Raw genomic sequence first — 72089 nt, 5'->3', positions numbered from 1 at the left:
TTTTTCTCTTGTATACTTGATGCCAAAATTCTTTGTTCCCTTGATATATCGAAGAATTCTCTTTGCGGCGGCATAGTGTAACTTGCTTGGCTCGCTCATAAACCGAGAAACAATGCTGGTTGCATTGACGATGTCTGGCCTTGTATTTGTTAAGTAGATCAGTGAGCCGACTAGACTTCTGAATAAGGTTGGATCAACTTTTGTCGCTCCATCATTTTTTACCAATTTCTCATTGGTACCCATTGGAGTTGCAATTGGTTTGCAATCCATCATGTTGAACCTTTTCAGTAAGTCTTCCGCATATTTTTCTTGAGAATGAATATTTCTTCTGGAGATTGTTTTACTTGAATCCCAAGAAAATATCGCATAAGTCCTAAGTCTGTCATCTCATATTCTTTCATCATCTCTCTATCTCTTTCTTAAATTTTTCTGCCATCTCTTGTTTTGTACTGGCATAAATTAAATCATCAACGTAGAGACAGACAATTAGGAAGTCCGTACCTTGTTTTCTGATGTAGAGTGATGGCTCACTTGGACTTTTCTCAAATCCATTATCTCGGAAATACTTGTCGATTTTGCTGTTCCATGCACGCGGTGCTTGCTTAAGACCGTATAGTGCTTTGCGGAGACGATATACCATTTTTTCTTTTCCTTTTCGGATATATCCTTGAGGTTGTTCAACGTACACCTCTTCTTCAAGTTCTCCGTTTAGGAACGCCGACTTTACGTCCAATTGGTAGACTTTCATTTTGAGTTGAGCTGCCAAAGCTAACACCATCCGGATTGTTTCCATGCGAGCGACTGGGGCGAATGTCTCGTTGTAGTCAATTCCTGGTTGCTGGGAATATCCTTTTGCAACTAGCCTTGCTTGTGCTTTTGAATTGACCCATCTTCATTTATTTTGTCTTGTAGACCCATTTCAGACCAATTATTTCTTTGTCAATGGCTGATTGACGAGCTCCCATGTCTTATTTTTCTCGATTACTCGCATTTCTTCGTCCATGGCGTTTCTCCATTTTTCTTCTTTTGCCGCTTCCTCATATTTTTGAGGTTCTAGTGCTATAAAGCACAATTAGATACATAAATATCTCTTAGGGAACGCACCTTTCTAGGTGGGGCACTTGCTTCAGATGAATTGGACTTTGTTGTGTTGGACTAGGAGATCTCGGGCTTGCTGGTGGAGTGTTTCTTCTTCTTGGGTGGCTGATCTGGCTCTTCTTCGATGAGTAGTGGAGACTCGTGGTTATCTGGTTCATCATTCCAATCCCAAGCTTTGAATTCATCAAAGATAACATCTCTTGATATTACCAGTTCCTTTGTATCTGGCTTTAGAAGTCTATAGGCTTTAGACTCCTCGCTATATCCGATGAATATTAGCTTTTCTCCTTTTTCATCGAACTTTTCTCTATGTTGGATGGAATATGTGAGTATGCAACCACCAAAATTCTGAAAGAAGTTACCTCGGCTTTTTCTTATGCCCTCGTATGGAGTTTTGTTGTGAACCGCTTTTGTTGGCGAGCGATTAAGGATGTAGACTGCTGTGTTGACTGCTTCCGCCCAGTAGGTGTTGGGTAGCTTCCTTGCTTTTAGCATACTGCGAGCCATTTCCACGATCGTACGATTTTTCCTTTCCGCGACGCCGTTTTGTTGTGGAGTGTATCGGACTGAGCTCCTTTTTAATTCCATTTTCTTTGCAGTAGTTGATAAACTCTTTTGAAGTAAATTCTCCACCACGGTCTGTACGGACTTTCAATTGATGGCCACTTTGCTTCTCTGCCAGCGCCTTGAATTCTAGGAATTTAGTGAATGCCTCGGACTTTTGCTCGAAAATGTACACCCACATCATCCTGGTATAATCGTCCACGAATAAGAAAATATCTTCTGTTGTTGAGTGAAGTGGTTGAAGTTTGAGTGTTCTTGTCGGACCGCGATATCAGCGTGCACCAATTCGAGGGGCCTTCTTGCTCTCCACGATGTCTTCGTAAATGGAAGTCTATGAAACTTCCCTAGAATACAACCTTCACATACTTTATCTCCATCGTCGATATTGGGAAGACCAATTACCATGCCTTTTGATTTCAGAACCTTTAAGGATCTGTAGTTGAGATGCCCGTATCTCAAATGCCATAGCTTTCCTTCGTCAATATGGTTGGTACTCATTGCACAATTTTCAATTGATGGCATAGATAAGGGAAAGACAAAATTTCCTGACATTTTTACTTTTGCTACCAATTGCTTATTAATTTTATCATAAATTGTGCATTCTCCGTCTTCGAAATGTAGTGAGTACCCTTTTCTTATAAGTTGTCCAACACTTAATAAATTTTGAGCTAGGCCAGGAACATAAAGAACATCAGATATGTATCGATTTTTACCTGACCTTGTACGTACGGATATGACTCCTCTTCCTTCAACATTCTGGAACTTTCCATCTCCGAGCTTGACCGGTGGAATCTCTTGCTCCTCCAATTTTACGAAATATTCTTTGTTTCCTGTCATATGGCTGCTGCATCCGCTGTCGACATACCATATACCTTGCGATTCTTGTTGCGAGGTGAGGCAGGAATAGAATACTTGATTTTGAGAATTGTTTTTCTCGGAATAGTTTGCTTCATTTAGCCAACAATCTTTCTCCATGTGATTTAATTTATCACACTTGGTGCACTTATACTTGCAATCTTCAGTTACATGTCCAAACTTTTTGCAAACATTGCATCGGAAATTTGAGGAGTTATTTTTTCCGTACCTTTGGTTGTTGTTTCTATAACCTCCTTTTCCTCTTCCACGTCCGCGGTAGAAATTTTTGGGCCCCTGATTTGATGTCGACCCTTTCTCGTGAGGTGATGTTGATGATGATCCCCCTCTGGAGCTTTCTTTTCTGGCTTCCGTATTTTTCTTTTCACTGAAATTTATTTTTGTTTGAAACGCCTGCTCCAACGGTTGCTCCGCGAACCTATTTATCCTTTTCTCGTGCGCCTCGAGTGAACCCATTAATTCGTGTACCGAGAGAGTCGATAAATTTTTTGATTCTTCAATGGCAGCGACGATATGATCAAATTTGAATGGTAAGCTTCTTAATATCTTTTCTACCACTCTTTTATTTTCAATGATATCTCCATAACTACTGATTTGATTTACTATGCCAGTAACTCTTGAGAAGAAGTTCTGGATAGTTTCATTTTCTTTCATAAGTAAATTATCAAAATCTCGCCATAAATTTTGTAGTTTAATGGAGATTACCTTTTCTGATCCTTGGAATGCTACTTTGAGAATATTCCAGGCCTCCTTTGAAGTTTTCGCCACCGAAATTCGAGGAAAAATAGCTTTGCTTACGCCCTGTTGTAGAAACAGTAGTGCTTTAGCATCTTTCTTCTTATTTTCCTTATACTCCTTTTTCTCTGCGTCCGTCCATGACGACAGAGTTTCTGCCGACTCTGGTACTTTATAACCTTCTTCTACAAAATCCCATAAATCTTGTGAAATGAATAATGTTTTCATTTGTAAACTCCAATAATCATAACTCTCACCATCAAAAATTGGAATTAGACTTTGGGCATAATTGAAACCTTGAATACTTTGGTTAATTGCCATGGGTAGAGTTTTAGGATTACTGGGTTAGGTTTGCTCTGATACCAAATTTGTTGGCGCAATGCGGAAGTGTGATGGGATTTATGGAAATGATTTGAGAAATGGGTATAGGAAAAGAGGTTGGTTAATTGAAAATTATTGGTTTAAGAAAAGTGAGGCTTTGATTAATTTGGAAATGAAAATATTACAAAGGAAATTTTTAGTGTAGCACTTTGGCTCACTATGTTTATAAACACTTTGACTCTTACTATTCTAGCTCTAGCTCTCACTCTCACTATCACTCTCAACTCACTTCAGTTTGCCTTTTTTACAAATGAACACATTCACTGACTATTTATAAGCTAGGCTAACCGACTATCTAGAGTACACTAGATGCTTCTCCACGTGACTAAATAGGAAGAATCCAGAGATTGAATTCTCTAGATATAGCGCGACTAATCTAGCCATCTTGGTACTGACTGGCCTAGATTATTATGGGCTTCACTTAGTCCAGAAGCCTCACTTTTGTTGGGCTGATATTGATTACTCTAGAATTTTCTAGAGACACCTAATCACAAATTAATATTTGTTTTTAACACTTACAAGGGTAGGATTATTAGGATCAACAACTTCAGATCTCATGTTGTACTGTTTTTGATAACCAATAATCAAATATGTTCTTTCAAATCTATGTTCCATAGTGGAGAAGTTATTTCCCATCATGTTACTTGTATTGAAAGAATTCTGGTTGCCATTAAAAAAACTACTATTTCCTGGTTCTGATGTCGGGAGTTCACCAATAATGTATATATCTTTGAATTTTGGAACTTCATTAACTTGTGTTTTTACAGATACATTAATTGAAGGATGGTACACTGGCTTAATCATCGCCATGGCTTGTTGGTGGAGATGTTCTGGATGATTTTGAAAGATGAAGTCCTTATAATTGTTCACCTTTGGGCAGTTTTGCATAAGATGACCAATATATCCACAAAAGAGGCAAAATTTTGGAAGCCTTTCATACTTGATAGTAACCTTATAATCTCTGTTGTTTGGCAACGAGAAATTAATTTCTCGAGGAAATGGGCGCTTCAGATTGATATGAGTTTTTGTTCTTGCGAATTTCCCCCATGTAGTTGTTTCATAAACAGGATTTGGTCGAGTTACACCAATATGAGAAATAAACTCATGCACAAACATTGCGCTTAAGTTTTTAACCGGCATACCATGAATTTGCAGTCCAAATTCTATTGTATCGAATTTGTATTCACAAGGAAGTTTACCCAAAATACATCTCTCTAATGCATTGAGATCATCCTTTATGATCCACGGTATCCCCTCCATTATCATGTCAGTATCAGCACGAGACTCGAACTTTATTAAGAAAGTATCATCAGTGAAACCAGATACGTAGAAGGCATGGTTAGTCTTCCAGAGTTTTGAAGAATCTCTCTGACAGTAGTGATTTGGAGAGATTTGTTTGTGATGATTTTGAGAACCAAATACATATTATGGTTAATTTAGGACTAGGAAAGTAAGTATTGATGCTAATTGAGGAGGAAGATTTTCCTTAGCCAAAAGGTTCACAAAGTCATATAGTAGGTCATTTTGCAGGTTTGATTCAAAATTTTCTTGATTGGAAGACATGATTGATAAGATGTAAGTGATCTGATTGAAAAACCGCAGAAGGCTTGTAAAGAGAAAGTTCAAGAAGAACTGATAAAGTTGGTTATAAAGGCGGTTTTGAGCAGTTTTGGAAGAAGTTCGAGAATAATAGATATTGGGTTTTATGGGATTTTTGGGTAATGGAGTTTGTAATTCATTTACTGATTCATCGAATGAATCAACAATGATTAAAGATTTAAACTTTGTTTAACCAATGAGACTGCAAGTGAGGGAGGGGATTTTGGAAGATGATGATAACTATCTTTAGATGAGATAACTGACTTTCCTAGATGAAGTTAACTATTTTCTTGACGAAGATAACTAACTTTTCTAAAATTTCATTTTTGGTACTGCCTCCATATTTGCGCTCATCTCTCCCCACCTTATGTTTGATTTCTTGATTGAACTTGTTCTTGACTAACCTAAATTATGATAGGTATACAGAGAGCAGAGAGATTGAATTGTTGCATACCGATAACAGAGATACAGAAAGAGATGAGGATGAATCTAAAAAGGTCAGACTGTATATGCTTGCTTTTGTTCGTTGTATTCTTCGCGTTAAGATTTTTTTAGCTTCGACCCCTTGTAAAAAAATCTTGGCTCCGTCCGTGATTTTTTGAGTTAAGCAGTAAAACAGGTAACATATCAAAATTCAAATAAAAATCAAAAGAATCAAAATCAAAGTTCCGCGAATATATAAAACGGATCAAAACATGAATCAAAAGATTAAAAAAACGGTAAAAGATTGAAACAAGAGATCAAACATTAAACAAATACCTTTGATCGATCCAAAAGCAAACAAAAAACAAAAATCAATCAATAATAATAATAATAATAAAATGATCAAAGTTTAGATACCGACTTGCAAACATGAATCGAAGTTTAGCTCAATGAAAATCTGTTGATATATTAATCTTTGACATGAATCGTCTCTATTTCTCTCTACAAATCTCATCCGAGACGCTGAACTAGAGTGTCCAAAACCCAACTTACACGTGATCAAAGGTTAATTTATACTTATTAGGCTGATCGAGCGAAGCTGAGGGAGGACTCTATATATAGTGACTTTGTGTCGTTGTGGGACATGACTTTTTTTTTCCAATCTATAATACAAAATAGAATGGGTTTTTGAGCTTGGATGGACGGATAACATTTTGGGAGACAAACGTTGCATCCGACTATCTCAGTCTCATCTCAGCCAAAGACATCCGACGGATGTAAGAGTTGTAACCTCTTTTCATCATGAATGTACTTTGAGTGGGTTCCCTCGTAATTAGGTTCATTAAAAAAATTAAATATATTTTCTTAAAACCATTAGCTTTAATTGTTTCATTGTTTACATCATATTCTCCATCTACAAATAAATAAGTATTTTAACAAATTAATAGATAAAACATCAAAAAAGTCTTCAAAATCAAGAGTCACATTTCACTTTGGCAAACCCCAAACTTTGGTACCATTTCACTTCGGCTGTCTTTTCTTTCTTTCTTGATTTATTTTTATTTTTGTTTGATTTATATTTTTGTTGTTTGATTGATTTTTTTTTGGTTTCCATTCATGGTTTTGTTGTCTGATCTGTGTGTGTTATTTGTTTTATAGGTATCCATTGGCAATGCAAATAAAATAGGAGTATGCAAGGGAGTCGTGCATGAATGAGGTGATTTTTTTTGCTTTATAAAAGGTCCAAGCAAAACCTAAAAATCTTTTTGTTTCTATGCGCTCTTCTCCATCAACTTGATATTTTTTAGGTTTTTATCCTCTGCATACTCACCTTCGTTTTTGTCTAATCCCTGGTGGTGTTTTCTTTGTGGATCATCGCAAAGAATGCACATAGTCGACACTGATTTTCTTTTTCAAGAACATGCAAGTGCTGCTCGGATAAACTTTTCTGTCGATTTTAAATCGTAATTCTTCATTTAAAATTGTTTGTTAGGGTTTACGTTGATTTTCATTAATAACCATTTGTCCGAAAATTGTAAACTAAGCTGTACGAGTCACTCGAAGCTATCTTTTTTTAAACACTACGAGATTATTTTTCTTTTGAAATTGCAGAACAATTTAAGTTCGTTTTCTTTGTACATCAAGGCTCGGGCAAGAACGATAAGATCAGCTCATTTTATTTGTCCCTCGATCCGCTACTATGATCAAGTAAGTTATTCAATATTTTAGATTTACTTTTCGTTCAATGATTTTTTTATTTTCAATTGACAACATGGTTCATATCATTTGCTTATATCGATATTAAAACATCCACGATTTCTACGATAATATTCATAAAAATTATGGATCAATAAATCAGAATATATATTTAAAAAACCTTAAATATTTGAACCGGGTTTTTAGAGTCTTTATAGACTTATTTCGATTCGGTTTCTATCGATACCGAATGAGGTAGCCTTCATAAACAAGTTGACAACCAAGTCAATTTTTTTCTTTTTGGCGACACAGTTTTGTGAAATGACTACTTTCGTTTTCATCTCTCTCACCTAAAGCTCTAATCGATTTGAAGAGTCCAATTGGTGGATTGGCAGCATGAGAGTCCCCAACATCACCCGAATGGCTAGAGGTAATTCAAGTTATCATTGCGTAATGGGTTAAAATATTGATAGGATAATTCCTTCTCCCTCCCTCTCTCTCCTCTCTCTCACTCATTCTTCTTCTCCAACAAAACCATCAAAAACAACTCTTGTCTGCTCAGATCTAGTCCATTTTTGGACTAGATCTGAGCAGATTTCTTTATTTTTACTTGTTTTTTAGGTTAGTTATTAGATTAGTTTAGTTTTTTTATTATGTTTTCTACTTATCTACTCAGTTTTGGTGGTTTTATCTATTCTTTTGAGGTTTATCTTCGCTTTAATGGCGGTTTTGGGTTATTGAGTTGGGTTCTAAGATCAATAGCGATGCTATCCAACGACGAAATCTCCATCTTCGTTGTCTCCGGCAACAAACTCTTCATTGGAATCTTCATCATCAACTTATCCCGCGACGAAATCTCCGTTGGTGGTCTTTTTGACGACGGAAGCTTCATCACTATTTACAAGAGATTTGAGCAAATCACTCCTACTTTGGGAGCATTTCTTTCTAAAGAAGAAATTTAAACCAAATGGTTGGAATTTAATTCCGAGAAAAGCCATCCTTCTTCCGATTTAATCGGATCTTATTCATACTTGTATTTGTCTTACTCTGGTAATCCTTCTCTTTTTCTTGTCGGATTTCTCGGTATTGTACTCTTACAGTATGTTTTTGTTACTTTGTATTCTCTTATTTTCGATCTTAAACTCACTGTAACTTTGAAATCCCATTAATGATAAGATTCCTTGTTTATAAAAAAAAAAAAAAAAAAACTTATCGTTGCGTACAATTCTAAAATATCTTTATGTGATTTTTATTCTACGAGTTCTTTTTCATATCTACTTACAGACTTTTCTTGGATCCTGCAGGTATGGAAATCTCTGAAATGCTCTGTTGTCATTCGATTAAAATAGTGCATGGTCATGCAGATAAGCGTATTACCATTTTCTTTAATGGGTGAATGCGACGCCTTAGTTTACTTTACAGTTTGGTTTTTGGAAAAGGTGTAGTTAATGATGCAACGTTGTGGCGCTCTTCAATTTAGTCGACCGTTGTTCTTAGTCATATTAACTATTTAACTCTACTGCGCAGCATCTCCAAGATAACTTCAAACGTACACCAATGTCATACGTTTCATACTGGACATCTAAAACGTGCATTATCCAAAAATTGAATATTGACAGGCCTGAGATAAATACTTATCTTAAACAATTCATTTGTTTAACATAAACACATCAATTGATTGGAGTATTTGTTACCGTCTATCATGCAGACAATTTGGCGAGAGCGTATTAATCGGAGGTTTCCCTATTTGTTTTGGGATCCTACTTGACTGTACTTTGGTTCTTTAGTGGCCAAGGCTTTTCTTCTGTGCCCACTGGCACATCATACCCATGTGATGAGTGCAGGCATGAAAAGATTTCAACTTTCACCATAACACTTCTAAAAATTTGTAGGTATTTACTAGCATCTCTGGATCCCTTCAGTGATTCATATGAACTCTTTTGGTGGAGGACTAAGGAGATCTCATCTCTACTTATGCTTATGAAACAGAAACGGAATATCGTTCATTGACTGACTGCCGTGAAAAATTTCACAAGACCCCAAAACTCCAACTTGGGAAGACCCTATCTATGTAGATGACAAATCGAAAGCCTTTTTTATTCTGTCAATCATACTTCATTTCACAATGGCGAAAGAGAATTTCAACATAGTGACTTCGTTCGCCTCTTATACATAGTACATATGATTTGTGGGTTTAGGGTTTTCCTTTGTTACCCTGAGAAGGTGCGCTTACATCACCTTGCAGTCGAATAAGTTTCAATTTAATTGGCATATAAGGAATTCATGTAAACATTATATAACGTTGTATATATAATTAATTTTATTCAATTATAAAAGCTAATTAACTTGGAGACTTTGAAAACAATGCACTGGAAGCCCATAATTAGGCCGACCGAGCGAAGCGAGGGAGTACTTTATATATGGTGACTTTGTGTCAATGTGAAGCGTGACATTTTTTTCAATTTAACACAAAAAGATTAGATTTGGTTCAATGGTGAAAGGACAACACTGCCCCTCTAAATCAAGTATTTCTTTTTTTCCTTTAAACATTTTCGTAAATAAAACAAAAAGGAAGGGCAACTAGGTATTAGACATTTTCGTAAATAAACCAAAGAGGAGGGGCAGATATTAGACATTTTTGTAAATAAACCAAAGAGGAAGGGTAAATGGATATAGGAGCCAAATTGTATTATAATTCCTTTTGTATCCTATTTTTAGGGGTATAATTGTTAACAAACTTTAATATAACATATCTAAAAATCCGTGTCTCGGAATTTTACAAATTTTGTCTCGTTGGAATGGTTTAAAATAATCTACGCAATGAGTACAAACAACAGTATCAAATTTAGGGTTTTTTACCAAAAATCCGGAGGTGTTCGTCATTTTAGGCATATTTTCGAAAATTAAATGTATATCCATTATGCAAACCACCACAAAGGATACATAATACTTTATGCATCCATATTTTAAATTACGCATCAACTTATTTTGCGTTGCAGTTAATAAAATGATGTAATCCCTCTGTTTCAAGAAAAATGATACTTTCAGTTTAGGCACAATTTTTAAAAATTGAATGCGGTAGCCATTATGCAAACCACCACGAAGGATGCATAACACATTATGCATCCACGTTTTGGTTTATGCAATTACTAATTTCCTGTTTCAGGAAAAATGATATTTTTGTGCCGATTTTTTTGGCTCGACCGTTATCCGTTAGGTTTCTCCGTCCTGAAAACACCACTCCATGGACCGATTTACTTTGTCTATGGTAACAATGCTCGTGTTCGAATAATCAAAGGTCTAGGCAATGATGCCCTCAAGTCACATGGCATGGCACTCAAACAACGTACAAGCTTCTGTAAGCCTATGTACTGCTATGCACGAGTCGCACGACTGCTAACTAGCCCCATAGGAGAGTTAATTTAGTGGGACCCGCAATAATCAGTCTAGTCAAATGACTCAAATCTAGTCTTCTTGTCTTTCAAGTCTAAACTTTTCGGGTCGAGATCGTCTGTGCCACTGCTTGTGTGTGCCCTATGTGCCATACCAATAGAAACACGCCACATCATTCCTCTCATTAACCATGACTAACTAAATAGATTTTCTATTTATACAACACTAATCGATTAGGAAAGATAATTAATTAGTTAAAGAAAATATTACAAATCCAAGAAAAATTACCGTGTTTCTATTGGTGTGGCACATAGGGCACACCCAAACAGTGACACAGACGATCTGGAACACAAGAAAAATTGAAGAAGGTGGGGCGGAACAGGGAACAATCTGATTAAGACAATGTATCATATTGGGAATGTACCCCACCGAAGAATTAACAACAAAACAAATAACAGTCCACGTGTCATTCTCATATTAGTCCAACTTTTTCTTTACTCTAATTAGAACGAAAACTCATTGTATTCCAAATTTCCGACTGATAGAGTAGAGGGTCAGTTCCGATTTCCATCCAAGAGAGAAGAAGAAAGAGAGAAAGAGGGGTTGTAGATTAGGTCTCCATTTTCATCAGAAAACTAAAAAGAGAAGAAGAAGAAGAAAGAAATAAAGAGAGTTTATTGTTCTAGCATTTCAGTCGATGGATCTAAGCGAAGAAAAGCTTAAAGTGAAGAAGAAAACTGATGAAGGAGATGGATCAAATGAAGCAATGGCTTCTTCCAGACTATCTGAAGCAGAATCTAGTTCTCCACAGAACTATGATGGTGAGTCTCTTTATTTGATGAAGTTAACTAGTCTTTTTAGAGATATTTTCTTGCTTAAAATCTCTGTTACTACTGTTAGGAAGAAGGTACTTGCGAAGACAGGTTTTATTTTTTTCTTAATTTTGTGGTGCGCTTTTGTAAGTCATCTTTGTTGTTTGAGCTTGGCTAGTGTTAATAGATTAAACTTTCTCCTAAAAAATGAATAAAAATTGCCTGTTTTTTCTATTAAATCTACTAAAACGTCTCGTAATGTCGTTTTTTCTTCTTCCGAGATTCTTAATAATCTACGTTTTAGATTTGGGATCAACTGTAGAAATTGAAATCCTTACGTTTGTTTTTTGTTTCTCTTTAATTTAGATGCTCCCGTGGGCAAACAAAGCTCAGATCAAGTCTTGATGGTACGTGATGATGAAAGTCTTGAGAAAACATTATGGGTTGTAGACTCTGCTGCTCCTGAGCATTGTACAAGTGATGATAGTGTTCTTAAACACAAGAAGACGTGTAAAAAAAGATTTCGCTCGGCCGATGGCAGTTATGTATATTCTACAATGAAGGGTGAAGTTGCACTTCGTAATGAAGATACTTCTCGAACATTTAAGCTATCTAATGTGTATTACCATCCTAATTTAAGTAGCCTCATAAGTGGGGTGAAATTTATCGAAGAAAACAACTGTTCGATTGAATTTTTTGAAGAAAACTATGTGATTGAGGATCAGACTTGCCGGAAAGAAGACCTGCTAGATGTTATCTCGATTGGAAGAAATCACAAGGGACATTACCTCTTCGAGTCAGAGCCACTGCTGAAAAGAAAGCAAAGAAAGCAGTCATCCCTAGCTAGTGATTCCGAGGGTAATGAAGTAAGTATGATATTAGATCTCTTTTTATTAAGACACGTAACTGAGACCGATATGGAAAGTGTATCAAAGCACCAATAAGGAATGGTGCAGAAACTGAGACTGATATGGAAGATTCCATAAATAAGACCCATTGGGTCGGTGTCTATTCTTGAGACCCGTAGAGTAGGTCTCAAGACGGTCATAGAAACGTATTAGGAAAGGTATCTTAGAAACGTATTAGGAAAGGTATTGATTCTTGAGTCCCAAGTATTGGTCTTGTATAAATAGTTAACTTATTAATGAGAAAGGGGGACCAAAAGATTGAGCAATTCTTGACATGGCATCAAGAGCCAGTTACGATACCTAAACCCTAAAAAAAAAAAAACGAAACTGTTCAAACCCTAAAGATGGTTGAAGAAGTAGAATTATCAAAAGGAAAGATGATTGAATATGATACGCAGAAGAAGAACCCAGTATATCATCTGGGATCTAGTGATGGACCTGGAATAATCATCACACCGATTGTTCTAAAAGGAACTAACTATGATGAATGGGCTAGAGCCATGATGAGAAGGTCATTGATAGCCAAAAGAAAATTCGGTTTTGTTGATGGAACAATCAAACAACCAGTAGAACCAGATCAGTTGGAAGCATGGATTGCAGTTCACTCAATGTTAGTTTCATGGATCAGTAATACGTTGGAAGCTTCAGTTAGATCAACTCTTGGAGACTATGATGATGCAAGTCTGTTGTGGACACACTTGAAGAGAAGATTCTGTGTTGTGAGTGGAACCAGAATATGTCAGCTAAAGGCATCCTTGAGTGATTGCAAACAAAAGAAAACGGATGGAGTTGCTGTATATTATGGAAGATTGAAAAAAATATGGGATGAGATGGTGACTTATATGAAGATACCTCAGTGCAAGTGTGGACGGTGCACGTGTAATATTGCGACTCAGGTAAGTGTGTTAAGAGAAGAAGATTTCTTGCATTATTTTCTTATTGGCCTGGATTCTGTCTACAGTTCTTTGCGTGAACAACTGCTAGCTAGGGATCCACTGCCATCAATAAATGTTGCATACCAAGCGATTGTCAACTCAGAACGTCTGAGAATCGGAGATGGAGGTGTTACTTCAGACGTACAAGAGAATGTCATGGATTTCAAGGTGCAAGCTGATCAACGTCTTCTCAACACCTATGATCCAACCAAATACTGCAAACATTGCAGCAGACAAGGACACTCTGATGATGGCTGTTTTAAAATAATTGGATACCCTGAATGGTGGGGAGACAGACCAAAGAATGGAAGAGGAGGTAGAACTGGAGGAAGAGGACGTGGACGTACTGGTGCTGGGAATGCAAACGGAAGAGGTGGCACATGACAAGATGGTAACCCCGTTCATGCACATAACTTGCATATATCAGCTGCAAATCAAACAAGTGGTGCGTCAACATCTGATGGATCAGGATTGGTAGGAGTTACAACTGCACAGGTTCAGCAGGTGATGGAGTATTTAAACTCACGAAAGACCAGTTCTCATCTACAAGGTAAAAAGAAAGAAACATCCTGGATTGTTGACATAGGAGCAACAAATCATGTCACGTGTGAACTTCTTGACATGGTTAACGTAAGAGATATTAAGGCATGTTCAGTTGGATTTCCTGATGGAAAATATGCGCACTCTGAGAAAATAGGATCTGTGATTCTTACTGGTGGAATGAGACTTGAGAATGTTCTTTACGTACCTCAGATAACCTGTAACTTAATTTCAGTTACACAACTCATTGATGAGATGAGATGTATTATCCAATGTACTAACAGTTTATGTCTTATACATGACCGATTGACGAGGAGGATGATTGGAGTGGCTGAGAGACAAGGTGGACTATATATTTTCTGTGGTGTGCCTCAAGTGGAAGTTATGGCTGTAAGTGAAGATACATATGAGCTGTGGCATCGACGTATGGGACATCCTTCAGAGAAAGTATTACAAAAGTTACAAGGAGTGAGTAGGTTAATAAAGAAGAATAATGATGCTTGTGATATTTGTCCACGAGCAAAGCATCGTAGAAGTAGTTTTTCTACTAGTTTGAGTAAATCCAATTGTATTTTTGAGTTAGTTCATATTGATTTATGGGGTCCTTATAAGATACATTCATCAAGTGGAGCTCAATATTTTCTGACAATAGTAGATGATTTTTCAAGAGGTGTGTTGATTTATTTACTTCAATACAAAACTGAGGTTGAATCAATATTTCGTGATTTTGTTGCTTTAGTAAAACGGCAGTTTAACAAAGAAGTCAAAATTGTTAGAAGTGATAATGGAACTGAATTTAATGCATTGCGTGGTTATTTTAAGACTAATGGGATAGTCTTTGAGACTTCGTGTGTAGGTACTCCTCAACAGAATGGAAGAGTTGAAAGAAAACACCAGCATATAATGAATGTGGCAAGGGCTTTGAGATTTCAAGCAAGTTTACCAATACGATTTTGGGGAGAATGTGCACTGACCGCGGCATACTTAATTAATCGTACACCTACACCTATTCTAAACAATAAAACTCCTTATGAAAGTTTGTTTGAAAAGCAACCACCATATAATCAGTTGAAGGTGTTTGGATGCTTGTGCTATGTGCATGATCAAAGCAGTAAAGGAGATAAATTTACGAGTAGAGGAAGGAGATGTGTATTTCTTGGCTATCCTTTTGGTAAGAAGGCGTGGCAAGTTTACGATTTAGACATAAGACAATTTCTGGTGTCGAGAGATGTGAAGTTTCATGAAAATCAGTTTCCATATGAGCCGAACTTGAAACATGGGTTGAATAAGGATGCTTCGAATTGCAGGAATCAGTCGAATTTTAGAGATTCCACTGAGACCAATACGTCTGGTGATTTGACTGAGACTGATCAATCCAGTCCTGCGGAAGTTACAGCGGAAGTGTACAACGATGATGAAGACAACACAGTTGCAGAAGAAGGCGTGACTGTGGAAGTACACAGCGACACGCATAAACAACCAGTAGAGCATGTTGTTGTTGAAGTGGATGTTGGTGCTCGCAATAATGTCACGGCTGAAGAAGAGATGGGTAAGGGCAAGCGTCAGAAGATCCCTTCTAGTAGGCTCAAAGGATTTGTGACGCACACCATTCGAGAAAATAGTTCATCTCAGCTCGATTCCACACAATCATCATCCTCAGGTACACCTTATTCTTTGACATATTATGTTAGTTGTGATAGGTTTTATGCAGTACATAAAACGTATCTTGCAGCACTAACTGCAAAATCTGAGCCTAAAAGTTTCAGAGAAGCAATGAAGCATCCAAGATGGAGGAAAGCCATGGCGGAAGAAATAAGAGCCTTGGAAGAACAAGGAACGTGGGATCTAACAGAATTACCACCCGGTAAGAAGGCACTAGGAAGCAAATGGATATATACAGAGAAGTATGATGAAAACGGGAAGTTGGTACGATTAAAAGCGAGACTAGTAATCTTTGGAAACCATCAAGTTGAAGGATTAGATTACAATGAGACGTTTGCACCAGTGGCAAAGATGACAATTGTTCGTATGTTTTTAGCTGTTGCAGCGGCTAAGGAGTGGGAAGTGCATCAGATGGATGTACATGATGCATTTCTTCATGGAGATCTGGAAGAGGAAGTGTATATGAAGATACCGCCAGGATTTGCCAAGGGTAATCCTAATATGGTGTGCAGGATGAAGAAATCATTGTATGGACTAAAACAAGCTCCACCGTGTTGGTTTGCAAAGTTGTCAACGGCTATGAAGAATTATGGATTTCGTCAATCATACTCAGACTATTCTCTTTTTACTATGATCAAGGGAAAGATGCAACTTAATGTGCTGGTGTATGTTGATGATTTGATTATTGCAGGTAATGATCTAGTTGCGCTTACAAAATTTAAGTCATACTTGGGTCAATGTTTTAAGATGAAAGATTTGGGAAAATTAAAATACTTCCTAGGATTGGAAGTGGCTCGTAGTAAAAAGGGTTTCTACATATGCCAGAGAAAATATGCGTTGGATATTATCATGGAAACAGGTTTGTTAGGTGCAAAACCTGCAGAATTTCCAATGGAGACGAATCATCGTCTTGCTTTGGCGAAAGGTGATTTGCTCAAAGATGTGGAGAAATATAGAAGACTGGTTGGACGTCTAATTTATTTGTCAGTCACACGACCAGATCTTGCTTACTCAGTGCATACTTTGTCCCAGTTTATGCAACAACCTATACTGGAGCATTGGGAAGCCGCACTTCGTGTGGTTAGATATTTGAAGAAGAATCCTGGACAAGGAATTCTGTTGCGCTCTGATAGCAATCTTAACTTGAAAGGTTGGTGTGATTCAGATTGGGAAAGATGTCCTTTAACGAGGCGTTCACTAACAGGATGGTTTGTCCTTTAACGAGGCGTTCACTAACAGGATGGTTTGTCCTTCTTGGAGTTTCTTAGTGTCATGGAAGACTAAGAAACAACATACTGTGTCTCGTAGATCAGTTGAAGCAGAATACCGTTCAATGGCGGCAACTACATGTGAGTTAAAGTGGTTAAGACAGTTACTTCGAGATTTAGGAGTTCATCATACACAAGGAATGAGTCTTCTTTGTGATAGCCAATCAGCATTATATATTGTTAAGAATCCAGTTTTTCATGAACGTACCAAGCATATAGAGGTAGATTGTCATCTGATCAGGGATGCAATAATACAGAGAATTATATCGCCATCTTACACTCCTACCACAGTACAATTGGCGGATATTTTCACAAAATCATTAGGAAAAACTCAGTTTCAAGGTCTTCTATCCAAGATGGGCATTTGTGACCTGCATGCTCCGTCTTGAGGGAGGGTATTAAGACACGTAACTGAGACCGATATGGAAAGTGTATCAAAGCACCAATAAGGAATGGTGCAGAAACTGAGACTGATATGGAAGATTCCATAAATAAGACCCATTGGGTCGGTGTCTATTCTTGAGACCCGTAGAGTAGGTCTCAAGACAGTCATAGAAACATATTAGGAAAGGTATCTTAGAAACGTATTAGGAAAGGTATTGATTCTTGAGTCCCAAGTATTGGTCTTGTATAAATAGTTAACTTATTAATGAGAAAGGGGACCAAAAGATTGAGCAATTCTTGACACTTTTTAATCTTTTGTATTAATTTCCAAGTTTTTTATCTTACTGTTAATGTTCAATATTTCATTTTTTTCAGTGGCTAAAGCAGCTAAATGCTACTTTAGCGGTTGCGGACGATGAGATTTTTGATATTCTTGAGTTTGAGAAATCGAGACAAAAGATGGTAAGTACCTCAAACATATATTCTTTTTTTTTTTGGTTGGAATTCAACAAGCTTAGACAATGGTTATAGTGTGTGGTTTTTAGATTATGTGCATATAAGTGTTTGAGATAATGAGAATATGTGAGTTACTTCAATTCTTTGGCTGATGAGATTTTTTGAAAATTGGAGTTTTGAGTTGTTTTAGTACAACATTGAAATTGAGTATCAGCTCCATGTTTTCTTAGAAGTTAGCACTGAACTCCATTGTGATTAAGAAGTTCCACTTAAAGTGGGTTTCTAGCATGATACCACATGTTTGTAGAACAACTAGAATCATACAATTATTCTACACATTCAACAATCAATGACGGTAAAAGCTTGATAAATATATTCTAATCTTGTTTTTATGGCTATATTTTAAACCAGTTCTTGCAGTTGCTATTAACTCCTTGTACCGGCATCTATCTGCCAGTGATCTAATTTGATTTTGTTTGTAAGATTGTTGGCTCAGTTTCATTGTGTTAATGTTGTGTTTCTTTTAGGGACTCGAACTGTTTCCATCGGCCAATTTGACATCTATATCTGTGCTGGAAGTTTTAGGGTCTATAATGACCAATAAATACACAGAGAATTATCCTGGTTTTATCTATGAAGGTGAAGAAACAACACGGATTATTCTGGTGTTAAGTATGAAGGTCATAAAGTGAAGCTCATTGTTACGCGAAGGCAAGTCACTATTCTTTTTGTTGTTGTTGTTTTGTGTATAGATTTGATTATGTACTAACTTAGGTCTCTAATCGCGTCTGCAGATCTATCGACATGGCTGAAAAATTTTGTCAGGCGCGTGCCTTGAAACTGTTTGGTTTAGATCCTGATGATTGGGGAGGTAAATACGGAAGACATTTTTGTGAATATTTTTTCTTTTACCTGACTGTTTTCTAATTTCAATCTTTTGCAGTAAATGTTCAATCCCTATCCATCTCGACTGCCCTTTTGGAAGTTTCTGTTGCACTGGTTGCTCCACAAGGGAAAATAATTGCATCTGACTTTCCCTTTGGTGGTTCTCTTTATAACGTATGCCTTATGTATTGGATATGGATGGCTGCATAGATTATGATCAGGTACATATCTGAAAGTTACTGCATAGTGAGTTTTATGTTTGTAAAGTTAAAAATAGTTACTCATTTTTTACATTAAAATTTGTTTAGTTGGAGCAGAATGCTAGTGTTTGTGAGCCAAATCTAATAGTTGCTGGTGGAACTGCATATCCACGGGCCTTCGACTATGAACGGATGCTCAAGGTAACTTAATCTAGCAAAATACAACCACATTTGATTCTTGTGCTTTCACTTGTGTTACTCTTCAGTTTGTGGTCTTTGAAGTGGTTAACTCTCGTCTAACTATTTAGTTTCAAATAAAGTGGAAAATCGCCTTTGCTAAAGACTATTCACTTTAAAATGTTTTATTTTATGTTATTTATTTCAATATGCTTAAATGGTGTCCAATACCACTATGGAATGTGCTGTTATTTCTATTGTCATGATCTATACAAAAATCCATGTATGTGTAATGCAAATTCTCTTCATGGGCTTGTAGCTCTGTGACAAGGAGAAAGCTATTTTGGTAGCAGACATATCTGAAATTACTGGGTTAGTTGCTGCGCGTGAAATATCTTCTCCTTTCGAGCATGCTCATGTGGTGATCACATCAACACAAGGATCGCTCTGTGGGCCACGTGGAGCCCTGATCTATTATAGAAAGGGGCAAATAGGCATAGCGGTACTTTTACTAACTATTGATATTGTACTCTTATTATGGCATGTTTATTTTACAAATTATCAGTAATACCTCAAACCTAATTATTATCTTTGTCTTGCGGCAAAAGATTGAAGAGAACATCAACAAAGCTGTGTTTCCAGGGTTACAAGGGGGTCCCCACAACCAATCGATTGTGGCGTTAGCGGCAGCGTTAAAGCAAGTATGTGATTCAGCAGCTCCATAACTTTATCAATTTTTCTAGAACGCCTAAGAAGATGAATCATGAAAGCATAATGCTCATGCGTAGGTTAAATACCGTAAACCATTTTCATAGATTCAAAGTAACAAAAACCCTCCTCAAAAAGACCTGCATGGCTAGGGCTGCACAAGACCCACCAACGATACCCAAACCCACCCGTATCCGCTAAATCCGTGGGTTTTTAATCCATACCCGTCCGTTGTGGGTGCGGGGTTGGTTATGAAAAAAAAAACCCGTTGTCTGTGGGTGCGAGGTTGGTTTAAGCTAATACCCGCCCATACCCGCCCAAAAAACCCGCAGATTATATACCATTAGATAAAACTAATCCTAGTCGTCCATTATGAAACCCTAATACTAGTAGATAGGATAACTGATAACCCTCATTCACTTTCTACACTCTTCTCTCTGTTCGGCCTCTCCTCTTCTTCCTCCTCAGTTCTTCTTCTTCACCTACGAACGACAATTACCAGAAATCTTCACCAGAAATCGACAACAACAACTTCGAATCTTCACCAGAAATCGACAACAATCGAAAAATCAACAGATTCAACACTTAATCTTCATCTGTGAACTTCCTAGATATGAATATTTTGGGGGTTTTGGTTTTTTTTTTCTCACTTAATCAAGGAGAATAGAAGTTACTCTAAATACTTGAATATAAAGCGGGTTTAAACCCGTTTAAACCCATACCCGCCCAACCCGTAGCGGGCGGGTAACAAAACCCGCCCGCTGTTTGTGGGTGCGGGGTTGGTTATGAAAAAAAAAAACCCGCAGTCTGTGGGTGCGAGGTTGGTTTTAGCTTATACCCGCCCATACCCGCCCATGTGCAGCCCTATGCATGGCTGCATGCAAATAACAGACCAATAAAAGTAACATCACCAGGCCTCCTTCCAGTCAGGATCATCTGATTATATAGCTTTAGAGAGTCTTTTCCCCTTCCGTAATGCGTCTAACCAACAATCGAAGCTATCCAAGAAAGCACATTTTAAATGCATCGTGCCAAAAACAGATTTGCATCTGCACTGTCTAGAAATCCCCACATTTTGCATGAATAATCACTAACGAATCACCAACTGATAGAGATGAACCAATAACACTTCTAACGAGGTTGCCATGCACTTGTTTTCCAAATTCTAGATAAGCTAATCCTGCACAAGCACTGAAAACACTTGCGATAACAAGATATCTCATTTCACAGTATAGTTTAAGTGCCTCTTCATTAAATTCATGGTGAGTATGACAAGAGATCAGTGATGTCCATGTAACCGCATCTAGGTCGCCCACACTAAGGAAATCCCTATAAGCACAATATATGCCACTGTATTTTGCGTACATATCAAAACTAGGTAGTGAGCAGATCATACAGTTTCTATGTACGGAATTGAAGCTAATGCGTTTGATGGATCGGTAAAAATGTCGATCTTCATTGCGACGTTTGCTTATACATACCACTATCAATGAGTTCCAAGAAACCGCATCTTCAACTTCTATTCTCCATGACCCTTGCCTTGATACATAATTTACTTCCCATATTTTATACATATCACTTTGGATGATGGAACAGCGAACCTGTATACCACATCAATGCAGAATATGCAGCACACTCTGTCAATTTACTTGGGAATGTTTATTCTATGCATCGCTAAATAGATATTTCTGCTTTTGTTTTCTTCATCCTTATCTGTAGTTGATTAATTTTATCCAGGCTAATACCCCGGAGTATAAAAACTGTCAGAAGCAGATTTTAAAAAACGCCAGAAGGTTGGCCAAGGTAAAAATTAACAGTTTTTAGAGTTATATATTAATATTCTAGATAACTTAGTGAATATGATAAGCTATTTTTTGCAGGCTTTGGAAGACTTGGGCTATGGAATTGTCACCGGTGGAACTGACAACCATTTGGTTGTGGTTAACATAGGGACAAAGGGCATTGATGCCCAAACAGTCCTGAAGGTCATGGAGGCTGTTTGTATTAGTGCCGGCAGACACACACGTCCAGATACTATTACAATGGGTAAACAATTTTGTCTTTAAATTTAAATTATATTATAATAATTTGTATTTTCCTTTAACTAGTTTTCTTTGTTGTTTTATAGGATCTCTTGCTCTCACCTCAAGAGGTTTCATTGAGGAACACTTCGCTATGGTTGCGGACTTTATTGATCAGGCAGTGAGCTTAGCTTTAAAGATCAGAAACTCATGCGGCTCAGTGGTTGATGATGCACTCATGACTATCCTTTTGAAGAAAAATAAAGAAGTTGAAAAACAAATTCAAGCGTTAAAGGGTACGATTTTGCAATATGCAAGTAAATTCCCCCAAGTTGGGAATAATGAGCAAAAGGAATAGGCCCCCCCTCCTCTCTTCTCTCTCTGGTCTCTGGAACAGTAATTTTGGAAGAATTTATTTTGTTGTAATATCTTCTTCTATGCTGGCTGTTGGTTGTTCCATTTGATTCCTCTTTTCTTCTTTCTTGGAGGTAGTAATGGAGTAAGTTGTGGTTACTTGTCACTGATGGAGTGAAAAATTACAAAAGGAATTAACAGTCTTTTGATTCAGGGAATCGCTGGTGCTTTTATTTGATGCCTTGTCCTCTGTCGAGATTGTTTATTTTTATTTTGAAATGGTTATTTTTTATGTTGATCGCCAGTGATGTGTAACAGCTTCAAGTTTAGGGCTTGAAGAGTCACCCTGGGATTTTTTCATTAGAAGCAGCCTCCAATTATTTATACACAGTTTTCTATTTTGAAAATCAGACTTCTTATAAAACCAGTTACATGATCAATCCGATTCTCCAGTCCCGTACTAAACATATACTCCTTTTGTCCAAGTTATATAGGCGGAAACTTGAAATACCTTGGACTCAAAAAAAATCTAGATTTTATAAAATTTCATCCCATTAGCGTTGGTCATACCAAAAACGTTGGTGTTGGTCATACCAACGCGGGTGTGAGAAACAAAATCATGAACAGTTGAATATCCAATGCTCATTTTTTCAAAGTTATAATTTTCAAGACTATAAACTCCTTCAACCCAATTTATTTTCGGTCACACTACTACTTTTTCCTCCTTCTAAAACTCTTCTGAACCAAAATTTTTCGATACAATATGAATAACTTAATAAGAAAAGCGGTCAATTCCGTAAAAAGAAAAGAGATCGAATAAATGAACCGGCACCGCTGCCTGCCACAGGTGTAGATTATTCTCAAAATCAGGAAGTAGAGTATGCTTCACCGAGTGTCGTTACTGCTCCATCATTAGTCCAAGGTCATGTGTCGGGTTATTATAGAATGAGAGGTGGATTTTCAGATTTAAAGGTTGTTTATGAAGGTCTACCCCCTCGAGTCTAAGAAAGGATTGATAGATATCTCTGGCGTGCGCTTTATAATATGAAGCCTAGAAGACACAACAATAGAATTACGACAACAGTGATAGAAAGGTGGTGGCCGACGATGCACACTTTCCATTTTATGGATTTTGAAATTGGTAAACTTGTTTAACTTAAGTTAATTTTATTTTTTTAAATAATTATTACATAATCAAAAGAATTAATCATACTTGATATTATTCTTGTAATAGGAATTACGCCCCTTGGTTTGTATTTCATTTGTGGGACCCCAAGTAGAGTGGGAGAACCGATACCATACAACCAAGACGAATGAATATTAAATAGTAAATGGCATATGCTTCTGCCTTCGTTTATGGAAGCAGATGTACATGAAGATGATAAATAATTGAAAGGAGGTGGGGTATTATGTTCAACGTTGAAGACTTTCCTTATCCTAAGCAGAAACCCAGAAGATGTAGATGACTATGCTGAACTGGAAAGGGTGTTTATCTAATGGGTACTGGGTCAGACGTTTTTCCCAAACTCAACTTCTATTGCTCTTGTTGGTTGGTTTCAAGCATTAGAAGATCTTGACAAAGCATCAGATTATGACTGGGGCTCTGGCAGATATGTATTGTGGGCTGAATCAAGCGTCTATAGGTATAAACTACTTCACTGGTTTCTGGGACATCATAGAGGTAAATATCAAAATTATTATTTTTAAATTGAAATAATTTTTATGAACAAATAGATTATGTCAAAATACTAAAATTATAGAGTAATTTGCAGTATTGGTGGTATACCTACTTCCGTGTACGTCTCGACCAACTGGGCGAAGGACACTGGCAGCAACGTTTCAGGTTCCAGTTTTGTTCAGAGGTGTCAACAGATGACTCTGAGCCACAAGAATGTTGTTGTTCACCCTTACATTGATTTTCCTCAGTATGGTGGTAATGATGGAGAACGTATTCTTGATTATTCTCTCTGTAGAGTTGTTTTTTACACTCTGTTGAGGGGTGAATATGATTTTGGTCCTATCCGTCCTAGTCACACCTAATGACCACACTTACTATGAATGGTAAGAGAGAGAGTTGACTTTCCATTGTACTTTGTCCTCCCTTATATAGGCTTTCCAAAAGCCCATCCTTTTATGATACCATGCCACATGTCCTAAGCCTCTTTAATTACTATTAATGCCATCCTTTCCTTAATATAACATCTTTTTTCCATAGGTAAAATTAGGCTAAGGCCTAACCCATGGATAATCCATAATATGAGGCCCTTAATTAAAAGAAGTCTAAATCTAGGCCCCAAATTATTAAAAGCCGTTGATACCTTATGCATATTGTCAAGTCCATAATTAAATAAATTTAAATTTGGGCCCAAAATTATTAAAATATAGTGTGATGATATTCCAACCACCTCTGACCACCACCGTCACCCCACCTCCACAAACCACCTCCGACCACCACCGCCATCCACCTCTGACCAGCCACCGTCAACCACCTCCGACCACCACCGTCAAAGCACCTCCGAACACCACCGTCAGCCACCTCCCGACCACCGCTTCCACCAACCACCGCCGCCACCAACCACCACCGTCAAACCACCACCATCAACCACCACCCGCCACCTCCGACCACCACCGTCGCCGCCAGCCACCGCCACCAGCCACCTCACGCCACCACTGCCGACCACCACCAACATATAACATGTGTATCCAGAAGTTACACATGCATATGGCATGTGTAATTCAAAGTTACACTTATATATAGATGTGTAACCAGTAGTTACATATGCATATATATAGATTTATACTCATCTGTTATACATCAAAACTACACATACAAAAAATAAAAACTACACATACAGAAAATACATGTATTACTTTAAATATTCATTTACAATAATTTTTCCGTTAATCAATTATAGTAATTTGTCCGTTAATAAAAAAAAAACAGGTAACACATTGAAAGAGTTGCAAAAAGGGAAAAAACTGAAGTCAATTGTTCTTTTTTCAAAAGTTTTCTCAACCCTTTTTCTCCAGCATATATTTCCATAACCCATCAACACACCGTGAGTCAATATGGAATTACTGACCAGTGACTAATATCATGACTGTCTGGGCTTCCATTTCACCATCTACCTCTACATCTCTATAATACCAGTGAAAATCAGCAACCCTCAATGGTCCAATGGTAGAATAGTCTGGTGCCCTTTTTTTTTCTTGTTTCTTTTTTGTGCTTGTGATCTTGCAAAGTAAAAGGAGTTTGCAACATGTAACTACTACCATAAGGAGATGTGAAGTCAAGTAATTGAAAACCAAAGCTTAAGAAATAACTTTGTTGCAAGAATTCAAATTTTTGGCAAACTCAAAACAAGTGCTCATCAAACACACCAAAGTATAAGCATATACACATCCACATAACATGTATATGATAGACACATTTTTGTGTCTGAGTTGTCTCGATTCTATATATTGTTAGGGCTCATTTTTGTACTTATTATAATGTTTTATTTATTTGTAGGTATTTTTGGCTAATAAACATTTTTGGAAAAAATTGGCTCGAAAAGTTGTCGGAAAGCACCCGGAGGACATTTGCTATTCGGACTTTCACTTTGAATAAGGGGTAACCTAATTACTAAGGGGCATCCCATTTCCAGGCAGTTGCTAATCGCACCCCTACTCTGGATAAGGGGCAACCATCTTCAACATTAAAAAAAAGGATTTTGGCGGGGAAAAAAATGCAGTTAAAGAGCAGTTTTGGCAATCGTGATTTGAAGGAGTTTGAGGTCGATTAAACCTCTGATTTTCATAGGATAGACTCCTATGGGTCTAGGAATCTGATATGGGTGTTTAAATCGATTAGAATGGGCTCAAACGACGGATTTTTCTCACAACAAGAAAATATGGAAAGTCACGTGTGTGACCTGTTTTACGGAATTTTAGAGTGATTAAAACGTTGTAAACCTTACCAAAGATTTGTATCTATCTAAGGAAGAGTTTAGAATAAAAAGGAAAGCTCAGAAACGCGTAGAAATCCCAAAACAAGAAATTGTCGCAACTTGGCCGTGAAGAGAAGGAAAGAGATTTTGGAAGATTTGGGAGAGATTTAATCGGTATTTTTGATATAAATAGATGTCTTGGGTCATATAGAAGAGGTGTCGAGAGTTTGGGAACCTAAGGAGAGCCAGAGAAGAAGAAATCAGAGCTTTACCAAACTTTGTTTCTGCTGCTGTTGTTGTTGAAGAAGAAGAACGCGAAGAACATTGACCCTTGGTAGACATTCGCAGAAAAGTGTCATTGTTTAACAGCAGAAGAACATTAAGCTGTTCAGGGCAGTCTTATTCTAGGGTCTTAAAATCAGCGACAAAGCAACAGTTTTTCTGTAACAGTTCCATTGTAACAGCTGTTTTGCAACACCAATACACTGTTGCAAACAGTCTGTGTTATTACTTTTCACTCTTTTAATCATCTTTTGAGCAACAAACACATATTTTGAGATCATGATTAATATGAGGAGCTAAACCCCATTGCTGAGGCGATAGAGGAAGCTATTTTTCCAATAAAAAGTGGTATATTCTATTTTATCTTTTTATTTGCAATAATTATACAATTATTTGCCTTGAAATATTATTGAATATGATTTTTATTTGAGTTATTGTGATCTATTTTGATGCAGTATGCTTAGTTTTAAGACTTTTGATGCTTCATACTTGGTATTTACAATTATTACTTTTGAAAACTACTTGTTGCAATATTTTAGAATCAAATTAAACAAGAAAATTGCATAAATATAAGTATTGGTTTAATTACTTTGAACTTGGAAAATAGTGGAATCTTAGCCTCAGTGTTTCTTTTAGTATTGATATCATCTTTGATTGAGCTTGCTATAATTTTTAGTGAGTTTTCTATTTTAATATTAGGATTTAAGTCTAATTAATATCCTTCACAAGTCTGAGAATCGAACCACTTTTTCCACTATCTACAAATCACATCAATTTTTGGCGCCACCGACGCGGACTTGTTTTTAGGGTTTTAGATTTATTTTTTTTGTTTTTGTTATTTTTGTCTTTTTTTATGTTTTTGGGTATTTATCTTGTGTCTATAGGTTCCGGATCATAAAGAAAATTGAGCCAAGGAGTTTGGTGATTTCATAAAGACTTGGAGCTAAAAATTAAAGCAAAAAGAACAGAAAAGAAGACAATTTTAATTTTTTAATTTTTTTAGACAATTTAGTTTAGGGTTTTTTATTTTATTTAAAAAAAAACTGTATTAGGGTTTATTATTTTTGTAATTTTTCTTTATTTTTTTGGACTTTTGGACTTTGGGACATTATTTTTTTTTATTACCCTACGGAAGGGTACTTTAAATATAAACTGTTTGCAGAGAAGGAGGACAATTACGATATTGTCTATGCACCTTGGGTTCGTACACTAGACATCGGAGTCAGTGGCCCGAGTCGACTACAACCGATTCATCCCCCGTCTGGAACGAGAGGTAAGATTCTAAACACTCGTGAATCCCCTGTCAGCGAGTTACTGGACTCCTTCGTATGCATATATGTTGAGGACTGAATATGGACATTTATTTTTCTAGTAAAGGGCAAGGCCTGGCCATACAAGATAAGGGTTCGGATTTCATCACCGTTCTCTTCTTGCCCTCTTTAGGAACACGTAACCTACGCGAACCTAAGCCTAAAATTTTGACTAGAACGAGACCGATAGAGTAACGAGCTTAACAGGAAAGTCATTCTAAAAATATTGGTTACTCTTTTAAGCATACTTCGAAGTTCTTGACGGTTTCTGTAAGTTGAATGCATGATTGCGCCGCCTTGTAATACCGGTGAGGCCTTGGGTATCAAAGCTCCACCGAGCTTCCCTCGCCTCTATTCAACTTACGTTAACTCGGATTGATCCCATAGGGGTTTGCTTAAATTGTAACGAATTCCCGTTCGAAGGATTAGAAGCTGGTCTAGAAACAATCTAAGTGGAGCCATTATGCTTTTTGTTCGCTAGAAATCAATAGGTTTGATTTGGTTGAGTCGGCCTTGATCTGTGTTTGCTTACCCTTCCAATTTAGAAAATTCTATTGTATGCCTGAACGTAAAAGAGACGCACTAGGTAGATTTGTTAAAGAGAAACCTAGTAGTTCGAAGCGTTTCGATTACCTTAATATAGAAAGTTCGGCTTTTGAAGAGTCTGTTTTTGAACGTTGTTTGACTGAGGAGAGAATCCCCTTTGCTCCGATAGCGCCAGAAATGGCAACTTTGAAAGCTTTGTAGAATCCAACTAGGACTACCCGTCCTTCGTGTATTAAGTTAGCTGAAACGAAGGCACCCTATGAACTGAAACCTGGGACCTTACAGATGCTCCCAATCTTTTTAGGGAAAGAAAATGAAAACCCTTATTACCATGTTGGGGATTTTGAGGAAATATGTAGTACTTTAAGAATTAGAGGCTTAGATGATGATGCTTTGAAACTTAGGTTATTCCCATTTTCCCTGAAAGATAAGGCCAAGTCGTGGCTGTATAGTTTGGACTCTGAGTCAATTGAGACATATGAACAACTTACATCTGACTTTTTCAATAATTTTTTCCCTAGGCACAAAACATCGTCTATTAGGACGCAAATATGCACATTTTCACAACAAGAGGGAGAATCTTTATATATGTATTTGGAAAGGTTCAATGATTTATTATCCCAGTGTCCTCATCATGGTTTAATAAAGGTTAGGCTAGTTCAGATCCTTTATGAGGGTTTAGATTATTCCACAACGACCATGGTTGAGTCTCTATGCACTGGTGGATTTGAAAACCAAACTGTTGATGCGGCGATGGAATTTTTTAATGAAATCGCCGAAAAAACCCCGCAATGGGAAAATAGTAGGGCACCCCAGAAAACAATTCTTTTAAGTAGAGGAAACGTTAATAGGGTAGAAGGAGACTATGAATCAGATGTCAAAATTGCTGCTATAGAAAAAAGGTTAGAAGCCTTAGAAGTGGGCCAGACTAGTGGTAGAGTGGAGCCCTTTTGGGAAGGCCAGAATATTGAAGAGCAGGCCAATTCTCTTTATAATAACACTAGATTTGATAACCGTCAAAAGATTGACCCATATTCAGAAACCTATAATCCTGGTTGGAGAAACCATCCGAACCTTTGTGGCCTAAGGGCCAAAGTCAAGGTCAGTTTAGTAATTCTAATGCTCCCCCAGGTTTTGGCTATACTAAGAATCCTTCAGGACTAGCTCAGTTTCAGAATCAGTCAGATAAGAAAATCCTAAGTTTAGAGGAATCTCTCGCCTTGTTAACTCAGCAAACTGCAAAATTCCAGTTATCCGTAGAACAAAGTCTACAAGCTAGTAACAGGATAGGACAAGAAAATAGTCAGGCTATTTCCGAGTTAAAAACCCAGGTTGGTCTGATAAGTGATTCTTTGAGAGAAAAAGGTAAGTTTCCTAGTCAAACACAACCCAACCCTAGAGGAGTTCATGAATTAGGTGCAAAACCATCGAATCAATTGAATGCTGTTAGAACCCTTAGAAGTGGTAGAGTTGTAGACAATAAGGTAACCATGCCCGATAGTGAACATACTGTAGTTCACCCCTCAGGATCTCACCTCTCAGGACCAATAGCTGAAGAGACTGATAAAGTTTCTAATAATGTGAATTCGGTTCCTGAAAGGTATGATTTTAGGCCTAGAACCCCATTTCCTCAGCTATTAGTACCAACAAAGAAGGAATCGAACTTTAATGACATAATGGAGGTTTTTAAGCAAGTTACCATAAACCTTCCCTTATTAGATGCAATTAGGCAAATTCCTGCTTATGCCAAGTTCCTTAAGGATATGTGTACGCGAAAGAGAAAACTTAGCGTCCATAAGAAAGCCTTTTTAGCTAGTCACGTAAGTTCAATAATTCAGAACACCACAACTCCAAAGTACAAATACCCAGGTTCTCCTACCATTGCTTGCACAATAGGTAACTTCCGGGTAGAAAAAGCTTTACTTGGCTTAGGAGCAAGTGTGAACTTACTGCCATTCCATGTATACTTACAGCTAGGACTTGGTGAAATGAAACCTACTCAGATGACACTGCAGTTAGGTGATAGGTATGTTAAAATCCCTCGAGGTGTTATGGAGGATGTTCTTATTGAGGTCGACAACTTTATTTATCCAGTGGATTTCGTGGTCCTAGATACCCAAACTGTCCCTGACCCAGAGAACCAGATACCTGTGATTTTAGGTCGCCCATTTTTAGCTACGTCTAATGCGATCATTAACTGTCGAAATGGTGTGATGAGTTTATCTTTTGGTAATATGACTATGGAGATGAACATTTTTAATGTCAGTAAGAAACCTCATGAGCTAGATGACACATGTGTTGAGGAGGTGAACATGATAGAATCCTTAGTTCAGGAGTCATTACCAAACATCTTGTCTGAAGACCCATTAGAAAGTTGTCTATCCCATTTTGGTTTAGATTTTGACGATGGTAGCACTATTGAACAGGTGAATGCTCTATTAGATTCTACCCCTGTGTTAGACACTGATAGATGGAAAGCTAGGTTCGAACTGTTACTAGTTTCTGAGACTACCCTAATTCCTTCCTTAGAAAAGACCCCAAAGTTGGACCTTAAACCACTACCCTATACTCTAAAGTATGTGTTTTTAGGCCCATCTTAGACTTTACCTGTGATTGTAGCTTCCAATTTGGATAGTGATCAGGAAAGTAGGCTAGTAAATGTACTTCAAGACAATAAGGAAGTTTTAGGGTGGACTATAGCAGACATTAAGGGTATAAGTCCTACTGTGTGTATGCATCAGATTCATTTAGAGGAAGACTCCAAACCTTCTAGGGAGATGCAACATCGACTGAACCCTAACATGAAAGAGGTAGTTCGAAAAGATGTGCTTAAGTTATTAGATGCGGGTATTATTTACCCAATTTCAGACAGTAAGTGGGTCAACCCTGTTCAGGTTGTCCCCAAGAAAGCAGGTATCACTGTAGTCCAGAATTATAATAATGAATTAATCTCAACCCGAGTGACCACGGGATGGCGTGTGTGTATTGACTATAGTAAATTGAACAAGGTCACAAGGAAGGATCACTTTCCCCTTCCTTTTATCGACCAAATGCTAGAGCGATTAACTGGACATAGTCACTATTGCTTCTTAGATGGATACTCCGGTTATAATCAGATCGTTATTGCCCCAGAAGACCAAGAGAAAACCACCTTTAACTGTCCCTTTGGTACCTTTGCGTATAGACGCATGCCTTTCGGGCTATGTAATGCCCCTGCAACTTTTCAGCGTTATATGATGAACATATTTTCTGATATGGTAGAACGGTTCTTAGAGGTCTTTATGGATGATTTTTCAGTGTTTGGTTCATCTTTCGGTGAGTGTTTGCATCATTTGACATTAGTGTTGACTAGGTGTAAGGAAAAAAATTTAGTGCTTAATTGGGAAAAATGCCATTTCATGGTTAAATCAGGAATTGTATTAGGGCACATCGTCTCTTCAAAGGGTATAGAGGTAGAAAAAGCCAAAGTTGACCTTATTAAGACTTTACAGGTCCCAAAAACCGTAAAAGATATTAGGTCATTCCTAGGGCATGCAGGTTTTTACCGTCGATTCATTAAGGATTTTAGCTTGATTTCTAGACCTTTTTGCAATTTGCTTGCAAAAGATGTTAAGTTTGTCTTTGATGATGCTTGTTTAGAGGCTTTTGAGAAGCTTAAAACTTTACTCACTACTGCCCCGATAGTCAAGGCACCTAACTGGAACCTACCCTTTGAGATTATGTGTGATTCTTCAGATTATGCTATAGGCGTCGTTTTAGGACAACGAGAAAACAAATTACTTCATGTGATTTATTATGCTAGCAAAAATCTGAATGATGCCCAAATGAACTACACAACTACCGAGAAGGAACTTTTACCCTTCGTGTTTGCCTTGGATAAGTTTAGGTCTTACCTATTAGGTTCTAAGATCATAATCTATACAGATCATGCTGCTTTGAAATAGCTTTTATCTAAGAAGGATACCAAACCTAGATTGATTAGATGGATCCTATTGTTACAGGAATTTTCCCCAGACATTAGAGACAAAAAGGGTGCAGAAAATGTAGTAGCAGATCACTTGTCTAGGCTAGTTGTTAGTTCTCCTAGTGATTCCCTTCCTATAAGGGATATCTTTCCTGATGAACAATTGTTCTCTGTTTCCCAATCACCTTGGTATGCAAATATAGTGAATTATCTTGTTACTGGTCGAACCCCTCAATATTGGGGTAATCAAGATCGTTCTAGGTTTTTAGCCGAGGTTAAGCATTTCTTTTGGGATGATCCTTATCTGTTTAAGTATTGTCCGGACCAGATTATTAGGAGATGTGTATCTGAAAGTGACCAGTCTAGTATTATCTCCTTTTGTCATGAACATGCATGTGGGGGTCATTTTAGTGCTAAGAAGACTGCTGCTAAGATTTTGCAGTGCGGATTTTACTGGCCTTCGTTGTTTAAAGATTCTCATAGTCATTGTGTTTCTTGTGAGCGTTGTCAGAAGTTAGGAACCATTTCCCGTAGAAATATGAAGCCTTTGAACCCTATTTTAGTGATTGAGGTATTTGATGTGTGGGGCACTGATTTTATGGGCCCATTTCCTATTTCGTTTGGTTATCTTTACATACTTGTCACTGTAGACTATGTGTCTAAGTGGGTTGAGGCGGTTCCGTGCAGAACGAATGACCACAGGGTCGTAATCCAGTTTTTGAAAGAGAATATACTTACACGTTTTGGTACACCGCGAGCTATAATTAGTGATGGAGGTTCACACTTTTGTAATAGACCGTTTTCTCTTTTAATGAAACAATACGGTATTACCCATAAAGTAGCAACCCCATATCACCCTCAGACTAGTGGTCAGGTAGAGGTTTCCAATAGGGAAATTAAACGTATTCTAGAGAAAACAGTTAATCCAAATAGGAAAGACTGGTCGTCGAGGCTTACTGATGCCTTATGGGCTTACCGTACTGCGTTTAAGACACCCATTGGAATGTCACCTTATCGTTTAGTGTTTGGCAAGGCATGTCACCTGCCTGTTGAGTTGGAGCATCGAGCCTATTGGGCTATTAAGAACTTAAACTTTTCACTTGACAAGGCAGGAGCTCAAAGAAATCTCCAGCTCAATGAGTTGGACGAGATTCGTAAGGTTCATTTTGGCGGAGGCCTTCAGACATATATGAGAAACACCGATCACCTAGTAAACATCAAAACCATCTATGTTTTTCTATATCCATATTCTTGATATATCCATGTGATTAGTTTTGACTCCGGATATTGATGTCCATAGTGCGACTATCTGAGTAGATCTCTGTCACTTCATATGAATTTTAGTATGCTTGAGTGCAAACTCGTGTACAACAATTGGAATTTCGCATCAGGATACTTCCTCCTGTAGTCAATAAGTATGCCGACCAAAGAGATTCTTTAGTGCCTTCCAAGGTTCTGTGTAGATAGCTAGGGTCTGGAGTAAAAAGGTTTTGTGGGTATACCTCTGGTAAGCCCTTCGGAGACAACACTCCGCCACTAGGGACACCTAGGGGTTTAAAGGCTTATTGCATACGCTAAATGCAATCGACGATGCCTGCGACAGTGAGTTAGGATTTTATTTCTATTTTATTTTTGCTCGAGGACTAGCAAATAATAGGTTTGGGGTATTTGATAGACACATTTTTGTGTCCGAGTTGTCTCATATATATTGTTAGGGCTCATTTTTGTACTTATTATGGTGTTTTATTTATTTGTAGGTATTTTTGGCTAATAAACATTTTTGGAAAAAATTGGCTCGAAAAGTTGTCGGAAAGCACCCGGAGGACATTTGTTATTCGGACTTTCACTTTGGATAAGGGGTAACCTAATTACTAAGGGGCATCCCGTTTCCAGGCAGTTGCTAATCGCACCCCTACTCTGGATAAGGGGTAACCATCTTCAACATTCAAAAAAAGGATTTTGGCGGGAAAAAAATGTAGTTAAAGAGCAGTTTTGGCAATCGTGATTTGAAGGAGTTTGAGGTCGATTAAACCTATGATTTTCATAGGATAGACTTCTTATGGGTCTAGGAATCTTATATAGGTGTTTAAATCGATTAGAATGGGCTCAAACGAGGATTTTTCTCACAACAAGAAAATATGGAAAGTCACGTGTGTGACCTGTTTTAGGGAATTTTAGAGTGATTAAAACGCTGTAAACCTTCCCAAAGATTTGTATCTATCTAAGGAAGAGTTTAGAATAAAAAGGAAAGCTCAGAAACGTGTAGAAATCCCAAAACAAGAAATTGTCGCAACTTGGCCATGAAGAGAAGGAAAGAGATTTTGGAAGATTTGGGAGATATTTAATCGGTATTTTTGATATAAATAGATGTCTTGGGTCATATAGAAGAGGTGTCGAGAGTTTGGGAACCTAAGGAGAGCCAGAGAAGAAGAAATCAGAGCTTTACCAAACTCTGTTTCTGCTGCTGCTGTTGTTGAAGAAGAAGAACGCGAAGAACATTGACCCTCGATAGACAGTCACAGAAAAGTGTCACTATTTAACAGCTGAAGAACATTAAGCTGTTCAGGGCAGTCTTATTCTAGGGTCTTAAAATCAGCGACAAAGCAACAGTTTTTCTGTAACAGTTCCATTGTAACAGCTGTTTTGCAACACCAATACACTGTTGCAAACAGTCTGTGTTATTACTTTTCACTCTTTTAATCATCTTTTGAGCAACAAACACATATTTTGAGATCATGATTAATATGAGGAGCTAAACCCCATTGCTGAGGCGATAGAGGAAGCTATTTTTCCAACAAAAAGTGGTATATTCTATATTATCTTTTTATTTGCAATAATTATACAATTATTTGCCTTGAAATATTATTGAATATGATTTTTATTTGAGTTATTGTGATCTATTTTGATGGAGTATGCTTAGTTTTAAGACTTTTGATGCTTCATACTTGGTATTTACAATTATTACTTTTGAAAACTACTTGTTGCAATATTTTAGAATCAAATTAAACAAGAAAATTGCATAAATATAAGTATTGGTTTAATCACTTTGAACTTGGAAAATAGTGGAATCTTAGCCTCAGTGTTTCTTTTAGTATTGATATCATCTTTGATTGAGTTTGCTATAATTTTTAGTGAGTTTTCTATTTTAATATTAGGATTTAAGTCTAATTAATATCCTTCACAAGTCTGAGAATAGAACCACTTTTACCACTATCTACAAATCACATCAGTATAACTCCCAATTACACATTCAATTAGCATGTGTAATTTATAGTTACACATCCAATTAGCATGTGTAACTAGCAGTTACACATCCATAAAGCTTGTGTAACTAGCAGTTACACATATACACATCCAGTACTTTAATAAACAAAACAATGAAAAATGAAAATAGACAAAATTCAATCATGTGTAGGAACAATTAACTCAATCGTATGAGCATGTGTAAATTCTAGCAAAACCCGTGCCATGCATTTCAAAGGGTAAGTAAAAAGTTACATATTGAAAGAAAAGACAAGTAAAAAGTTTAAAGATTAGGAATTCACCTCAGAAATCCTAAGTCCACTGAAATTCCGAAGTAAGTAGTCTGAACAAAGAGATAGGCGATCTACAACATCGGTAGAAATTAAAAAATGAATCAACTTTCTGTTAACAAAATTACCCCAAAATTCAAACAAACAAAAAGCTTCAATCTTTCATCATAGTTCATGTTAAAATTGTGAATCTAAACAAGATTACAGAGATGGGTTTCAGCTCAATTAAATAGGAAAAAAACACCAATCTAAGATATCAATAATTCAACAGAACAATAATTGAGAAATCATTTCAATTCAATCCTTAAAACCAGAATTTACATATTCAATCAGTATGTGTAAGTAGAAGTTACACTTATAATTAGCATGCGTAACCAGAAGTTACACATCTATTTATCTTGTGTATCTATAAGTTACACAACAATTGAATTTCAATGATTTTAACTCTGCTGCGGAGATAGAGGTACGTGCACAACTTCCTAAATACTTTTGTGTTATTGCAATTGGATGATATTATCACCTTTGTGTTTATTTTCATCAGAATGTGTACTGTGTAGCTACTAGTTACACATCTATTTAAGTTGTGTAACTAGTAGCTACACAGTACACATTCTGATGAAAATAAACACAAAGGTGATAATATCATCCAATTGCAATAACAAAAAAGTATTTAGGAAGTTGTACACGTACCTCTATCTCCGCAGCAGAGTTAAAATCATTGAAATTCAATTATTTCTCCAAATCAAAGTTGTTTTCACTTGCAACTGCGATACCTAGCTTCATCAACATCTGCTCCTCCTCTACCCTGTTAAGGAAAGACTTAATAAGTTTTATTCAGAAATGAGCATTATGTATCAGTGAGATATCATATAATATTTGTGATATCATAGTAATCAAGATATTGAAAAAGATATTTGATACTTATTTTTGAACCGATTCACTGACTGTAGAGATGTGTTAGTGATTTGAATTGTTTTTCTTCAACTTTTGTTCACTTTGATTCGACAATATTGTTACCTGTAATTGATACTCTATAGCAGATGAAAACCAATGACTATGAAGAAAATAAATGATCAATAGCAGTTTCAGCAGCTGTGAATAACTACAGAATACATACAATAGCTTGTGTAAATGGAAGTTACACATGCATATGGATTGTGTAACATACAATTACACATATGTATGGCTTGTATATTAAGAAGTTACATATCCATATTGCTTATGTAATTTGCAGTTACATATCCATATGCCTTGTGTACGCAGAGTATATGTTATCTTCGTCAGCGCTAGAAACAGGGACATCAAGTGGGTTATACAACAAAATTCAAGCTTCAACAGCAATAAATGAATTTGATGCTCTAACCAAGTGGATTATAGAAGGAATTTAAACCTCTGAAGGGAAATCTAAGAGTTAACGAAAAAATAAGCAACGCAGAACCGACGAAAATTTGGAAGAACAAAAAAAAATAGGGAAAAGAACTAGCTTAAAAATTAATTTGATGTCTAATGCTAAAGACAAACTCAGAAAAATCACAGAATATCCTTCTCAAAGTAAATATAAACTGAGCTTATAGATGGCTAACATATTTAAATCATGATGTGCATCGACATATATGTCATAGTAAACTGAATGAACATTTATTTTAGAAAGAATATGGTAATATTGATCTCGAAAGACTTTTCAATGTTACTACCCACCTCAGTGTTCAAGCCTCAAAGTAAAACAACAATAGATGGATTTTATGGCCTAACTAAGTAAAATTAAAGATAAGCCAAGCAAAATGTAAAGTAGATCCAACTTACATTGTCCAGTACAGCTCCAGTATCCATACCAAACCTCTCAGCTTCATATCAAAACACCACCATTAACTCCAAATCCAAATTATCCACCAAACCTGATCCAGCACCACCACTGCCTCCTCATCCTCCTCCAAAACCTGCACCTCCACCATCAATACCACCACAAATTCTTTAGTCAAACTACATATTTGTCGGCCAAGACTCAATATAGGCAAACGAAAACCAAAGTTCATACATATTTCCCATACTTGTTCTACAAGTTTTATTCATTAATCTCATGAATCATAAAAAAAATCAAAGAAACTTACCTTATTTCACTGATTTTGTATCAAAATAGTTGTTGAAGTTGCTTAGTGTCAACCGTACACTTCCAACTATCTTCATCGATTAAGATTTCATCTTCAAGACAAGGTACTGAATGTAGCAAAATATAGATTGAACTTAAAACAATCTGCAAAGAACAAAATATTGATGAGCTCAAATCAGTTCGAAAATTAAAATAAATGAAATTCATATCAAATAGATGGGTAAAACGGATAATGATTCACATATTTCGAATCTTAAAACCGATTTTCGATCGAGATGAGAGGTTAAAAGATAGACCGAATTCTGTTCAAGAACCCTAGAAAATTTTCTTTAAAATTTCTTTGAAATTTTCTCTGAAAAGTAAAATAGAGATGAGATTATAACAGATCTAACACCGATTATGATTTCTGTAACAGATTTGAACTGAAATCAAACTATTAAAGTTTCCCAAATGAATTTTCAGAAAATAAAAATTCGAAATCTTAAAATTAAATCAACCAATTCAATTGAAATCTTAGTATTAAAGATGAGTATGCTTATCTGTTCGATTTGATTTTGTAGGAGAATCTTCAGATTCATTTGCTGCTGATGATGATTATCACTTCTTCTCACTGATTCTTCCGAGAACAAGTGACGATGATGTCGAATTAAATCTATTGATTGAATTGAAATGTTACCTGTTCGTATAACTTTCTAGGAGAATCTTCAGATTCAGTTGTTGTTGATGATGATTATCACTCATTTTCTATTGCGTTTCATTGAATCTCCGAAGAACAGGTGACGTTGATGTTGAATTCATGTTTAGATAATCATGATCTGTGTTTGTAAAACTTTGATCTAGGTTTTGAAATCATTTTTCATTGAAAATTTCGCTTAGAAATCGTTTCTTCACGACCTGTTTCTTTATCCGGAGAGAGCAAAAGAAAATGAGAGAGAGAAAGTGAAAAATAAAATGAAAATGAAATCTAGACCTAGTTTTATTACCTATATATACTAAAGGGAAGTCTTGGTATTAGTAGAATTATTATGGATAATATTATTATTATCAAGCCTGAATTCTAAAGTGTTGGGACTAGAAATATGAAAATGTGAAAGAATAGAGTTGATAGTGTAGGATCCATTTAGTGGGGCTTCTATATATTGAACCCATATAATAGGGGGGTTATAGTAGTTTTCTCTTTTCCATATCAATTCCTTCCTTATCCCTCTTGCCTCATGGATACTTTCTTGTTAGGCTTGGCTTAGTCCCCATATCCCCATGTCTCTTGTTGGATTTGCTTCCCTTTCGAAGGCACCTCCGTCTTGTTAAGGGGTATTATTTTTCATGCATCAACATTAGTCCCCTGACTATTATAGTTTTTTTGTTTTGTTTTTTGTTTTGATCGGATCTTGCACCTATAGTTGATTCATGGATACTAAATTGGATCATGATTACTTATCTCACACATATAATAAATACACTATTAGATGAAATGGTATTACATTCCTCCGATAAGCCACTGATACTACTGTTATTGAAATATTGCATAATTCCGCCACCCATTTACAGGAAAAAAAATGTGTTGAGATTCCTCCTCGGTCCTTACTCATTTCTCCTACATCCGTATCATCTATTAGATTGTAAGCTGGTTCATCTCGCTTACCCATAAGGAGATTTGTCATATATTTGTACATCGAGAGGCATGAAAGGATTTAAGATTCCAACTCCACGTGTAGAGCACATTTGTATATCACTTGGATTGGATCAAGGAGTAGGGACCTAGTCGTGATTTTAACCTCCAATGGCCCCGTGGTTTCCATTATTTTGACCTTATGTAAAGTTGATTTAGCGTGATATGACAATTAAAAATCATTTTGAAGATTTTCGTATTATTTTTCATAAGTTTTTGGGCGGTATAAGTTATGATACACAAAATGAAACATAGAAATGAGCTGATTGATAGCTATTTTGCATGCTCGATTTATTAAAATACACCCCTCGTTTCATTTTAGATGAGAGTTTGGAGTTTTCAACCAAATTATGAAATGGAGACATGTATGAATATTTTCCATCTTTGTCCTTGAAAAAAAATCACCAATCATTCATTGTTATTAGGATTGCATTTATCACTTGGCTTGGATTAAGGAGCAGGGACCTAGTCGTGATTTTAACTTCTAATGGCCAAGTGGTTTCCATTAATTTGACCTTATGTAAAGTTGATTTAGCATGATATGTCAATTGAAAATCATTTTGAAGATCTTCATATCATTTTTCATAAAGTTATGATACACAAAATGAAACATAAAATGAGTTGATGGATAACTATCTTGCATGCTTGATTTATAGAAATACGCCCCTCGTTCCGTTTTAGACGAGAGTTTGGAGTTTTCACCATAATTACAAAATGGAGACATGTATGAATATTTTTCATCTATGCCCTTGAGAAAAGTCATCAATCATTCGTTGTTATTAGTATTGCATTAGTCACTTGGCTTGGATCAAGGAGCAGGGACCTAGTGGTGAATATAACTTCCAATGGCCTCGTGATTTCCATTATTTTGACCTTATATAAAGTTTATTTAGCGTGATATGGCAATTGAAAATCATTTTTAAGATTTTCGTATCATTTTCCATAAGCTTTCAGACGGTACAAGTTATGATACACAAAATGAAACCTAGAAATAAGCTGATGGATAGCTATCTTGCATGCTCGATTTATTAAAATACTCCCCTCGTTCCGTTTTAAACGAAAGTTTGGATTTTTCACTCGAATTAGGAAACGGGGACATGTATAATATTTTCCATCTATGTCCTTGAGAAAAGTCATCAATCATTTATTGTTATTAGTATTTTTAAAAATAAATTTATACTTCCGAGACAAAATGTAAAAATGTTGTTGGTGGATTTGTTGAAATATATGAAACATCTATTGTGGAAAATGAAAGATATCCAAAACCTTATTTAAAGTGGAACGAAATGAGCACCAAAGTAAATTTCTAAGGTCCACTATTTTGGCTATTTTATAGCTTTGACACATAATTACCTAGATTTGCCAAATTCTATACGATTAAAAGTTATTTTTGTTCGGTAGTAATAGTGTAATACCCTTGTGGACTTTGATAACTATTCTTAATAACCCTGCATTTTATGTGCTAAACAACCCTGCATTTTTTTACTTTAAAATATTTTTACAAGCTGATCGAGATTTATTTTCTAGTGTGCTCAATTCTTCGGTCGCTCAAGATCTGTGGTCTCTCCCCGGACCCGATGAAAAATATTGGATCACTTCTTATGGATTCGTTGAGAATGATTTTGTTAAAATATTTTTTTATTATTATTCGGGTTGTTGGTGTGCATCATTATTTCTTCGTCACTAATGCCTGATACAAAGTAAGATCGAGAAGACAATACAGGGACGATGCATGTCGAGGATGGGAAGTTTGAAAGATTTTACAAGTTTTTGGTGTGTTTAGTTCTTTTGGCTTAACACAAAAATATTAGTAATAGATGTGATTAGTACTAAAGTTTGCTTCTAGATATCAAAATGTTAGTAATAGATGTAATTTTTTGTGGTGCTATACTAAAAATATCATAATATAGTAACAAAAACGTCTCCCAACCAAATTCTTAAAGTTGGAGGACCGATAACTTCCACAGCAGGTGGGCAAGGGCTAACAAAGTAAGATCTTGCTGCGTTTTCTTGTGTGTTCATTTTATTTTTATTATTATTAAACTATTATTCTCTTAGGTTTTGGTTTGTGTTTAATTTTGGTTATTGACCGACCTGTGCTGTTGAACTTGCGTCAGTTGTTCCTTCGGAAAAGCCTGTATATTTAAATGATTGTTTTAGTCAGACTAATTGATCTATTCTGTCACCCCCCAGGGCCCCACTATATGTAACTGGAATAGAAAAACTGGTCAAAAACAAGCTTTCTCATTTATTTCTGGATTCATTAACATTTTCATCATTCGTACAGTGTAGACAAAGAAATGGAGACTTCTACAAAGTACCCACTCTTGACGGAGAGTAAAGTTCATGCTACTGGTGATGAGGATGAGGACGATCAGGGCATAGGATTCAGGATTTCTAGTGATCATCATGTACAACCGGTTCAACTCATAAACGGAGGATGGAAATCAGCGATTTACATCATCGGTAAGTTCAGTCAACCCCGTCTTTCTGATCCAATTCCAACTATGGATTTAAGAATTCATCTGAAGTGGTACATATGGTTGTGTGGTATAAGTTAGGTGTTGAAGTTGCAGAGAGATTTTCATTTTATGGAACATCAGGAAACCTCATTACTTATCTCATTGATGTACTGGGTCATCAGTCCACGACGAAAGATGCCCAGAATGTCAACATTTGGTCAGGTGTAGCAACTCTGCTTCCATTTTTAGGAGCTATCATTGCTGATTCCTACTTAGGCCGGCTTAATATAATTCTCATCTCTTTCTTCATTTATATCATGGTGGGTTATACCTACCTAATCACTCTAAAATGCATATGTTTCAGTTGAAGTTAGAAATTCAAGAATCTTGTAGAGTAAATTGTCGATTATACATTCACATTCTTCAAGCATTTGCTGTTGGAACAATATTTATTAATTATTATTTTAAGGTTTTTAATTAAATAAAATTAATTTATTATTTTGTTTGTGAATAAAACTTATTAGTCCACATCGTGGAGTTTCTATTTTTTAGTTGTTTTAAGAGACTATATAAGTTTTTTAGTCCCATATCGGGGAATTCATCTTTATAAGTTGTATTTGTTAATTATGTAAACAAATTCACTACTTTTATAAGATCTATGGGAAAGGGGTTGCTCTATATTTTATAGGGACCCCCAAGGGAAAATATTTTATATTGTTTTCTTATGCATTCGCGATTTTTCTTAAGGGTTTTTTCGGAGTTGCCAAGCTCAAGATGAGCATCTACTACATATGCTAGTAGTAGGTGTAGTAGGGTGTTTTATCCTGGAGATATCCGTCCTGTGAGGGCTATAGCATCATTCTTGAGTGTAGCCGGGCGCTAATGTCTTAAGGCAACGTGTTGAACACGTGACTCACTCTGTTTTTCCAAAGTTTTGTCTTGTTGCTGTTGCGGAGATCTGGAGAGCTCGTTCGTTTCATCAAATCGATCACTTCCATTATAAAGGAGCTAAGTATCAATAACTTTTGCTTATTTGACTTTTCCTTGTTTTTGATTATTGCACCCAACAATCTTAAGATATTAGAATTTGTAATAATAATTGATGTTTAATGTGAAGTGAAAAACAAAAAACGAAGTTTTGGTCAGCTGTAGATTTTCGAATTTATCTCTTAATCTAAAAGGAATTTAAATGAACTCTTTTAACCTAATGTAGTAGACATCTTGATAGTTACCCACAAAATATTTCAGAATTTTTGGAGTTGTAAAAGTATTTTTTTGATATTTTACAAAACAGAGAAACGTCTCTGAAAAATTCTGACGAGCAAAAATTTGTTGTTAACTAAAGTAGTTTTTATGGGTAACCATGAGTTTTTTGATATGGTGATTCAAACGAAGTTTGTAGATCTAGATGTCATCTTCAAAACTTATATTTTATTTTCCTATTCGGAACTAAGGTTTGTGAGATGTGGTATATTAGGTGATTGGGAAATTGTCGTGTCCGTGTCAAAGTATAAACGAAGATTATGTCATGAAATTGGAAAGGGACATGGATACCAGGAGCCTGTGGATGAACACAAGTCTTCCAAAGCTGACAAAGGTGAGAACATCAAACAACTCTAAGCGTAGTCTTTAAAAGAAAGGTATGTTTGGTAAAACTTAATCCGACATTACTTTAATTAAGGGTGATTGTTATGTTTGTAAAATTCCTGGCCATGCGGCAGTAAATTGTAGACAACATAAAAACCTTAATAAGTAGAAAAGTTAACGCTAATTTAGTTGAAACAAACTAGAACGAGTTTAGTGGCATGATGTCGGAAGTTATTTTAATAACCAATGTGAGAGACCAGTAGTTGGACTCTGGAGCCACCAAGAATGTTTGTTGAAACAGAGACCTGTTCACCTCCTATCAGAGGATAGGGGATGTCGAGAAACTCTTTTTGAGTAACTCATATGGACAGAGGTTGCATAAAAGAAAAAGGTCGAGCAGAAGCTCATATCTGTAATATTCTCACATTGAATGAAGTTTTCATGTTTCGAGCATATGCGAGAATCTTGTATCTTGTTCTGTTGTAGATGGAAAAATATTTAAGATCTTAATTGAATCTGGAAAACTTGTTGTAACTAGGTAGTGATTTTTAAGCAAGAGTTATAGGACTTTGGGTCTATATAAGCTTAACGGAAAAACTGATGATGTGAGCATAGTTGATTATTGTGCTTTCTTTGTGTGATTGATTGTTTTACGTGGTAGACTTGGAACCGTAAACTTATAAGTCAATGCTTAACTGGCTAGCATAAGCTGTGTACCCAAATTTAATTTGGATTTTGAACACAAAAGTGAAATCTGTGAAGAATTAAAATATGCTATAAAACCTTTTTAGCACAATTATTCAGAGTAGTTCTAACCCCTTAGAATTAATTCAGTTAGGCCTAGTTGACATGAGTTCAACCCAAAATCATTGTGGTAAAAGATGGTTTATAACTTACGTAGATGATTGTACGAGGTACTATCTTGTATACTTGCTTAAGGATAAGGATGATGCCTTAGAAGCCTTAAGATGTATAAAATTGAAGTTGGAAACCAATTAGAAGTCTTGAACATAACAACCGTATTCTTAAGGAGATGATAATTTCCATGTTGATTAGTTCAGGATTACCTGCGGACTTGTGGAGGGAGGCAGTCCTCTTAACTAGTATACCCTTTTAAGGATCAGATGAAGTCATGAAACTCCATATGATTTATGGAAAGGTACATGACCTTCTTATGAATACGTCAAAGTGTGGGGGTGTTTGACTAAGATTGTAATTCCTCTTCCTAAAAGAACTAGAAACCAAAAATGTTGATTGCGTATTCATATAGGGTATGCTGAGTATACTTCTACATATAGATTTTTGGTTGTGTGTTCTTATTTTTTCTGACTTTAGTGTGAATATTATTACGGAATCTATGGATGCTGAGTTCTTTGAACATGTTTATTCTAAACTTGTACCTCATTAGAGACATGTTGTTGATCCCTTAGATTTATTTTCAAATAGTCAGAACTTATTTTAAAGGAAGATGAAGTTGATGTTGAGCCTAAGAGAAGTAAAACAATTAGACTTGAGACTTCTTATGAAACCGACTTCATAACATGCCTAGCTTAGTCTGAGCCCATACTTATAAAGAAGCCTTGATATCTACTGAAATCCCATTCTGGTAAGAAGCTTTATTTAGTGAAATAGACTCAGTCCGTCGGAACCGGACTTGGGAGCTTGCTGGTTTACCTCCAGGGAGTAAGACCATGGGATGTAAATGAGTCTTTAAGAGGAAACGATAGGTAGATGGAACTGTGAAAAAATATTAAGCTAAGTTGGTAGCTAAAGGCTATAAACTAAAATAAGGTGTAGATTTCCTTGATTCTTATTCACTTGTGACGAGAATTACTTCTGTTGAGATGCTAATTGATATTGCTGCCATAAACAACTTGGAGATACATCAGATGGATGTTAAGACAACTTTTCTAAAACCATGAATTACATAAAGAAATTTACATAGACCAACCTGAGGACTTTGTAGTCAAAGGTTATGAAGACAAAGTTTGTAAATTAAACGGATCTTTGCATGGTTTTCAAATAAGCACATAAACAATGACATGAAAAATTTGATCATGTGATAATGTGTAGTGGATTTAAGTGAATCTGACAAGTATATTTACAAGTAACTTGTTAAGGATGCATGTGTGATTGTATGATTGTATGTTGATGATATGCTTATACTTGATACAAACATAGATGTGATTAATTCCACTAAAAACATGCACTGAATGAGGACGTTGACTTGAAAGACTTAGGCCCTTTTGATGTAATCTTATGGATGAGGATTAGTCTTAGTCATTCTCATTATGTTGAATTTGTGCTTATGAGATACAATTAGTCTGATTGTAAGCCTGCATGTACTCCATACGATTCTTCTTGTAGACTCGAGAAAAATAAGGGTAATGGAGTATCTTCACTTGAATAGTCAAGAGTTATAGGATGTCTGATGAATTTAATGAACTGTAAGAGTCCAGACATTGCCTATATTGTGAATAAGTTAAGTAGATATACTTGTAGTCCAGAGAAAGAGCATTTGGATGCACTTAGTAGAGTATTATGGTACCTAAAATACTCTATTACCTTTTGTTTGATTTATGAAAGGTATCTTGTTGTCCTTGAGGGACTTTGTGATGCAAAATGGATAGTTGACTTAGAGGAGTCTAAGTCTACGAGTGGATATGTTTTCACTCTAGCAGGAGGGTTTATTTTTGGAAGATTTCCAAACATACTTATATTACTCAATTTATTATGGAATCTAAGAGTATTGCGTTAGATAAAGCACGAGAGGGGGCCGAGTGCCTAAGATTCTTTTTAGAAGACGTTCCTCTATGGCATAGGCCTGTGCCAGCTATATCTATACATTGTCTTAGCCAAGCTATAATAGATAAAGCTAAAATAACTAATCTCAATCGGCGTTATTTCCATAGATTGGATAAATTCCAAGGAGAATATCGCACAACCTTTGACAAAAGGTTTATATAAAGAGATAATTAAAAATGCATCGAGGGGGATGGGGCTTTAGTCACATAAATTAAACTTTCCATGAAGGATATTCAACCTTGCTGACTGGAGATCCCAAGATCAAGGTTTCGAATAAGACAAGTAATTTGTGGTGGGTAAAGGTAAACACTATCATAGAATTTCGTTCTCTGTCCCTTCCCTATGATGTAGACGTGATAGTGTGACTGCATGTGAAGGATGACTTTTAAGAAGTCTTAATGAGTTATATAGTTTCCATTTAAGATTGAAGTGGGGTGTAGCAGTAACACTCTTTATGGAAACTCACCTATCTGAATGAGGAAGTGGGGCCGCTTCCTATGAGAATATGAGCTTTGATTCTCTAGAGCATTCTGAGAAACATGATATGTCCAGGCCAAATTGGACAAAACGGCACAAGCTTGCCAGCAACCTTAGAGATATCATCCGTGGTTGTTATCGCGAATTACATCAAACGCTATAAGTTCAAGGCATAGCTCACTGTCTCTAGCAAGTAATTCCGGTAATATCTCACTAAGCAAAGGTTCAAGACCTCCTGGACACCTCTGCCTAAAAATGGTATTTCCTGCGTTTTTTATGTGATTTTCTTTTTGATGGTTTTGGTATTACTGGAACTTAGGACCTAAGGGTCACTAAGGGTTCACTAGTTCATGTTTTTTCACTTTGGTGAAAGGAACCTTTAATCTCTCTTGTGAGGAACTAAATATGAAAGCTCTTTATACTATATGATTTTTGCAATCCATAGTATGACCCTGAGGTCAACACATTTTTGTGTGAAGGAGAGGACATTGAAATGACTAGTATGATTTCAACACACAGGCGGTCTGTATATCTGTTCGATCATGCCGGATCGTGGAGATTGGGTGTTGATTTACCAAGATTTATCTGTGTTTTTCATGTTTTATTGAGGTTTTCATTCATGCGGGGGATTGTTGGAAAAATATTTATTAATTATTATTTTAAGGTTTTTAACTAAATAAAATTAATTTATTGTTTTGTTTGTGAATGAAACTTATTAGTTCCACATGGTGGAGTTTCTACTTTTTAGTTGTTTTAAGAGACTATATAAGCTTTTTAGTCCCACATCGGGGAATTCATCTTTTTAAGTTGTATTTGTTAATTATGTAAACAAATTCACTACTTTTATAAAATCTATGAGAAAGGGGTTGCTCTATATTTTAGAGGGACCTCCAAGGGAAAATATTTTATATTGTTTTCTTATGCGTTCGCGATTTTCCTTAAGGGTTTTTTCGGAGTTTCCAAGCTCAAGTTGAGCATCTACTACATATGCTAGTAGTAGGTGTAGTAGGGTGTTTTATCTTGGAGATATCCGTCCTGTGAGGGATATAGCATCACTCTTGAGTGTAGCCGGACGCTAATGTTTTAAGGGCAACGTGTTGAACACGTGACTCACTCTGTTTTCCCAAAGTTTTTCCTTGTTGCTGTTGCGGAGATCTGGAGAGCTCGTTCGTTTCATCAAATCGATTATTTCCATTATAAAGAAGCTAAGTATCAATAACTTTTGCTTATTTGATTTTTCCTTGTTTTTGATTATTGCACCCAACACTTGAGAATCTGATTTGGGGTTTTTCCTGAATGTAAGGACTAGTTATGTTAACGCTTTCTGTGTCTACTTTGATTCCACTAAAATTTCAATATTGGGTGTTCTTCGTCTCGCTATATTTGGTTGCATTAGGAGAGAGTGGACATAAACCATGTGTACAAACATTTGGCGCGGAACAATTCGATGATTGTATTCCAGAGGAAAAGAAAGCAGAGAGTTCATTCTTTAATTGGTGGTACTTTGGATTATGTACTTTCTCATCGTATCTGAATCTAAAAGACAAATAATATAAGTAGAGACGAAACATGAAAGGAGCTGCGAGGGAACTTTATGGAGCGTACATTAGCTAGATTTGTTAACATACTTTGTAAATGTATTGATATCTTAAGCTCAATTACATTTAATGGTATTTGTATTCCTTTTTTTTTGGACGGATGATCTTCTTAATCCTGATAAGCATTTATGTTTTCTTAGATGCTCAAGAAATCTTAATGAAGTGCGTGTTTTTTACTGTGTCTTAAAAGATTATGTCCATTGTGTTCCTAATTTATCATGTGGGACAGATTGTAATATAAATTTTTAATTGCTTTTTTGAATCATGGATGCATCATGCACGACTTGAGTAGTATGAAATAAACGAAGAATAAATAGTAAAGTATCAGTTAGGTATTACTTGCCTCACCCTTAATGCCAAGTAATCCGATAGTTACCTTTTTAGAAGCCTTAGTTCTCAGCTAGGAACGTGAAAAGTCCTCACGAATCTTATTCAGGACCGCGATTTTTTGCCCAATGATGTGAGTGTGGTTATTAACACAAGAGAAACAGTCTCACTCTGTTCAGTATATCCATATACATTTTACCCTATCGGCAAAACTTCAACCCTAGCTTTCGCTTTCAGTTATTATAAGATAAAAAAATCAACATGTTCAAGTTGATTGAGTTGACATCTCCCGAATGTAAATTAAATTAACCTTTACCGATTAGTAATTATTAATACCCACTGTAACTTCAGGAGGGAATAGTTATGATTTACCAATAATGGACCCTTTAGGCTGCTACATGGGCAGCCACAAAAAATATCTACAGTTGGAGAGGTCGTTATTAAACTAATCGAAGAGCTTAACACTCTCACGCCTAAAAAAGTGTAGAGCTTCATAATTGCTGCTGTATTGGCCGTGGGTAGGGCTTGCTTCCACTGGACCCGGAGTTGGTCAAGTAGAGATTTTTGTTTGGTAAACTGGCTCATGTAAATTTCTGTTTTCCTCTTTCGTTTACATTGTAAGCAGTGACTTTGTATTGTAATTTCACTAAGTTATAACGTGTGATATTTATATATCAATTGATTTGTTTCACGGAAAAAAAAACCAAAGAGATGTTTTAGATTGAAATCCATGAACGAATTTAATATGTTTTTTTCCCAAAGCAGAGTGTAATATGGTTGGGATTGAAATCTTAACTTTATTTTCATTCTTTGTTTCAGGAGAGTACTAACCGAAGAAAATAAAATATTTGGATGACTTTATTGAAATCCATGAACGAATTTAGTATTTCTTATTTTGGCCAATTCCCCCAACTGAAGAGCACTAACAAATCTGTTGTTTTCTTTTCCATTGATTCATCGATGGAAAGTAATTGGAATCAAGGTAATCGATAATAAATGGCTATACTACCCCTCATAATTCGGTATTTTCTTTCCTCTTTCAAAAAATCTCCTTTACATCCATTTCCAGGAATTGGATGCTGTAAAGGATTACCCTGCAATCCAATTCCTAGGATGTTAACAACTTGAAGCGAACGCGCTGCTATAAAATAGAAAGCGACGTATACTAATTATACATTGAAGGCCTTTCAAAAATCACCCATACCACCAGCCTAATGTTATTTAATATTTAATATTTAATTTTGACTCCCAATTATAGAAAGTTAGACTTTTTAACGATGTCAAAGTTAAAGTGTTGATGTTATGGGTAATTTTTGTTATTACGGAGAGGTGATGATAGAATAGTGCAGTATAGACTGGTGATGATAGAGTGGTGCAGTTTAGACGACCTCCTTTAAGGTTTACCATGGAAATGGATGGGGAGATAGGCACCTCTATACATGCTTAAACAGTTGCTACTATTCTGTTCGTTGAGAGAAGAGGTACTTGGTAATGATGCGCAACAACGTGATTTTATTGATAAAATCATTTAAATATTTCTTATTTCTTGCTTAGTTTATCTTAATGATTAAAATAAAACTACTGAATATTAATTATTCTTGAAATTGAAACTTAAAAAGGGGAAACAGTTGAGACTATGCCCGGCTGAAATATCTGTCAGAGAGACATGTCTAGAGACCATTCTGTGCATTCCATTTTCCCAATCCAAAATAAGCCATCCTTCGCCACGTATTCATTTAAGAATATAACAGAAGGGTATATGAATTCATTATCATGTGATTCATAAATTGAATGAAGTAGGAGCAACTTCCATGACCTAAGCCGCCTAAATAACCAACAACCGATCGATTATCACATTTGATCATAACTATTGGATGATGGGGGTTCAGTTAGTGACTGCAATGATAAATGATGAAACGAATTAATGTAATGCAACATCCTTCTGAAGCCCCCTTCATTATTATTTTTAATATAGTTACGATACTTTTTACCTATACAGAGAAAACAAATCTACACTTTTCATCCAAGAAAACTATCATTCCTTACAAGGACATAGAAGAATACTTTATAGTCAAGACAGAAACCTGTGAGAAGCGGTTTTGCCACAGTTTTTTTTTCTCGATTCATAGAGAATCACTGTTATTTTCATTTCATTTCATTGTCTCCCTTGGTACTTATATTTATTGGAGCTTATATTTTTTTTATTCCTTTTTGGGTAATTTTATTATTTTTTCACACCAACTCAGTTATTAGCTTATTAATTTTTTTTTGTAAGAAGACTATTATATTTGTTGATTTGTACCCAATTTTATAATGCACATTTAATATTCTTTTATAATGCACATTTAATATTCTATAAGCAAGAAACATATCCGTGCATCGCACGGGTGACAAACTAGTATTAGTAATAAGTGTGATTAGTGCTAAAAATTTTGTTTCTAGATATCAAATTTTGTGGTGATATACCAAAAATATCATAAAATCCAAAATGTGGTTTATGTTTTTTTTTTTTTTTTTTTGAAGGAAAAGCCAGGTAATGGCATGTTACCGTACGTCCTTGTGCTTGATGCACTCGATTAAAACTGTCTCCATTTTGCGAACCTCATTACTCTAGGGAATCTAGTGATGAACTTATCAGTCTCATTATGTCAAGACCCCTCATTACTAGCTAAACTAATAATAAGGCTAACTCCTATGGTCTTCTAATCTAGCAGTTAGATTGGCAATCCACATCAGTTAGATCAGAAAATTAACCTCTAAGCGCTGAATCGTTCAGCGTTGAGATCACTTTTTCAACGTTGAATCATTCAGCTTTCAATCTCGCTGCTAGTTGAACTGCGAGCACATGATATGAGAGAGAACTAGTAAGCATTAGTGTTAACTTTTAGACCACACTTTTTTTTGTTGAATTGCAACACTTTTTGGCCAATCTAGCCCATAGTGATTAGCCTAATGTCATTTGAAGTAGCAAATCTGTTTTCATTCTAAATAATCTCTTAAGTCTTAAATAGGATTGAAAAATTCTTAAAGTTGGGAGGACCGGAAACTTCTTAAAGCTGAACAGTGAAAGCAGGTGGGTTGGGCAAGGGTTAAGAAAGAAAGATCTTGCTACGTCTTCTGGTGCTGTTCAACTCAGTTGTTCCTTCGGAAAGGCCTGGGAATAGAAAAACTTGACAAAAACAAGCTTTCTCAATTTTGATCGTTTATTTCTGGATTGATTGGATCCGTTAACATTTTCATCATCCATACAGTGTATACAAAGAGATGGAGAGTTCTACAAGATACCCACTGTTGACGGATTGCAATGTTCATGTTAATGGCGATGAGGAGGATGTTCAAGGCATAGGATTGAAGATTTCTAGTGATCAGCATGGACAACCAGTTCAACTCATAAAGGGAGGATGGAAATCAGCGATTTACATCATCGGTAAGTTCAGCCACCCCCATCTTTCAGATCGAATCCCAGCTATTTATCTTTTGCTTCAGGCTTTAAGAACTCATCTGAATGGTTGTGTGGTATAAGTTAGGTGTTGAAGTTGCAGAGAGATTTGCATTTTATGGAACATCAGGAAACCTCATTACTTATCTCATTGATGTACTGGGTGAGTCCACGGCGAGAGCTGCCCAGAATGTCAACATTTGGTCAGGTGTGGCAACTCTGCTTCCATTGCTAGGAGCTATCGTTGCTGATTCTTACTTGGGCCGGTTTAATACGATTCTCATCTCTTCCTTCATATATATCATGGTGGGTTATACAAAATCACTCTAAAATGCATATGTTTCAGTCGAAGTTAGAAATTCAAGAATCTTGTAGAGTAAATTGTCGATTATACATTCACATTCTTAAGGCATTTGCTTGAGATTCTGATTTGGGGTTTTTCTGAATGTAGGGACTAGTTATGTTAACGCTTTCTGTATCTACTTTGATTCCACTAAAATTTCAATATTGGGTGTTCTTCGTCTCGCTATATTTTGTTGCAATAGGAGAGGGTGGACATAAACCATGTGTACAAACATTTGGTGCGGAACAATTCGATGAACGCATTCCAGAGGAAAAGAAAGCAAAGAGTTCATTCTTTAATTGGTGGTACTTTGGATTATGTAGTGGATCTACAGCGGGTATGCTGGTTGTATTTTACATTCAAGAAAACGTAGGATGGATGATCGGGTTTGGTCTTCCCGCAATTGCAATGGCATTTGCACTGGTTATTTTTTTGTTAGGTTCAGAATTCTATCGTAGTCATGTTCCTAAAGGAAGCCCATTAGTTCGAACTAGGCAAGTGTTTGTTGCAGCTTACCGTAAACGCCATCTGTGTGTCTCAAAGGATGGGGTTCCATTGTATGAGGAAGAAAACCCAGATGCTGCTGGTTTCGCATCCAATGGACAAATCCTCGCTCACACTAATCAACTCAAGTAAGTGCATTCCTAAACTCTGTTGTTTTAACTGAAGATCACCCCAATGATGACTTATGACTGTATGAGTTTTTAGCTAGTTAATGTTATAGTTTGTCTCAAAAAATTTCAGATGTTTGGACAAAGCTACAATCATGGACAAGATGGATACATCAAGTGACACGAAAAATAACTGGAGGCTTTGCTCTGTTACCCAAGTAGAAGAAGCAAAGCTCCTACTTCGTCTAGTCCCCATTTGGTTGAGTTGCTTGTCTTTCGGCGTAATTTTTGCACAAGGAAGCACATTTTTCACTAAGCAAGGAAGTTCAATGGACAGGACGATTCTTCATGACTTTCGCATACCCTCAGCTTCACTTCAAGTGATACCCGGTTTGGTAATAATCTCCACAGTCGTTATATATGATTGAGTTCTTGTTCCAATAGCAAGAAACTGGACAGGAATCCAATCAGGAATAACAATGCTCCAAAGAATTGGGGTCGGAGTATTTTTTGCAGCACTTTCAATGGGGGTAGCAGCTTTAGTAGAGGCAAAACGAGTTCAAGTTGCAATGCAATGTGGTCTCACTGATCAACCCAATGTAACAATTCCTATGAGTGTTTGTTGGTTACTGCCTCAATATGCAATATTAGGAGTTGCAGACGTGTTTGCCATCGTTGGCTTACAGGAATTCTTTTATGATCAAATGCCTGATGAGATGAAAAGTATGGGAGCTGCAGTTTATCTGAGTATTATGGGTGTCGGGAGTTTTTTAAGCAGCCTTATCATCTCAATTGTACAGTTTGCGAGTTTAAGAAATGGAGATGAATGGCTGGGGAACAATCTTAATAGGGCTCACCTTGATTATTACTACTGGTTATTAGCAGGATTATGTACTTTTGGGATTGGTGTTTATATAGCTGTTTCTAGGTGTTACTTATACAAGAGAACTGTTGCGGATGTACTACGACAATACAAAAATGATTTAGAAGTAGGGAAATGCTAGAAAACGCGCTCTTTCCACGCGACTTTCACGCGTTCCAACCTGGCACAGAAACGTGGCAAGAAGACGTGGATTCTGACATTACACGTCGGTGATCTGAGAGAAAAATTTACAGAAACTTAAACCTGAACATCTTTTTACTTATTCTATCTAACATTCTCTCTCTTTTAGTCTTCTTCTTCACTTTCTCTGTTTCTTAGATGATTTTGATTTTTGATCAGAATTCTCATATGAAATTAAATGGTTGTAAATGACGAATTAAATTGATAGACTCAAATTCCTCCAAACCATCTAAGAAAATCGAATTGCTCGAAGTTCATGGATTAATTAGTTTTCTGTTTAAGAAGGTGATGGTGATGGTTCCTGTTTCAGTGTTGTTATCATTGGGTTTCTTTAAAAAATCACAAGAAATTTTGAAGAAAAAAAAACACGAACAAGATCCACATTTAGGATTATACTTTTATGGACTGAAAGTTAATTTGGGAGTAATTCGGACTCTTAGTTCTCTCTTGCAGTAGCAGTAATAATTTAGTTCATAGAAGGGAGTCAAGTGACAATTCATCCTCTTAATTTTCTGATTACTAATTATAATTTCAACTCTAGATAACCCCAACACCCAATTTTTCACCTATTTAAAGGAAACATCTTGATTTTTGTTAGGGTACCGACCCTAAACTCGTCACAAGTCCATGGGTAGAACTCAACTCGAAAACCGGTTGACTAGATGAGGGAACCCATTGACTTATAAACTACCAATTAAGTCCCATCTAACCAACGTGGGACTAGGATCCCAACATCCCACCACGCTTCCAGACCCAACGTCCTCGTTGGCCCACTCTATCGACACTGACCTGAAGGTAGTCCTTTCTCTTATGGCGGCTTCACTCCCCTATCAGTATTCAATGCGGGTGACAACTACGCCCATACATAGGTGCCCAACACTTTAATCTAGCCTATAGGTCATCCCTTCCGTGGAGCGGGCATGGGTCGTGGTGGTTGGCTCTGATACCAATTGTTAGGGTACCGACCCTAAAATCGTCACAAGCCCATGGGTAGAACTCAACTCGAAAACCGGTTGACTAGATGAGGAAACCCATTGACTTATAAACTACCAATTAAGTCCCATCTAACCAATGTGGGACTAGGATCCCAACAATTTTGCTCTCTTTTGATTTGGGTATATTATTGTTACTCTAAAACCCTAACTATTGAAGTCTCTGAATTTCATACCTGTTTTGATTAAAAAAAAATTTGAAATAGTAAAAGAAGTTGATGAAGATTGAAAAGGTGGAGGAGCTGTTTGGTGAAAAATAATCAATTGGATATCCAACACTTTATTCTGTAAAATCAAACCCATTTTCATCTTCATCGTCTATACACCATCGTCATCATCTTTCTCTTCTTCTCTGCCACTATTATCTTCTTCATCAGGTACTGTAAGTTCAAGATCAAAAAAGGCCTATTGTCTCACCACCATCATCTTTTCTTCAACAAAGATTTGAAGATTTAAAGGAAAGAACCATCTTGATTTTGTTTTCTTTTTTTTGTTCCTTGAAAAAGTAAAATTTTGTTTCGGTTTCTCTCTCCGGAAATCAACGTGTAACCACTTCAGCTTTTTCTTTCAAACACGTCAACTAACCAGCTAAGCCCGCGAGCAAGTAGCGGGGAAAGAGCGATGCCCCTAGCTCGACCGTTAAAAGTAAGGTTTTAGTGTACTGAAACTTCTGCTGGAATTTATTTTATGGTTAGCTTCTTACATAATTGCATGAAGATCTTAGAATCGTTGTAATATTTTTAATGCCATCCTGAAACCCTCTCCTTTAAGCAAATGGACTCGGCAGAGCTACCAGAGCAGAGACATATGAGCTTCTCTAGCCATGGAATGGGGAAAGGAGATACAGAAATCCCACATTGACTTTGTTGTTGAGGATGATGCAACACTCCAAGCCATTCAAAGAGAGTACCAAATAGAAGTTCAAGAAAGGTTCCAACCAAGTTTTAGTCAATCTCAAGATCCAACTTTTAAGGCTATTGATTTTGTGTTAGGAGATCTAATTCTTCTAGCTCCCCATCGGAACTTATTATCTACCAGATTAGCTACTATCTCGTCGAAGTCTACATTATTTCAAAACTTAAATTGGAAGGGCCTAACCTTCAACATATTTTAGATTTACTTCAGTTAGATCCGGTCAGGAATGTTGAGACATTATGTAATGTAACTGACCAAACTCTGAGGGTGCAACTTGGTGCTTTACACAACCCAGTTGAACCCATTTTGTATACCGAAGTTGTTGCTCATACTTGAGTACACACTCTGTTTTTTTATTAAATAAAAAATAAATGCCTTTATTTTGCCTAATAAAAAAAATGGGCTATTTTTAATACCCGTGGAATTTAGGAACCGCTTGAGTAACCTTGCATTGTTTATGTTCCTCGGTATTATTATGTTGAAATTGGCCACACTATTTCTTTGTAGTGAGCTGATGCAAGAAAGAGCAAGAAGACAATGGAGACATGTTGCATATATGTTGAGGATGGCAAGTTTGAAAAATCTTACCAAGTTTTCTGTTTTCTATTTTTCCGCTCAACACAGTGTGGTTTTGGTATTTGCCTCTTGTGGTTTGCGGTAATGTACGTGCATCATTAGTTAGTAATTCGAACTTTTAGTTATCAGCTAGGTAGTTGGATAGTGTGGTAAGGTGCACATGTGTATAGCTAGATGTAAGAACAAATATGTTTTGGTTGGCCACCAGAATGCAATACCGCTTTTGCCCATTTCGATGTTTCAATTGCTTGTGCTCGATGGATTTTTTACCTTGCATTGCAGTTGGACATGAATTTCAAAGACTGTTATTTCTGCAACATTTTCTGGTACGTTAATTCGAAGTCAATGAATATGAATGTGCTTTGATGGTAAAAAAAATAATCAAATCTTAGCATTGGGGAAGCTAATAATGCTGGCATGGACGTCCTTGTGATGATATTTTTTGCATTGATGTTCTGCACTGCATTGCCTCCTCCTGCCTCTATGTTGCAAACCCCATTACTCTAGGGAATCCCGTGATGAACTTATCGATTTCCTAGGGCCTATAGACTGTCTACTTTTTTATTCTCCGATCGGAATTCGGAATACCCTCATCTCCCACCTTACACGCCACAGCTACATGTCTTTTCTCCTTTCTTATCTAACTCTCTGTGTTCCCAGAGATACAGCCTAGAGGTCATGAATGCCCTATGCGGTCTTGTTTTAGGGTGAAGCAGACTAAGCTAGGCTACAGATTGATTACGCAACCTCCTATGCTCGGAGCAACAGCTACACAGTGAGTTTTCAAGTACTTGATTCAAATGCTCATTTTGCAGCCAGTAACATTATGACACATCAAACACTAGAGAACCAACTTCGTTCAGCTCTACACATTTTTGTGCCTCCTGAGTCAGTCAAACCTACACCTTTGGTCTTCTCTTCATCATCTCCGGTGGCATTTTCTTCCTTTTCCGGTGGTTTCAAGAGTTTTAGAGAGTTTAATTGTCTAATTGATTAAGGAAATCAGGGTTCATGTGAGAAAAATGAAAAAATGTAACAAAAATGAAAACGGATTTTATAATATCATTCATAATCGATCATGATATACTAGTAGTACAGTACCCACTGATTATAAAATGCAATTTGATTAGACAATCTAACCCCCTAAATAATCAGACCAACTCTAAACTTAGTTGTTTGTTAGTAGATTATCTTATTACCATGGCTTATTAGATAACTTTTCAAACTCATTCACATTCAGATCAGCCATCACCTTCCTCTTCTTATTCTCAATCCTCTCAATCTCTGACCTCTCCAATTTCACTTCCTTAGCTATCTTCACAGACTCGTTCGCTAACTCCACCAGAAGAAATTCTTTTTCTTCAACGCTTTCTTCTTTCTCTAGCTTTTCTTCTTCTAGCTTTACAACTTCATTTTTCCAACCCTTTTCTTCTTCAGCTCTTCTCTTCAGCAGATTGAATCTCTGTTTTATTTTTGTCAAATCATAGCCCAATTCTTCAAACCCCTCAAACTCTGCGGTCAAACTACCAACCTCACTAAGAAAATGAGAGGAATCTTTCAGGTTACGAAGTTTCTGAACCAAGAACAAGAAGGCTAAGTCACATCCTAACTTGATACCTTCTTTTATGTTTTCACTTCTGAAACTTTCAAGTGGGCTGAAGTGTGGAGACTGTGGAAGTTCAGTAAAAACTTGATCATGTGCAAGTTTAGATTCAGGATTTAGATAATAAGACCTATGGGTTAGTGGGAATTTCATGTTAACACCAGTAGGCTGTGGTGGTAACTGTGATGGTGTTGGTGGTAGCTTTGGAGAAGAAGAAGAAGATGATGATGAAATCTTCAAGATGAGTTTTCTGGAATTTGGGTTTGATGCCATTGATGAAGAAGTTGGAGTTTTTCTTAGTAGACTTGTTTTACTGAAACAAAAGAAAGAAGAAGAAAGAAATGGGTTTCTGGTTTCTGCTTGAAAAGAAGAAATGATTTTGATTTAAAGAAGAAGTAATTGGGGGACAGTTAAGTTCAACCATATATTGCCATTTTGGTGTATGTTGTAGTTTACTCAAAAATCACAAAGTTTTACGTATTACCATTAATGGATTAACCAGCTAAGCTCTCGTCTCATGAGTCATTCACAATTCTGAGATCTTTTAACTTATTTGATAAAAATGATTCTGTGTCTGTCGAAATTATGTGATGCTATCGACATACTGAGTTCTCTGACTTTGAAATAGCTTGCACACACCAATTGAGTAGAAAGGTAGTAGAGGCGTTCGTGAGCCATGCTTTTAGTACGTACTTGTCCATGGACCTTTAGGTCTGTTATGCATTAGCAATAAAAATTAGAGACAGAGATCTAAGAACAAATTACCGGCAAATTTACATATTTTGCGAGCCACGTGGACGATCAAATCTAGTTTAGGTAGTGAGAAAAAAAAAAATTCTTAGATACATTGGTGGACTGGAAGATGTTGAGGCGGTCGTCTCAAGTTCTAACGTTAAAGGCTATTTTCCAACAACAACAAAAAAACAGCTAGTTTTTTCAACCCTATAAATAACATATTCCTTCAAGTACAATGTTTTCAATGAATTTTCTCCACGGATAATCCTTCTAAATTTTATTCAGCTTCTCTAAATGTCTAAACATAAATGTCTCAATCTCGAGAAATAGAAAGCGAAACTCAGTCTAGCTACATCGATGACAGAATTAAGTTCGGACGAAGGGGATATCTCAATCCATTTTCCAGTCGAGAAATAGCTAGAGCTCAGCTCATCTGTCTACAAAAATTGAGCGAGATAGCGGTGCTCAAAAATCAAGAGGTGGTCGATACGAAGTTAAAAAAATTTATGCAGAGCTACCTTCATGGTGCCAAAATTGTTGTCGATAAATTATCTTGGTTTACTTCAAACCATATTGATTCTACGAAACATCTGAACAAATACTTGTTTGTAACTGTTGAACATTGGTGGTATGCTACATACACGTTTTATTTTGAAGACTTCGAAATAGGTATGACAATTATGGTGATTTATAGTTTATATGCAATTAATACAAAGATGTAAATTAAATTAACAATGTTAGTGCTCTTACAGTAATAACATTAATATCATATTTGTTTTTCATACTGGGGATATCTTTCGGTTTAGGAGATGAGGTTCCATTGACCAACAAAGTTGGTTGGCGGAAGAAAGATATAAAAATAAACTTTGTCATAACAAGGTATACGAAGCACATGAACTTAAGATGCGGTGGAATTCCTGATTCCAATTTAAATGCATTTCTAATTAACAAATTACACAACAATAATGACCCTAATTCGAATATATGTGACCTTAAAGCGGATACAAAAATTGCCCAAGATATTAATTTTATGATTACTTATTTCATATTTTTCCACGCCTCAAGCACTAGCATTCAAGTAGGATGGTTAGAGGCGTGATGTTATTATGGTTACTTGGTTCACTCACGAAGACATTAGGTATCAATGGACATTTATTTATATGTAGGATGATTGCAATAGTCGTCGGACGTTGATGTTCTTATAAACCGATTTTACTAGACTTTCACTAAGAAAAAAAATCCTTGTGAGCTTATTTTGCCACAATCAGCGGATATATATACATTAATATTAGAGGATTGTGGAGTGTTCTTGAAGAATATCAAGTTAGTGTGGATCATACTCAGTTTTAGTTTGCATATTGAATATCAGATTACACACGTCTTAAGAATGTTTGGGAATTCATATGCACTATGAGATTAAATATGGTCAAAATAATCGTTTTGGTATGAAAAGCATACACATTTTGAAATTACATATAATCCCATAATCCTGCTGAGAACGTGTATGAAAATTGAGTATGATCCTTATTCGGTTTGAAAAAATTTATCGTCCACATTCAAATCGAGTATGATTTTATTTTTATAAATTCATACCAAGAATCGACATATATAGAGGTTTAAAATTAGTCGATTCAAAATTGAGGTTCTTCATTTTGAAAAAAAATTATTCAAAATTGACGTTTGTAGTCTACTGAAAAGTTGGGTAATTTTTTAACCAGAATCAAGACGATATAAATGTCCACATTAGCCTATACTAGGTTGATGTTCTTTAACCACGAAGAACATCAAGAAAAAATCGATTAATATTTATGTCCATATCAGTCGATCGTTTAGAATCCACTAACTAGGACATTCGTATTAGCCATTTCTGGATAAACTCAAAAAAGTACAAGTTCCTAAAAATTTTCAATTTTTAACGTATAAATCAATAAAAATCCTAGTTAATGGGAACGGTTTGCTAGGAATGTACCTTTGAGTTAATTTATTAGTTTCAATATTTTTGGAAGCTTCGTATCCTTCATCTGGGTAGGCACAAAATTTTGGTAGGCCTCAAATTTTCCAAGTTGTAAAATACACACATTTATATAAAACTAACAACAAAACAACGTACTATCTATTTCATTCATAAAAATTTATTCTTTCCAAAAACATTATCTTCGAACCCTATAGTTGTCATCATGCCTTCTAGATCGGATATGAGAAATGACTGTTATTTTTCTTGAGTTTTTAGTGGCTTTTTAATTGAATAAGATGTTGTTTTGTTTTTCTTGTATTTTGACAGAATTCTTCATAGTCGATTTTATCTTTGCTTGAAGAGAAACTGCTTCTTCACTTTAATGGTTATTTGTTCAATTTTTGCTGGTTGGTTTATGAATTGTTATTCTGGGTTCAAGAACATCGGCGATTCAACACAACATCGCCTTGAATTCATCTTCAAAAAAAGAGATTCAGGGCAACCTGGTTTTTTCTTTCATAAGTACCAGGTTATCGGCAAAACACTCATTTCTCTCAGGAGCATCTCTTATTAAAAAGATAAATATTCAAAATGGTCGATGCTGATTCCAGATTATACCATCTTTTCTCTTTACTTTTCATCCAAAAATTGGGTACCTTTACGGTACTTTGTTCTTTCTGTTCGCGGATTTATATATAATTGGTATCTTTATTTGTATTTGGGCTTTTATATTTGATATTATTTTTCTTATAAACAATCATGTAATCAACATTTTGGATTGAATGGATTGTGTTCTGATTGCTTATATTCTATGTATAAAGAGAACTCACCCATGACCGTAACTTGAAGTTGTAAAAAGTGTTTACCAATTTTTGGGTTATTTCAATATAACATATCTACCTTATCAAAAATTATTTGAGGCTATATTTTTAATTTGATTTTCCCACTCAAATAGTCAAATAACTTTTATATTAATGTTAAATTATTTTCTTTGTGAAGCAAAGCACATTTTAATCCTACTACTCCTTTCCGAAGCCGAGGTAATGTGCAGTACACAATGGTGGATCGTTATAACCCCACCGTTTGTTTACATTACTAGAAATTTCAAAACTTAAGTCATGAGCAATAATATTTTTCTTTTCTGGAACAGCTACAAATTCAATATTTACAGGATCTTTTGCTTTATCTTGAACACGTAATTGGGGATATGGAAACTAGTTGGGGATATGAATTATTTCCCCCAACCAAAGGTGTCTGCTAAGGGCTGTTTTTTGGGCCAAAAATACTAAAACACCTTATATTAATTAAAAAACATTATGAAAAGACTGTTATACCCTTTCAACTAAAACATAAAATCAAAAACCAAATCATTTATCCCCCATTCTACACTATCAGTTCCGGCACTCATTAGGTTAGGGTTTCGATTTTTTTCTTCTTCATCTTCTTCATCGTTCACACCATCGTTCTTCATCGTCGATTAATCGTTAATTCAAAATTTCTTCGTCGATTAAAACGAACCCATAAGAATGCCTCCAAGAAAGAAATCAGATGCCCAATCGAAATCAAAATCGATTTCTCAACAGAAATTAAAGAAAAGGCTTGCTTTGATTTCTCAAGAGCAAGAACACGAAGAACAAGAGTTATCAGACGATCAACTACTCATAAATATGGCTTCTTTGAGAACGTAAGTCATTTAAAACTGTTTAATTAGTGTTTCAATCAATTTCTAGCTATGGGTTTAGGTCAAAATCGCGAAACCCTAACTGAAACAGTTGAGTTTCAGTAGCTCCATCACTCAATTTCGTATAAATACCACACCGGAAATCAGTACCGGCATTCAATCTAGGATGAAGACCACACCGGTAGTCAGTTCCGGCATCTAATTTAGGTTAAAGACCTCATCGGAACTTAGTTTCAGCATTGTATTTAGGATGAACACCACTTCTGAACCTAGTATCGGCATTGATTTGAACTTTTACGTGTACGCCGGTAGTAAGCTTCTAATAAACAAAAAACCCTAGGATTTTGTTATTTGTACCGGCGTACATTTTAGGTTAGATTTCATGCCGATACTTGAGTTTTGGTATCCAAAAACTTTAGAACTACTATCGGCGTCCTCGACAATTTTTTTCAATGCCAGTACTGTGTTCCGGCATTTGTTTTTATTTTACGTAGTTGCCGGTACTGGTGTTTTCTTATTCAAGAATTTCCTATAGTGTACCGGCATCCTAAAAATTTATTTGTCAATGCCGGTAGTTACTCCCGGCATGTAATCGTTTGAATTTACAATGCCGGTATTAGCTCCCGGCATGTTCGATATTTTTTTCAGGATGCCGGTAGTGATGATTCTATGCTGTAATGTGGTGTATGTATGCCGGTATTAGAAATGAAAGTTAGTTGTATTATATTTATTTCATGCTTCTTTTGAAATAGATCTAAAGCAAAGGAAGCTAAAGCAAAGGAGGCTAACAAAGGAAAAGCTAAAGATGCTGTCACTAAGAAAAGAAGGAAGGATGCTCTTGATACTCCTCAGTCCCTGCCTCCTCGAGGGAAAGACCAAAGTCTCAAAACCCGATTGGGGGCTGATACAAGAGGTGAAGTTTGGGAGAGTGGTCGTGACCGTAGTAAACTCGTAATCCGTGAATCTACTGGAGCAGTTGAGGAGGAAGATGAGCAAGATGAAGAGGAAAGTGAGGAGGAATATAATGAGATTGATCCAACTCAATTAGAAAACCAAAGCCAAGGAGTAGTGGAAGAAGGTGGTCCAAGTCAACAATCCACACAAGGCAAGGGGAAAGGCAAAGGAAAAGTAAAAGTTAAAGGTTCGCACCTTCCTCATGTTGATGACATGATACCCGACCTTGATCGTGGTAAAATTTTGGGCGCAGCTTCGCATGATCCGGGGTATCTATTTGGCTACAAAGACTCGTGGGCTCGTACTATATATTAAACCTATGTAAGAATTTTTGTCTCGTGCATATGTATTATTTTGTATTTATACAAAATCTCTTAATCGTATTATCTCCTAATTGTAGGATCATACGAAGGCTGTGCGTGTTTGCCGAAACCAAGTCGCGGCTCATTGGGATTTGTCTAAGGAGCATGAAGAGGTTCAAGCAATAGTTAAGGATTCTGGTCTATATCCTTTGGTTGAAGATTATGTGAATCCGGATATTGTGACAGTCAATTGCTTCGTCGAAAGGTATCATGGTGAATCAGATACCATGCACTTCCCGTTTGGCGAGATGACCTTGATCCCTGATGATGCTCAGAACATTCTAGGATTGAGTGTTACCGGAAAATCAATTGCAGAAGGAGATAATCATTCTTTTGAGCTAGAATGGACGAAGTTGCACGATCTTACTAAAAATTTGCTTGGTTGGGACTACAAAACTTCTGCGGAAATCTTCTATATATCTAAGATTAGTAGGACAATGACCATCAAGCTGACCATGCTTAAGGAGAAGTTTCAAAACTCAAAGGAAAGAAGTTTGAAGGATGGATGAGACCCCGCACAGATTCGTTATAAAGTTGTTGCGTACCTGTTATTCATCTTGGACACTAGGGTATTCCCCGACACTAGTGGCAACAGGGTTAGTGAAAACTACCTTCAATACTTGGATCCGTTGGAAGATGTCTTTAGCTATTCTTGGGGCACCATGGTAATGGCACATTTGATGACGGAGATGAGAAGGGCCTCTAAGGCGGTTACAAACCAATTTGTCGGGAATTTCACTCTACTCCAGGTAATTTTGTTTTTAAACTTATGTTCTTATTTATATTTTTCACATGTACCCTTTTCACATTTGTATAGGTGCGGGCTTATGAACATTTCCCAACATTGTTCAAGGACAACCCCTTCTTGAAGTTTAATCCCGTTGATGACCCCGAGGAGCCTAGAGCCAAGAAATACGAGTTCAACAGCCATCTGAAGCCCGGTAACGATCATCGACTGATAAAAATGAGATTATCTCTGGACATAATGACTACCAAAGATGTTGTGTTCGACCCTTACAAGGAGGCTAGATAAAACCGCCAATATTTGAGGTTTTATAACGTTGCATCTTACAATGGGCCTTTGTTCCACCCAAAGGGATACGTTATGGATGATCCTCGAAGTGTGATGCGGCAACTTGGATACCAGCAATTACCCTCCTTCATGACAGCCTCTACTGAAAGGTATCAGCTTGACCTTTCTGTGTCCATGACAAGTTCCACAAGGTTGAGGGTAGAGTATGATCCAATTCCAGAACCAACACATTGGTGGGATAGAGAACCACGTCGTTTGGTAGATACTAGTAATTGGGAGCTTGCAATCAATGGTGACGAAACCGATCCCGCCTACATTGGTAATTACTTGGAATGGTCACATCCTTTTGCCGTGCGCCCGGAAGACGTCGAAGTTCCACCCCAGAAAAACCCTCCCGTTCCAACTCCTATAGAGGCACCACCTACGATGACCCAAATTAATAAGACCGTTGGATTGCTAGTAAGTATTGTTAATTGCTTAAACGTTTAATGTACACATAATTTTATATTAGCATATATATACTAATTATGTGTTGTATGTTTGAAACTAGCAGCGTCGGCTTGGCAAGTTGAAGAAGATGTTAGGTTGCAAGTACGAGGAAGGAAAAGCTTGATAAAATTGAAGACCCAAGTGAAAGAACTTTGTTTTGGGAAAGAAGGAAGGTGCCCATTTCCAAGAAGCAAAAGACCAAGTGATGAACTCTATAGTTGTGTTTCGTTATTTGGATGGTGGTTGTTATATTTTGAACAATTTCTAACATTGTTGAACTCTATAGTTGTGTTTTTGGTTGAACTCTTTATTTGTTTGGTTTACTTTTGGTTTATGATACTTTGATGAAGAACATTTAAGAACGATTTAGTTGTTTGGTTTATGGTGAACATGTTTAGATTTCTAGTAAAAGGTTGTCTCTGTAAGTTTTCTTTACACGAGAAGCGAAGGCATTCAAATGTTTAAGTTCCACAGCACCCGTATTGGTTCCGACATAAAAATAAATTTTAATTCTATGCCGCCATTGGTACCGACACGGAACAATTTACTCCAAAACCATGTCGGGCACAATGGATGAAAATGACCAAGTTTCTGTGTAGATTATGGGTAGTTCCGGCATTAAAAAAATTATTAAATCTACGCCGGAATTCTGATTTTCTTACTCTTGCATAGTTTTGCACAATTCCGGCATTGGATTTTGATAAATATACTATGCCGGTATTGTTTATAAATAGGTTACGAATGCTCTATTTATTTCATTCCTAGATAATCTATTACATTATATTTCAACCTTTAAATTAAAACAGTGGTAATGGAGCACTTTTGGTTTAAGATGATCTCCTATTTAGTAAGCCATCCCTTTTCAACAATTGCGGAACCTTTGAGCCTTTCGCGAATCTCTTCGAAGACATCGTCCGGAAGGGGGGGTGTCAAGGACCATCTTCATTGGTTTTTCTTCTCTTTCAACATATTCCTTTACCTTCATATAACACCCATCACACCCATCGTTAGGCTTGCGTTGGCCCTTGTGGTTTTCTATTGATTCTGGTAGTTCAACAGCTTTGTCAAACCATTAAAACTCATCGCACTTTGGGTAATTCAAACACCTTAGAAACATTATTCCATTTTCAGCATCATCAACTTTTGCAATCCAAAACCGGCGTGTCCCATCACAACTTCTACACTTTGAATAGATAAAAGGACAGTCCATGGCTAGATGAGAAGGTGACTTGCAAATTTGACACATGCAATGATGATTCTGTAAGAGAAGATTATATTAGTTACGTGTCATAATAGTGAAGATTTTAACTGTCCATATATTGTTAGTAATGTTCAATCTACTTACTTTGCAAATAGAGCTTGATGATGAATCTCCCATCGCTTGTGAACTTCAACCGTGCTTGATTGATCTATTTCTTGAGAGAAGGATTTTTGTTATTTGGTGGGTGCTTTGTGTTGATTTTTCCAAAGGAATGGGGTGTATTATATATAAATGAATCTCCAACGGTCTTATTTTTCAAAAAACTAGCCGTTTTTTTTTGTTTTTGAAGTTTACAAATACCGGCATGGTCGCAATAATATATGAAATTCCGGTATATAGTACCGGCGCTAAACCATGTTGTTCAGCCATGCCGGTAATAGTTGCATTTTTCTCTGTGAAGAAATTCACTTGTTCCGGCATGAACGTCTAACGGTAAACTATACCGGTACTGGGGGCCGGCATCCTATGTTACATTTACTTCTATGCCAGAGTTTGGGTGATTTCAAAAAAACTAGTCGTTGAGGTTTTTCTCTATATAAGGAGAGCTAATACTTGGACCCAAAATCCCAAAACTCGTGTGTTCTTATATATCTCCTTGATCCTCCTAACTTAGAAACTCTAAACCCCAGAATAATCATCTACAAATAGCTAAGTATAGTACCTAATCCCACATACAACAAATGGCATCGTTTGACTCCGAGGAAGACTTAGCAATCACCCAAGCATGGTACGCCGAAACTCGTCCTTCAACTATAGATAACAGCACGCGGGATTCCATGTGGCTGAAGATTTTTAACAAATGTATTCACGATTACGTTAACCCGAAAGGAAGAACTGCTCAACAAATCGAGCAACGACACGACATCATCCTAAGTGCGGTGGTTGAGTATCTAAAAATGAAACACCAGATCAAGCACGCTACCCGCAATAGATTGTGCCATCAACAACTTGTAATTATCTTTATGATAAATTCGACACAATCCACTCTTTTTCAAATTTTATGTAACAAACTTAGTTTTTGTGTTGTTTTTGTAGCATGAAGCCGTGAAAACGCGTTACTTACTGGAAAAGGGAGAAGCATTCATGTTTGATGCCAACGTGAACCACATTGTAATCAAAGTCACGGAGTACCACCAGCTGGGTGAATCGGAGACGGATTCTTCCTAAGAATATTGATAGGTTTAATGGTATTTGGTTAGGTTTTTAGGGTAGTTTTTATTAAGGTTTTGTGGGTACATCTCTATGTAAACCCTCACGAGACTAAACTTGTCCATTTGGGTCACCAGGTGGTTTAAAGGCTTGATGCACGTGATAAGTGCATTCGTGCTTCCTGCGATAAGGATTACATTTGAAATAAATTATAGTTCCGGCTTACATCGTTAACATAATTCAATACTGTTATATCTACGGCATAGAAACTATATATTATTTTATGCCGGAATTTGATGTCAAAATTATGTGTGCAATAAACCATGTTCCGGCTTTGAATTTATATACTATACTGTGCCGGTTTACACTACCGGCATGGTCTAACATCTTTCGTTAACTGCCGGAATTGAACATTCAATGCATAACATCTATTTTTTTTAAAACATAAACCAGTAAAGACCATTTCCGGCGTGGAATCTAAGTTACTGACAATGCCGGAATGATAAAGTGGAAAAGAGTCGTTGTGTCCTCATCTATTTAAAGTGGATACACCTATTGCAGTTGATACCTCAAAAAAAAAAAAGGTGAGCTCCAACACATTTCTCTGACGGAAAATCAATCACCAACTACCGATTTCAGAGAATTTTTATATGAAAAAAAGTATCCACTCCGGTAGGGAATCAATCATCATCCACCACCAACTCAATTCCCATGATACTAGAAAAAAGTAGAAGGAAGGAGCAAATCACCAAGTCACTTGCCGCAATGGAAGAAGAGATACTTAAAAGGAAAAGAGTAGAAGAAGAGGCAGCAATAGAAGCAAAATATCGCAAAGAAACTAAAGAGATATATGAACGTGTAAAACAAGTGAAGATAAAAGCGGATGTTGAGGAAGAAACCCAATGGATTAAAAAATAATACATAGTATCAGATCTCCCGGAAGATCACCGCTCTTCAAACCTTTTTTGGGGTCTTGTTGAGGATGGTCCTTATATGCCGAAGTTTGTGGACGGTAAGTGCAAGAAACAAAAAATGGATTACGGGTATGTGTTTGTAACGAATTGCAGAATTTCCCTCATAAAATTATGCCGCAAATACAACGAGTTTCTTGCAAGATTCTGAGGGAATAGGTATCAAGCTCAGAACGCGTATACCAAGTGGAGAAAAGAGCCTTTTAGGCATTTCGAAGATGCCTTGTCTCTTGAATCTCGTCCCAAGAAATGATGTTAGTTGCAATTAGCTTAAGATCTTTCATTTCATGTGTAACGTTGTTTATGCGGTTAATGTTTCTAGTTTTATTTCCTTAAGATTAGTATGAGGGTCTGTTTGGGTTAATTTTATTTATTTCCTTAAGATTATGTGGTTAATGTTGTTTTTTTCCTTAAGTTTTTTTCCAGTGCCGGCATTGAAGAAGAACCAAATACTATACCGTTACAAGTGCCGGTATTGTAGACACAATTTAAACTTATTGTCAGAATGTCGGCATAGAATTGTACCATATGTCCATGCCGGAATTATGATTTTTACAAACCCAATTTATGTGGCAGTTACAAACCCCTTAATTCCACTTATGTAAGTTCGACAACTAATTCTAACTCCTTATTCTTCTCCATTGTAACTGTCGCACCAATTATACCCCATTGTAACCGTTACAAACTCCCTCATTCCATTAATGTGACGGTTACAAATTCCATTATTACATAAAATTGACGGTTGTAGAATGGAAACGGTTCCATCTTTCAATTTCTTTGTTTTCACTTCGCAATTCCAAAAGAACTTCCAAAACTACTAAACTCCATTATTTGGTTTCATCCTCTAAACCAAATTCATTCAATTCTTCAAACCCAAAAAAGAATGGGTCCTCGTAAACCTCCTGAAAAACCAAAACCTAATTCTGGTGGTAAATCGAAATCAGAAGCATCTATTGAACAAGATGATGAGGAGGAAATAACAGAGATGATGAGGTAAATGATGTCTATGTTTGTTGAAGCATTCTTAGGGTTTATTTCATAATATAAAAAACACAAATTGAAACTTGCATGTTTATTGTTTATACTAGGTAAAAGGAAATTTGAATTTGCAATTTAGTGAATTTGAAATTGAATTTAGTGAATTGAAATTCGAATTTAGTTTTGGCGTACCATTAAATTTGAATACAGTGCCGGTTTATATGTTCTGCATCCCCCTTTTATTGCATGTAAGTTATTAACATACCGGCATACAAACCTTATAAGTTTCAACGCCGTCACCCCTGCCGGCAGTATCGTAATGTTCACTATCCATGCCGGTTTTGATCACCTTATTTTGTTAAATCTCTGTAGACAATTCCCATATTACCGGCATAGTATTTTATTTACATACAATGCCGTTACCTGAAAACCGGCATAACATCCTTTCAGATTACAATGCCGGAACATTTGCCGGCAGTATCTTTATGTTCACCGTCCATGTCGGTTCTGATTTTCTTATTTTGTTAAATCTCATTTTGTACGTAGGTCCATAGATGCAAAAACGAAGAAAGGAAAGAGAAAAGTTGTTGATGAAGGAAAACCTAAGTCTTTTCGGCCTCGACGTAGTCGAGATGATCCGGAACGTGGTAAGGTCATGATTCGGGAGATTCCCCCGGAGACAAACACAAGCAGCGATGATGATGCTCAGTGGGAGAAATTTGTACCTCCTGATCCAGCAGGTGGCTCATCCTCACATGGCTTAGGACAACCTGAAGTTGAAGCCGGTGAGAAAAAGGAAAAGGACCCACCAAAGCACCTCCCAAAAACATATGACATGATTCCAGAACGCAATGATGGCAAACACTGGGGTCAGCCGAGAGATACGAAACTTTTATTTGACTACAAGGACTCTTGGGCTCGTTGGATCTATTCAACTTATGTAAGACGTTTGCATCTTGTTATTATATTGTTTATATATGACATCTCGTGAATTGAAGTTTGTTTGGTATGTTTGGATAGGACCACAAGAAAGCCTTCCGTGTTTTCCGCCATCAACAAATGGATACATGGGAGTTGGAATGGGAGTGTGGGGTTGTTCAAGCGGCAGTAAGAGCATCTGGGTTGTATCCCGCGGTAGAAAATTATGTGGCCACTGATCAAGTGACGGAGAATTGCTTCTTGGAGAGGTTTTTTACTTCAACTGATACCATGCATTTTTCTTTTGGCGAGATAACCATTATCCCTGAAGATGTCCAAAGAATATTAGGTCTACAGATCCTTGGAAAAGCCGTTAAGAAAGAAGATGACGGTAAGACCCTAGAATGGTCCAAGATCTATGAGCTGACTAAAAAGTTGTTTGGTTAGGACGAGGAAACGACAAAATCAAATATGTATGTGTCAAAGAATACCATGACAAAGACCATTAAACTCGTCAAGCTCAGAAAGTTGTTTGGGCATACGTTGGGCAAGGAATTGCATGTCGAACAAATTCAGCACACTATCGCTTCTTATCTGTTGTTCTTCTTGGGAATCGCAATATTCCCTGACTCTAATTGGTAACAGGGTGCATATGAACCACTTACAATACTTGGAACCCTTGGAGGAGGTTCATGAGTATTCATGGGGCACTGCTTTCTTGGCACAATTATTAGCGGAGATGCGTAGATCTTCTAAGGAGACAGCCTGTCAATTTAATGGGAATTTCACTATATTACAGCTAATGTGAACTAGTTATTTTGTTTTCCAATTAGTTCTTTTCTTATACATTTTATTGGAACGATCTTTCATTGGCGTAGGTGTGAGCTTATGAACACTTCCCAACATTGTTCAAGGAGTACAAATATTTGGAGTCGTCAACGTATGGTTTGGCACCACACATTCCTGTAGCTGAGAAATACTTTTTCGACAATAAACCGAAGCCCAATAACAGAACTCGGTTACTCTCCATGAGAGAGGTTTTGGACTCTATCACTGTCAAAGATGTAGTGTTTGACCCATATAAGAACGAAAGAGGAGTTCACTTTGCAAGGCATGACAATGTAGCATTTTATAACGGACCATTGTTTTTATCCAAAAGGATTTGTTATGCATAAAACTCGTCGTGTGATGCGCCAACTTGGGTACAAACAGAAAAAAATTACGGGTAAATCTGATGCCAAATTCTCTCATGACTTTCCTCAATGTCTATCAGATGAACAGCATACACTGGTAGTTTACAAACCAACTCCTCTACTTGTACATTGGAATGAAAGGGAAGAACAACAACTACTGCTGGATAGGGTTGGTTGGGAATTGGCGGAAAACGGTTATGAG

The 72089-nt window shown here is 36.5% G+C and overlaps 2 protein-coding genes and 2 pseudogenes across 2 annotated transcripts; 2 read left to right on the top strand and 2 right to left on the bottom strand.

Annotated features, from left to right (window-relative positions):
* Positions 1–28679: 28679 nt before the first annotated feature.
* Positions 28680–28779, bottom strand: LOC113276796 (annotated as a pseudogene).
* A 12932-nt stretch (positions 28780–41711) lies between these two features.
* On the top strand, positions 41712–42241 carry LOC113272473 (protein NRT1/ PTR FAMILY 5.10-like). Its single transcript, XM_026522300.1, has 2 exons — positions 41712–41877; positions 41973–42241. The coding sequence occupies exons 1-2, from the start codon at positions 41712–41714 to the stop codon at positions 42239–42241; spliced, it is 435 nt and encodes a 144-aa protein (XP_026378085.1).
* Positions 42242–51750: 9509 nt separating this feature from the next.
* Positions 51751–54239, top strand: LOC113273842 (annotated as a pseudogene).
* A 3562-nt stretch (positions 54240–57801) lies between these two features.
* Positions 57802–58362, bottom strand: LOC113272472 (DUF724 domain-containing protein 10-like). Its single transcript, XM_026522299.1, has one exon. The coding sequence runs from the start codon at positions 58360–58362 to the stop codon at positions 57802–57804; it is 561 nt and encodes a 186-aa protein (XP_026378084.1).
* Positions 58363–72089: the final 13727 nt, after the last annotated feature.

Source organism: Papaver somniferum, chromosome 4, assembly GCF_003573695.1.
Source record: "Papaver somniferum cultivar HN1 chromosome 4, ASM357369v1, whole genome shotgun sequence".
Classification (NCBI taxonomy): domain Eukaryota; kingdom Viridiplantae; phylum Streptophyta; class Magnoliopsida; order Ranunculales; family Papaveraceae; genus Papaver; species Papaver somniferum.
The sequence above is the reverse complement of the archived record's forward strand: the minus strand, read 5'-3'. Positions and strand labels throughout refer to the sequence as shown.

Bases quoted from the DNA above. Each gene is read 5' to 3' on its own strand.
- LOC113272473 (XM_026522300.1), top strand. From the start codon at position 41,712: ATGGAGACTTCTACAAAGTACCCACTCTTGACGGAGAGTAAAGTTCAT. The intron at 41,878-41,972 runs GTAAGTTCAGTC...GGTATAAGTTAG, and splicing joins ATCAGCGATTTACATCATCG to GTGTTGAAGTTGCAGAGAGA.
- LOC113272472 (XM_026522299.1), bottom strand. From the start codon at position 58,362: ATGAAATTCCCACTAACCCATAGGTCTTATTATCTAAATCCTGAATCT.